We start from the raw sequence: 72,089 nt of genomic DNA, 5'->3' as shown, positions 1-72,089 counted from the left end.
CATCAAGTAGACCAAATCATCCCAAGGGTAACTTCATCATTAGAAATCTTTTACCAAAAAATATTCTTCACAGGCCACCTTCCAACCGTAGCGACGTGCATTTCAAACCAAACCACCCATGCATGCATGCATGCAGACCATTCCTTCACAACATATGCTAACCATATATAAACTCTCTCCTCCCCCATGTTTATCTCGGGCCTCACAATCGAGGAGAAGGCCTCCAAGGCCTAGGGGACCCATCTCTCTTCTTTCTCTCCTTCATGGAGAAAGAAGAGAATGATGGCATTCTAACCAGTACCACCACCACCACCACCACCACCACCAATTCTGTCCCTCCTCCTCATGTACCACCATCCAAGAAGTGCAGCCGCTGGAACCTCTTCCGAGCCACCCTCTTGACAATCCGCCGCCATCGCCAACCAGACAAGAAGGCCCACATCCATGCGAACGCTCCCGATTCTCCGGCCGAAACTCGCAGCATCTGGAGGAGCCTCCTCTGTGGCATGCGCCCCCTCCACCTCCACCCGCTCGAATGCAGCCCATCTTTGTTGCCACGAGCGCAGCTGGTCGAGCATGAATTGTTTCATGACACACCCCTCCCACCACCATCACCAGGCTGCTCGGATGAAGGCATAAGCCGCTATGCCTCCGCAGAGGACCTCCAAGCACTCGACAAGAGCAAGGCCGGCGATGACGAGGAGGATGCCACCGATGAGAGCGGAGCCTCGCATTCGATCGACATGAGAGCTGAGGAGTTCATTGCAAGGTTCTATGAGCAGATGAGGCTCCAATGCTTGGACTCCTGCAGTGATCAAGACGACTAGACCGTCGAAGAAAATTGTTTAAGGAAATAAATATTGTTTCAATTTTCTTGTGTTATTTTTCGCAGATGTAATTTTTTTTCTTAATTTGACGAAAGGTGGCAAGGCTATGATGATAATTCTCATCATTTCATCATCCTTTTTCCCCCTCTTATTAATATCTTAGCTGCACGAGAATATGCTACACCTCCAACCATCAGGTATGGCTGAGAAAAAGGAATTGGATATAGAAAGAACAATCCATGATCCCCAGTTCTTTACAATTAAGATACCTATATTTTAGGATTTGAACTGAATGCTGGATTCATAAATTCTAGAGGTTTTCGGGTAAGAATAATGCTAGAGACTCTTATTTCAACTAAACGATTAGCAACAGAGGATGTGAAACCGGAGATGATATCAAGATGCGCGCACAACCAAATTATCTCTAGAATCAGGGTGCACTAAGATCGATGAAGAAGTTATCGTAGGCGCCTGAAACACATTACCATGTGGGAGGACTCAATTTTGGCATTAGATAGGAAGCAATGACAAAGTATGATCAATAAAATCAAGGGCAAATTGATAGAAGTGAGTTTGTTGTTTATTTAAACATGACTGGAAAAGAAAAACAATCACTATGGCTGTCCAAAAGTCTAAGATGATATGCTGAATATATAAAATTAATTTCAAAAAGCAAAAAAACCTGATATGTGATGTTCTGATGCCAAGATTTTCAAGCCCCAGGTCCACAATCACCACCTATTCTATACCAGCCTCCAAATACAAATCTCTGAAAATGTAATGGCCACAGCTTCAAGTTAAAACAGTTCAATCTCTCAGCTGCAGGGACAACATATATCCAGTTTATTTATTTTTTATTTATTTTCCTTTTTTTGGTTGGGGGGGGGGGGGGGAGGAGGCGGGGAGTCTAGGGTTGGTTGGTAAAAGAATTGTAGAGGAAGGATCATATAGAAATTAATTGGACTATTGATGAATGCATACAAATAATCAGAGTAGATAGATTCATCCAGACATCTTCAAGCAGTTATCACAGGGACTGGGACCAGACATGCAGCCATGCCTGTTGAAAAGCTCTCCAAAATGCTCTAGAAGTGTTTGCCTCCGACATTCAGTCTGAAACATGAACAAAAATTCACAATGTAAAAGATTCGCAATAAAGATATATGCAGACACGCTATTTCATAGATAATCTTTCACATGTAAGCAATATTGAACTCAGTGGCGTAGCATGAGCAAGCGTAAGCAGCAAATGTCTCAACATCAATCTTTTTAATGCCTGAATGTGGACCCACAAAAAACACACAATAGCATAGATTCAATTAGTCTGATCAGCAGCACATATGTAGCACTGACTCTTAACAAACAATATATCATGTGCACATGTATGTACAAGTCTTCATCTGTACAGGTGTCTGCATGAACAATGTTTAAGAGTCAAAAGAACTATTCTTATATAAAACGCTGACAATGGCATTACTTGAATATGTCTGACTAATCAATCTTCCGTGGCATACAAATACGCATCATCACCATCCCAGCCTTTTCCCATTAAAGGGAGGTTGGCTAAGCACAATTCTAGGTTGATAAAACTAAACTGGAAATATTAATGGATATTTCAGAATTCTTTATTAACCTAATGTAAATATCCCACAAACTGGTATGATTCCTTGGCCATCCACTTAGGCAAAAGAAGAGCTTGCCAGAACACTGGAAGTCTAGTTGGCGTCTGTCAGACCAACTTAATTTGCTGCATCTTAAGATCATTTAACAAAGGAGCAACTCATATCTACACTTAGAGATAGTTTGGTTTAAGAGGGAACATTGCAAAGTTTGATATAGGACCCAGATTCCTCTCCAAGGCACAAAAAGGGGATCAAAGGACCAAATTGAGGCAGTCCTACTGATATAGCGTAACGTACAGATTTGAGGAATAAGAATCCTTTGAATGCATATTTAAATTCTGGACTCAAACTCCTAAAAATATGTGGAAAAAGGAAAAGTCTTGCAGAGATTCTTCCTGTTTAGTTGATGATAGTGTAATGAAAAGTTGCACTCTAATTCATACTTGTAAACCCAATCCCTGCAAGAGCTTGATACTGACCTGTCCAGTACAGATAAAATGACCACTGGCACAGAGAAATCTACAACCTTGAGAAAGCATGGTGTTACCTCTCATTGATCCTCTACTTTAGCAATTGCCTAGCTTTTCTTTTATATTGCCAAGCCATCAATGACATTTTCTGATTATTATAAAACACATTTAGAAAAAAAAGGTGACTCCCTCACTACCAATTACCAATATTTCACACGACACTTGGGTTGAGGTATATTCAGGGATCCTATATTAAAATCAGGTATGATGCCAGTCTTTCCCAGCTATGTTACTGTACTACAACCAAGCAGTATTGCAACCCATACAACACAGACCAGGAGATGTTCTCATAAAAAGCAGCTGACAAATATAGCTGGTTTGGCATCAGTCTCCAAGTGGTAGACCAAAACTAGCAAGGATGGCAATGTTTTTACTTCTTGCTATCAGCAGCCTCCTTAGTATCACTATCTAAACCACTGTAAGAAACTTTGCTATTCTTCAAATATCATCTGGAGTGTCACTGAACAATGGGATCTTGCAAACCCAGCTAATAAAGCACGAACTTCAAGTAAGGCATCAGTTATTCTCATATTATTACATGAAGATAATGAGACTCTGGATTCACCCATCAGGAGTGGCATCGTTAAAAATTGATTTCATAATTGTTCTCATTCTTTTTACTCTTCTCCTAGACTCTTACTCATACACTTTAAAATAAAGAAAAATGATGACATTAGGAAAACCAAATAGGAATGAACTACAAACATGTGCAAGATGTTTGCAAAATCGAACAAAAACTGAAAAAGGAATTACAAATTTGTACTTCAGTGAACCTATAGTAGGAAAAAAACACATGATTGTGTCAAATAACAAAAAAATGAGAAGTTAGGATACCTTCAGTTCACAATATTCTTGCATTTTCTTTGCTTGACCCATGGCTTTCTTAAAGCTTTCGCTCTTAAAACCTTGTCCACTCCGTAACATGCATACAACTCGACTGAAATCTTTTCTCTGGTACAGAGCAATGCATGCCGCTGGAAGATTATCTCTTCCTGCCCTCCCTGATTCCTGATAGTAGCTTTCAATTGATTTTGACATCGTATTGTGGATAACAAAACGCTGCCATGATAAAATAGGAATTGCAAAAAATATGAGAACAAAGCAGATTCGACAATTTAGCATTTTTTAAGAAACAACTTTTAGCTGTACTCACAACATCTGCTTTGTCTATCCCCATTCCAAATGCAATGGTTGCACAGACAACATGGACTTCTCCAGTATGCCATTTCTTTTGAACAGCAATTCTCTGACGAGCTGCTAAACCAGCATGGTAGTATACTGTTTTTATCTTACACTTTTCATTCAAATATTTGGCAACATCCACACATTCATTTTTTGAGAGACAGTATACAATTCCACACATATTACTGAAATGATCTTTTAACAATTGCCCTAGCTGCTTCAGTGAATCTTTGCTTTTAGCAACAACCTCATACTTCAAGTTAGGTCTATCAAAGCTTGTCTCAAGCACTAAAGCATTAGGAATTCTTAAAGTATTCAAGATGTCCTGCATATGTCACCATCAGATTCAAGATCACTGCCTGTTAATCAAATTTAAAAGAGAATTAAAAATAAATAAATGTATGCCTACCTTCTGCACAGACTTGGTTGCAGTTGCAGTTAATGCCATAACAGGAACCCGAGGAAATTTCTGCTTGAGGCATCCTAGTCCTCTGTAGTCTGGGCGAAAGTCATGTCCCCATTGACTGGGAAACAAAAGACCAGAAAGCAGAGTCAGAATAGTTAAAAATCTGCCTACACTATATATATTTGGTCCGAACATGAGTAACACTTAAAAAGAGATGGTTTCTTACAATAAATACCTATCACAAAGATCTTACCTAACACAATGTGCTTCATCAATTACAAATCTTGCAAGCAGACCCTGTCAGACAATCATAATTAGGCCTTCTTTTTGACACTATTTCCACCAAGAAATGCAAAATTCATAAGTTATGAATGAAATAAGTGTCAAATTACTTTTTTAGAGTCAAACAACTACCTTCTGGTATAAGCTTCTTAGGATATCCAGAAATGATAAGTTCCCAGCTATCCTTTCAGGAGTGATGTACAAGAGTTTGCATGAGGGCATATTTTTTCTGTACACAGAATGGCAGATGGTTTAAGCAAAGAAGATTTATTTGTCTAAAAATAAACTATATCATTTTATCATCAAAATTTACAGTTCAATAAATTTTGGTGCTGCAGTTCTCAACTTTGTCCTTGTTGCTCTATGGATAGCTGATGAGCTAAACATAGTTTAGAACTCAAAAGTTCAACTCGACTCAAAAGTTAGCTGAGTCGCGTCGATTCAAATGCTCAGCCAAGCACCTAGTGAGTCTTGAACATCAACTCGATAATATACACACATGTATATATAACATATATTATTAACTATAAATATGTGGTATTGGTAGTGATTTTTAAGAACATAAATAGAGATATTTATATACATGGGCATATAGAACCCTAAATATATAATTTATTGTTAGCATACAATCATAATTAATTAATAATTAAAATAAAAAAAGAAATACCAATAACTATTTTACATGCTATCAACCATAGTTACAAAATTCACTGAATTTTTGAAAAATTTGTGAACAATCCGTAGTTGATAGCTTAAATCAATAGTTCTGCAAAGAAGTTGGTTCGCAAATGCATCGTGAATATATCATAAAATTTGTGATATTCACAAATAAAACATGAATCAGTGAATATATTGTTTGCTTGATAAACACCCTCCATTTCGGAAAACAACCCCAGCTCATGCTTCGAGATCCTGAAGCAGGCAGCTGTCACAAGAAAACTAGGCTCGAGCATGGGGAGCCTTTGACTTGAAATTGGAAACGCTGCCTTTTCTGGAAAGGACACATTAAATTCTAACAAAAAGGCAGCATTAAAAGCTAGGCTATGCTCTAACCTTTTTTAGCATTCTCTCACTCTCGTTACTCTTAATTCTTTATTTTCCATCTTTCTGTTCTTCTAGTAATCATTCCCAAGCTTGCCTGGTTCACAAACCATAATCTCATCTCATCACTTTTTCTTCTTTCAAAAATCCCCTTTATCTAAATTGGAATCAATTATGTATATTATATTAATATATATTATGTATAACAATTTTATATAATATATTGTATGATAGTATATATTAAATGTTATTTATGAATCTAATGAAGTATATTGATATTATATTATGCTATACCATACTATATGTTGTATTATATACCATACTATATATTATATTATATAGTATATTATATATTATATTATATGAATATGAATATTTATTTTTAATAAATATGCCATATCTTTTCCGAATTTTACCAAATTTACCAGATTTTTCCAAATTCCGAATTTCTTAACCTCGCTGAACAATTCCCAAACACCGGACTTCTGACTGATATCAACTACTATTGTATGTTTTGTTGAGTGCTAGGAGTGGTGGCCAGCAAAACCCTCTCAATGCACGATAGGAATTGAGAATGACGGGGTTGCGGAGATGGGTCAGAGAATTTTGAACAATGTAGTTTTGGTGTGAGTGATGAATAGAAGCCCCAACCCTTCACATTTAATTTGTGTTGTCGTAATTTCACACTTCATATACTAAAGGGCATACTCCAAGACTTGCTTGGGATGATAATTTGAAAGAAGATGGTATTGAAATGGACTATAGTCAGTGTATAAGACTCAATTGAGTCAAGCAACTCGGTCTGATTATCAAGTTGCCCGGGGAGTTAGCCAAGTCAAGATTGCTTCAAAATCTGAGTTTTATACAAGCCAAGCCTCCCATCGAGTCAGCTCAAAGACTTGCTTAAGTTAACTCGACCGAGTTTTAGTTGACTTGATGAGTTTTTTAAACTATGGATCTAACTGCCTATCAACAAAATTTTGAACTAGAAAAGAGCCAACAATCGTTGATAATTAAAATAAACATCAAGAACCTTCATATTGTTATCACACATCCACCACATATTGATGACTCATCATATTGGAGCATCCTAATTGCCCACTACAATGATACATCAGAAATATGGATCTATTAAGAAAAGCCTATTAATGCAAAATGGCATTTGGCAACTCCGTATTACTCCTATTGCATGAGTTAAATTCATCCACAAACTAAAAAGTTCCATCCTGTAAGAAACATCCTTGGCCATTTCTCGAACCCTGAAGATAAGCTATAGCATAATTTTTTTAGGGAGTATTAACTTACAATTCTAACCGCATCCTTGACAATGAACAAGATCCCGATGTCTACAAGCAGCATAGACATTCCACAGAGGAGTCGATATCAGTTTTGTAATTCAAATCTATCTGATACATGTATTTTCAAGCTAACAACATCTATTTTTGTTAACTACAATTGTGTACATTAAGAAATCAAATGGTTTCTTGGGACCAATATGTAGTAAAAATAATATCAGAACGATCTTAAAATCACAATTTCAAGATCCCTAAACCTTAAAATAACCATAACAACCAAAAAATTGACAAAACAAAACAAGTCAAAAAAATAATGAACCAGTACCCTACAGGTGTGTATCATCGTGACTTGGTACCGGACTAGTATGGTACTCGACATCATGATTGTGAACCTTGTTTTCAAGAATTAAAAATATACAATGTAAAAAATTCAAGTGCGTTCAAAAACAACATGCATTAGGAGCTGAAAACAACAAAGAATAATCAATAATATTCTTAGAAAAAACCATTATTTAGAAAATGATGATTCCCTCGTAAGTAATGGGCATTTCTAAAGACTAATCATGACATTTGTAAATTCTTGAATGGTTGGTTACTAATTATTCGTAAAAATTAGAAGATCAATTTGGTAAAAAAGTCATGAACTCAATAATATAAAATTGTAACCATGTATGCCAACTTGTTAAAATCACTAGACATCTTACACCGCATTCACATTCTTAGCCTCTTAGACATTATCAAACTTTAGAACATGCCATTTCCAATAGACAGCTTTTATCAGGACAATATCATCTATAGTACTATTATGAGAGTCTAACATAACAGGATCCTTACCTCAACACTCGGATGACTGCTGATGCCTGTGAAGCAGTCTGTTGCGAATTCAAAAAAGTTGCAGGTATCCCATACTTAATATTCAGTGTAATGATCTGGTCCTGAATAAGTGACAGCAAAGGGCATACAACAACAGTGACACCTGGATGTAGAGTTGCGGGGAGCTGTAGATTACATGCAAGTGTTAGCAAAGGTTGCTGGAAATTGTAGATCACATTCTTATGGCTTTCAGTGGCCCTAAATATTTAATTAATATCTCAAACCCATTCAACATAAATAGGCAGTAACTGAAAAAAACAAAGAAACAGATGTATTTTCCAATTTAAATGAGTAGAAACTCCTCTTTGAATTCCAACAACTTATATGACTAAGGAATTTTGCACAAGAAAGTCCTTCTGCAACCATACATCACCACAAGACATTCTCTTCATAATAAGTTAACAAGGCTTTACGTGAACTGTGAAAATGCATTAAGAAGCATCATTGAACTGGTCTAAAGCCTGTAATGAAATGACACTGTTAAAATATAGAAAGGGTTTAACCTGGTAACATAAACTTTTACCCCCACCAGTGGGCATAAGAACAAAGCAGTCTCTGTTCTCAATTGCTGCTTTACAAGCTTGATACTGTAGAGATCGAAAAGCTCTGTTGCCAAATATTACAGCATTTGCCAATTCAATATCATCCATAGCATGCAGCTCCTCATAACATAGAGTTTCATGTCCATTTTGAAATGCATCAGAAAAAATCCCTGCACCAGGATATGATGGGGCTGGTCGAGAAAAATCCTTGAAATAAAACCATAATAAAGTTCAGAATAACAAGAGAATTCATAAGCATTACTGTAAGCAGATGAAGAAGAGTAGCTTACTTGTAACCTTGAGGTTCGTTTACCCACACTTTGACAGATTTTATGACTTTTATTTTTATGAAAGCTGTAGGAAGGATCAGGACTTGTATTCTTCTGGCTCAAGACTTCCAAATCAGAGTCATCACTGCTATTCAACTTATCCAACTCTTCTTGGCCCTGGTGTCCAGATGAATCTCCTTTACCCATCACAACATTTCCCAAGTCAACCCCATTCTCTGTTTCCTTATCATTTGAAACACCTTCTCCCAATATGTCATGTAAAGCTCCAAAAGCTTCAGATTCAATAGCTTGCAAATCATCCCAATCTTCTTGCACAGCATCAGCCAATGCAGCCAGAAAATCATCACCACAGTGCTCAACAGTGACAAATTCCTTACCATCCTCTCCTACACCACGAATAAAATTAACTATTATTTAACTATTAAAAGAATAACTCATGATTCTAAGCACATAAAAAATTCTGGATTTTTTACTATACAGTGTCCATCGTTAAGAGTGTCTCAAATGCATAAAAAGACGATGGCCTCAGCCAATTTGTGACCATAAGCGCTAGAAGCCTAGTTTATGGAATACAATACTTTGTTTCAAATAAAATATTTTAGCTCTTGAACTTCATCTTGGGTGTAGCTATTATTTGCTGTAAATCACTCTTTCAACCAGGGGTCCTCTTTTCTTAGGTAGCTAAATGTTAATTACACAACAATCTACACGACCCTATGACATGGCATCCCCACCTATTAAGGTTATGGAGGAAGAAATAAAAAATGAGAGATGGATGATGATGATGAAATTTTATTTCATTTCAGATGAAAACAATCTTTTTTATTAAAATAACCTGTACTTTTATCTGTAGAAAGATCACTTCTCCACATGACCCTCTGACATGGCATCTCCTAATTAAGTTCTTGAGGAAGAAACAAAAATGAGAGATGAATGGTGGTGATGATTTTATTTCATTTCAGTTGACAAACAATCTTTTTTTAGCCAAAAAAACCTTCCTTTATCCATAGAAAGATCACTTCTCCAATAAACAAGAATAGCATGACCAAACAGTGGTTTACGCTAGAAAAGGATGCCTATTAAGTTACAAAATAATCATTAACAATGTTACAAATTCCTATTCAACCCCATACGGAGAGATACCGAGACTCTTAAATAGAATCTTAATACTGGTATTCCCTCAACCTACAACTGATATTAGACCTTCTATTACTAATCCTAATCAATGATTTGAATTAGGACACAAAAGTAGCCCAATACATCCCTCAAAGACCATATTATTGTTGGCTGCCTGCCCTTCTCTAACCAACCAATACTATTCTTTATAGAAATCATATAAAGTGGCCCGATCAAACACCTGAAGGGCTCCTTTGTTGACCCAAACACCTGACTAGACCACTCCTTAAAACAGAATATATGCATAAAGGACTCCACCTTCTGAATAAGAGATTGCAGCTTTATAAGAATGTGGTTTTTATAAAACTTTCCCCTCCTTTGCATACTTTTGGGTGCTCCCATTACATTCAAACAATAAAAAACAAATGAGCATAACAAAAAGGTAAGTCAAATTGCAGAATAGCATAGGAGTTGACGTAAATGCCACAGTTTTACATCTTTTATGCATGTCAGTTGAGAATACTAACCCCACCGAACTGAAAAAAGAGAAAAAAAAAGAAAAGCTAGCATTTTGACCCAGCATCTCATAGCCGCATGGTCATAAGACAAATAGCAATATTCAGAAAAATTCCAAATTTTTGAAGAGGAATTTGTTAGAATATAACCTTTATAATGTCTCAATAATTTTATCATTGCCTTTGTCACTTTTAACATCTAAAACATTAATCACAATCTCAGGTTCCCAAGAAACCACATCAAAAGAAGTTCTAACAGATTATCACCAATAATCTCATTCTGTACCAAACTAACCTAATTTACCAAGCATCAAAAACAAAAAGATGCAAGTAAGAAGCACAAAGCAATTGAGTCCATCTTTCTTGATTCCGCGGTTTTTTTCGGCACTTAATCTTTTCGATCAGAAATACAATTTAAGGGGAATGAGATGATTGGAGGAGGCCACGAGTAATTAAGCCCTAAAAGAGGACGGGAGATCAAAGCAAATGGAAGGAGGGGGAGGTAAAGATTAGGGTTTTGATCCAGCTATACCGTAGAGATCGACGAGCCGATCCAAGCAGTGCTTTGCGACCTCCTCGTCGAATCCAAAATCCAATGCCAAGCTTAGAAGCCGTGCTCTCTCAATCTCCATTTCGCGCTCGCTCTCTCTCCCTCTCTCTCGTGCTGCGTTATAAAGCGGCGCGCTGTGCGCGGGAAAGGAAAAAAAATTGTCCGGTCCAGGTTCAGAGCTTGGACCGACTGAACCGGGTTAACCCTTCCTTGCAGACAGTAATACATACATTAAATGATCAAAAAAACTAGTTGATGTAATGAAAGGATATTGTTTTATTCTAAGTTTGCTGTTTCGGTACCGGATTCTAGATCGGTACTATATTAGTATAGTATCGATATAATATAGAATTTTTTGGACATATCGAGTATCAGTATACCACCCGTACTGAGTACTGTTTCAGACCGGTACAGTAAGCTCCATGCCGTCCGGTTTAGACCTGTACGGCATATCTTAGTTTTATTTATAATCTTGATAAAATCTGGGTGCTAACTTATGAGGAGTTTCTAGTAGATTATAGGTCATATAGGCTTTTGCAAAGCTAAGTATATAACGAACCACAAGTCTTCCACGAATCAAATGAATCAGCTAAAATATTGGTTGGAGACCAAGAAATTTTGAATACATGTGTAACATGAATTTCTTGTGGTGGAATTTTAGCAGAGGTGTTAACTTGTGTTGTCATTTTCTTGGGTGGTCACTTATCTATGTTTTAGATCAGTAAGCCCCGCATGGATTAGAACCCTTTCAGATTCAGCCATTCACCTATTTTTCCATTTGACCGTTCAGCTAGCCTTTGGATTCTAACAGTTGCAAATGATCCACTTCGACATATGGTGGTGAGAACCCTGTCAAAATACCCGCAACCACCGAACAATAAACAAGGCTTATTGTCTATGATCATACATGGCACAGGTTGGTGGTCTTCGAAACTAATCCTGTGATACACTGGGACGTTCCTGCTGCACTGAGCTTTCAAACATGCAGAGAAGAAAGGCCGACTAAAACTCTTCACATGAAACTAAAGATTTGTCTAAGAGGAAGCAGTCACAGCACTTACCTACACAAATATGTTTGACAAAAAAATATAACCATAACCATGCACAAAATTTAGTTCCTATGATTAACATCAACCACATATTCATCTAAATGTTTCAACTGTTTTAACTTCTTGTAGCATCCCTCACCCTACTCATTTGCTGGACCTACAAGAACACCCTGGGCGAAACCTTCTTTACGATTACTGTCGTCCTTAGCCTCACTGTCTGCTCTTCTGATCTTGATCTTATGCTTCAGCTCAAACTCCTCAATCTCTTTTTTCTTCTTCTCCAATGCCTCGTGAAGGCGAGCAATGACCTCTTCAAGGCCCTCCTTGTTGCGCTGCACTGCAGGCAGGACCTCCTTCATCGTCCCCTCAACCAGCACACCACCAACCATCCGATAGCAGCGCCTAGAGGGATCGAGTGGTTGTATTGCACCAATTACAAGGGAATGCTCACTAATTTCCATCTCCAACTCCGTGATCTTCGAGTAGAGCTGGTTGATATCAGAGCGCATAGCTGCATATATATTTGCAATTGCTTGCTCATTCACCGGTTCCCTACTGTCAACACTAGCTTTGCTTGCCATGGTTCCTGAAAATATAAAGAACTCAATAAGATATATGCAAATATATATTAGCAAGAAATATCTGTCAAAATGACATCAATATTTTGTCAATTTTTCTGTCATCAAGCATTCTCAAGTTTCCATTTATAGCAAATAATGTATGGTCTCACTTGCTCTGCACTTCTACTGCTGTGCAGCTCAACATGGACATATATCAATGGAAAATCATTTCCATCACATGTAATTCAAGCATTGCCCAGAGATCCAACATCTATTCTATGATATGCAGCAAATGGGGACTAATGGAACCACCGAATATAAAGGGTTGAAGTTACTGGTTCTTACCAGTCCATACTAGGTATATTGAATCATAACAATAAGGAATTCTTATGCAGTGAGCCCCTCAGTATAGTACTCTATGTAGCCAATGTCACCTTTGCTATGCCGGAGCCAAATGGTGTACCATATGCTGGTATAGTACAGTATGTACAGGTACCATACCGTACTTATTTTGAACAAGCATGGTTTCCGGCAGTAGTACTTCAACCCTTCTCCTACTTCTCCTACTTGAACTTCATATTCTCAAGAATGAATTTGACGAAGCACAGAAGAGGCCCAAAATAGCAGGTCAATTAGTAACAAAATCAATATTTTCGATTAGACGTCATTATTTCTGTGAGAACCACATAAATATCACATATTCAAGCTTCCGGTACAACAAAATAAAAGGATGAGATCTGGAACAGGTGCATTGGTCATGCGTTAAACTCTGCGTAAGTTTCATTGTGAGTCCATTTTTTTTCTTTTAGGGTGTGTACCAAACTAGATCTTCCTAATGCAAAGCAGAGTGCACTGATTGTTGGGCTCATTTTGATATATTTATTGCTTATAACTGTCATGCTTTGATACAGAACCTATCTATATGAATGATACTTGTTAAAACCAAAATATTTTGACAGCGTATTATCTAATAGATAGGCCTCCTTTTGTAATTATATTTCCCAATAGAGATAATTGTTTGGGTTGTTAACATAGTGTATTTTGTGTCTCTTGCATTATGTTTTATAAATTTATCCACGCATCTTCTAAAGGATCCATAGCATATGATGTTTACAAAAGTTGGACCTATTCACATGTATCATATATGGTATAGACCAAAACTGCCATAATGTGAGGCATTTAAGATTGAGATAACATTTCAACCAACTTGCTTTGGTATTCAAGACCATCCAAATCATGAATAGCAATTAAAGATCAGCTGAATTTAGCTCTAATCCTCGATATGATACCTCCTTACAAGAATATTTTTCATCAGAAGTATTTTCAAATTTGAACAATCAGAAATTGAAGAGAAACCAGGAAATGTTGGATTTTCAAAAACCAACAGATCACCATGAAGATCATAAACAATCATTTACACCTCAAAACTTCAATATGAAAAGATCATTTAATATTCAAGCTGATTAAGGTGCAAAAGAAAAATCATGAAGATGATAACGAAAAATCATAGGGCAAGAAAAATTACAAAACAGGAGCGGCCAAATGGTAGCAGCAAAAGAAAAAAAAATAGATCTGATGGACCAGATACAAAGAGAAATACCAACCAATATGCTAGAGACAATTCAGGACTCATTCAATATATATTGAAAATTTTCACTCAAGTATCTTCAAACTTCTTTTGGGATATAACTTCCAGGCTAGTAACATATGGCTTCAGAGCCGAAACTAATGATAGCAATTCATCTCCACCAGTCTTCCAAATAAAACTAATTATTAAAACACAAGGGTAGATTTCTGCAACAAGATCCCTTCCCAATCTATTAATACCATGTTGATGACATCATTGGGCAAGAAAAGATGTACGTGATAAATGGCTCATTTCTTGGCTATGAAAACTCTGCATATAGTATAGTCACCTCCCATCTTGTTCTATTGACGAAATCATGAATCAAAATCCTGTACTTGCATACTGGCGACCAATATCGTTGGACTTTTGGGGACAATCTCTGCTCCATATCACACATGGAGAAGGTAACCAAGATCCAAATTCAGCAACAGAGAAATTAAGGAAAAAAGAGATTTTATTTCATCATTAGGTCCTCTACTCAATTCCAAGGATTAATATGAAACTTATAGTGATTCCAAAGACTCACTAGATTAAGCTTCTACATCCTGAAGGATCCGCTTGAGCAAAGGGCTCCAAAAGACAGTCTTGTTAGCTATTTTAATGCAATTGACAACTTTGACAACAACAATCTAGTGAGCAAGCAAAGCCACCTTGAAGAGATTGAAACAGAACTTTATGCCGAGCTCATTGCACAAATTGCAGTGTAAGTACATTACGTAAATTGATTTGTCCAGTGATGGATGGCAATTGTCAAGTTCATTTAGTCCAAAGTACTGTACAAACAACCACAAATGAATCGAAAGAAAGTTGTTTCAGGTCCAGCATTGGCAAAAAATGGATTCAACCCAATGCAGACTGAAATTATTTGAAACATTGTTAGGTCCAGATATTAGAAAAGTGCAGATGACTTAAATTTAATTAGTAATGCTTTAATTTGTTGATAAAAGTTGCATGTTAATGCTACCTTGAGTAAGATAATGTGGGCTGGTGTAGCTAAGCATTATAAAAGATGGAAGTGTTGCATGTTGTTGATACATGTTTGCTTCTGTTAACAGAATTCAAGTTTGCTGCATTTAACCATTTCATGTATCTAATCAGTTAGTTGTGTTGTTTAGCATAACTTCCATATGGCTATTAACTAATTGCACATGAAATGAGTTGTCCACAGCACCTACAATTTATACCTGTTCCCTAGCACATGAAATAGTTTTCATTAAAATCAATCTAGACATGTTCTTATGAATTGGGTCTGGGTTTATAAAATAAACCCAATTTGACCCAAGAAAGCAAACTAAACCCAACACTCATATAGCGACTAGGTTTTGGAACCAATTTTGTGGCTGCATAATACGAGTCAGTCCACGATCATGAAGCAGACCTGCTTGCAGCCCAACTGTATCTGACCCAATTTGCTAAAATGTTGCTGCTGATTGACCTATATCCGTTAGCAGCTTAAATCCACTGGCCTGCAGCCATCCAACTACAAAAAGAATAATTGCAAAGATAGCTTGAGGGCCTGAAGATCATCTGACAGCATTAACAATCTTGTATTCAATTATTTCAAGCATTACAGCATGGCACAAACCAATTCCCCATAGACCAATAAAGGTGCTTGCGACTCAAAGGAGAATCAACATCAGTAGGATAACCAAATGCCTAATTCTACACGCTGGAAACTAAGCTGCCCACCAAAAGAGTGTGTGTGTGTGTATGTGGCCTAAACTCACTGAGAAGGTAAGAAATTAATTCAAAGTACCATCAAACATTAACGAAGAGAAGAAAAGGATAATTATCTCAACGTCATAATGTGGTCGCTTTAATCACCAACCATCCTAATATTGTTATTCTTTTTAGAGGATAGATTTATATTACTGGACAAAAAATCAAGCACAAGAATCTAACTTAGCTTCCAACACACATCAATGAATCAAACCCTCGATTCTTATAATAGCTTCACAGCATAGACATGAAGAGTTCTAATTTTGAATTAAAACAACCAAGAAATCAGAACCGTAATCCGATAAAAAAACAATAATATTCTCCAAACTATCGAGAATTTGTAGGAATGAAATAGCTTTTCTTTAAAAACCTAGAACGAACCAAGTTGAGTACAAGCCGAAACCGACCTGGAATCCGAGGCAAAAACCGTAGCTTTTGGATGCTGGAGAAACCCCAGAATACAGTTCAAGACTAGGGTTCTGAGGAAGAAGTGGGGAGAAGAAGCTCGGTGGGAAATGATCAAAGAAATAGAAGACAGGGGGAAAGACTCCAACTTTGAACCAGGGAAGAGACAGAGACTGACGTCTGGGGCGGCGCCGTCGGACGCCGGAAAGGTCCGGCAGCGGAGGCCGGCGGCGGACGGGCGCCGACGGAGAAGAGGAGTATGAACTCGGCAGCAGAGTCACAGACCGCTTGATGGCATTTTTCAGACGAGGAATGGAAATAAAAGGGTCGGGTCGGGGTGGGTTAGGTTTGGGTTCGGTTTCGAGTTTGGGGACTTTTAGCCTTCAAGCTGGTCTTTCAGCCAGTCAGGCAGGGTGGCCAGGAGATTCATCCTCTGGTGGCGAAGCGGGAGGTGCTGACGGCGAGACATATGGTCAGAAATATTCTGAAACTTCATAGCATGTGGAGTGCCCTATTGCAGCCACAGGGAATCCCAAGGGAAGGGCCACCGACTTACAGGCGGTGATGGGAGGGGGTGCTGCTCGGCAGAAAGATGGTAGATGGATATGGAGGATGTGTTCATCCTCGGATGATCTTGTTCTTGTGGAAGGTGGCCTAGGGCTACTTACCAACTAGGAGCGTATTGGCAGGGAGGGGTGTCAGGATCACCCCGAGCTGTGGCAAGTATCCGAACATAGAGGAGTCCATTAGCCATGCCTTGATTGGATGCCCACGGGCAATACAAATATGGACGATCTTCTACGACAAATGAGGAAAACCATGTGTAGCCCGAGGACGATTAAGTGGGGTGTCACCGGTGCTTGCTTGGCGTACCATATATGGCTGGATAGAAATGGCCGGGTCTTTGAAGACAAGCGGGCATCCCTGAGGTGTGTAGTGGAGCATGTGCTCCTTTAGGCAGGGAAAATCACCAGAGCTTCCACGGCGACTTCATTTGGGATGGCCAGGAACATCTGGGACCCTCCTCTGCTGTTACAGCACTCAAAATCATCCTTGTCTCTTGGGATCCCCTACTTCTTGCCCATCTCAAAGTAAACTTTGATGGTAGCGCATTCGGTGATTGAGACAGAGCAAGCATTGGTTTTGTGATTAGGATTTATAACTCTAAGTTGATCGCTGCCGGGAGGCGAAGCACCACTGGATTGACGGCCGTAGGAGCGGAGCTTAGGGCAGCATGAGAAGGTATCACCTATGCGAGACGGGTGCTAAGGGCTGAGTGTATCCTCCTTGAGGGGGACTCAACTATGGTGATCGACTGGATACGGGAGGAGGGGCGGAGGGGAGATGGAAACCTTTTGCTCTATGATATCCGTTGGATGGTGGGAGACTGCAGTGCTTTTCAGGCTGTGCATGTGTACCAGAAGGCGAATAGGGCTGCTGATTAGGTCACCGCCTATGCTACCCAGCACTTCGGAGATGTTTTTTGGACACACCAAGGAGCTGCTCCTCTATCGCTCTATCATCTTTTTACTCTTAATTTTGTTAGCTACACTTACGTGAGAGCAACGTGAGCAGTCGTTTGTATCAAAAAAAAAAAAAAAAAGAGGGCGATAAAGTTACACATTTTATTTTAAGCTATCGTTCCCTTTGAATTTATTGTATGGAGAACACGTCACCATGGTAGGTTGTCGATACTAATAGGAGGGGTGGGTGTTGCGAGTTAGAGCAATTATGCTTGGGGACGATTTGGCTACGGTAATTGAATGGATTTAGAGTGGCACCGACAGTGTGGGAGGGTGTCATCCCTTGTTTCGAGATATCTGGGCTATGATTAGCAACAGCGTGGACTTTCAGGCCAAGCATGTGTTTAGAGAGGCTAATGGAGCCGTGGATTGGATAGGTTCGTATGTGGATAGTCACTCCGAGGGTACCTTGCGGATAAGGCTGTAAATGGGTCGGGTTGACTCGTGACCCGATTCGATCCGATCCGACTTGAATTGGAGGACTCGCAGGTCCGGTCCTAAAATTGGATCCATCCTATTTTTCGGTTCGGGTCTGAATTTACTGAATCTCGATCCGATCCGGATCCGACCCGACCCGACTTATTTTTTTGGATCCAATCTGACCCGAATCCACTCGCAGGCCCTCTTGAGGCCGCAGGCCCATAGTCTATGGAGTTTCTTGCCCACAAGCCATTGTTTACGAAGATTAGTACCCATAGCCGGCATTACTTGTCCCAATCCCCAATCTCTCCCATTCAAATAAAAACCCCACCTCCTACCTCTCCTCACTCTGCTCATGTCCCCCGCCTTCCCATTTCTGCCATCCTCATGTACTTTCTCCCCTCTTCGCTCTCTTCTCTCTCCCACCCTTTCTCTTCTCTTCCCTCCCTGCTCTCTCTCCCCTCTTCTCTCTTCTCTCTCCCACCCTTTCTCTTCTCTTGCCTCCCTGCTCTCTCTCCCCTCTTCGCTCTCCTCTCTCTTCCTTCGATCTCTCTCCTACTCGATCTCTTTCCCCTCTCCGTTCACTCTCGCTCCAGAAGTCTCCCTCCCACCTAATTTCTCTTCTTTCCCCTTTCTGCACTCCCTCTCACCTCCCTCCCTCTGATTTCTCTCCTCTATCCCCTCTCCCTTTCAGTTTTTCTCCTCTCTCCTCTCTCCTCTCTCCTCTCTCGCTCCTACCACTTTCTCTATTCTCTATAAAAAAAAGCGCAAATTAATTAATTAACTTTTTTTAATAAATAGTAAGATTATTTTTTTAAGGGAAAATTCAGATCCGATCCAAACACGCCTGACCCGAACTCAGACCCACCCCGGAGCCGAATTTTTTTGGGTCGAATTTGGATCCAAAATCAGGATTCGAATAAGAAATCGGGTTGGGTCGGAGTCACTCACAATTCTACCCGATCCATTTGCACCCCTACCTATGGGTTGGAGAGAGAAAGTTGGTAGAGTATGCCGTGATTTATTATTTTTTTTATCCATCCTGTTAGAACTATATAAATCATTGATTTTACAAGAAAAAAAAAAAAGAGATTGATGGGCCGACAGCACGTGAAAAATATTTGTACCTTATAATTAAAAGACCAATTCATATTTAATCTCTGGATAATATTTTTTAATTTGTGTAACTTGATAATATATTTCATTTTTTTTTTGACCGGTTTGCATTTGAGAGAAATTCCCATAAAGGAATGAGCGAACCTAAACAATCTAAACATATTAAATATTTGGAAGTTTTTATTATTTTGTGGACTGCTAAGAGTGGACCTTGAAGGGCTCACTTGTGCTCGGGCCCCACTTGTGCTCCCCTAAATCTACTAGGCAGTGGGGGATGACCGTTGCATTGATACTATGGAGGACAGATGGTTGATAGGATTGCCTCTAGCCAGATGGCCTACCTTCTTCGACCCAGCTGCACTGGCTGGGGCCTAAAAGCAAAGCGTACGATCTTCTCTCCCCAGGAGAGAGCAGATGGGATGCTGATCGGATTCATAGCCTCTTCGGCGATGCCCTAGCAGAGAGAGTGTTGGCTACATCCCTACCAGCTGTGGGGATGGTAGACAGGAGGATCTGGAGCCTAATAGAGAGGGAAAGAGTCATAGCTAGCGATCTTCAAGCTATAGTGGATTCAGGGACAGCTCGCCACTTGGAGGGGCATTGTATTTGGCGGCTACAGGTCCATCCACGAGTGGCATCTCGAAGAGTGGCAGTAGCTGTAGTGTGGATTTTGTGATCAGGGACTAGGATCTTCGGTTGATTGCGACAGGGGGACGACGCATATTTGATAAGTCGGTCCTAGTGGCGGAGCTGAGCACTGTCACGACCCCCGCCCCGTTCCCGGCGGGCCGCCGCGACAGTCCTAGGGTGCGGGTAGGCATAAGGCCACCAGCCACCGCGTAGAACCCTACTACCTATCAATCATCAATGAATCTTGAAAAATTTGGCATGATGCATGCACAAAATGATCACTTTTCCTATAGTGACCTGTCAGGATTATCTCAATACATACAACACACTACCTGTCAGAGCAGCAATCACATAATCCGTCACATAATGAACCTGGATAATATATATCAATACATTATCTCAGGCATATAACTCATATGTATAAAAATCTGGTTCCCATTCCATCCATGGTCAAACCCATATCCACAACAGGATCTATGACTGTAACTATACACTATATACAACAGAAGGTTTATAATACACCAAAAGGGAATAAACCTCTATCTACATTATACTATACTATACTATGGAGCGGCACAGCAAGCAGACAATCTCTAACCCTGCTCCTCTCTATACAATACCTGCCCTGCAATCAAAAATATCAAACTGGGGAGTGAGTATATGAATACTCAGTGAGTGGAGTAGAGAGTACTATGCACATGAGACAGAATATAATCATGGCTCGAGATGAAATCTCAAGATCAATAACAAGATGAACATGATCTCAACATAGAGAATATGGAGTAAATCATCAATATCACCACAATCAATATCAACTCATCTGAAGCATATATGGAATAATCAAGTAAACATATATGCTACTCATGAATATGCTCAACAGATCATAATGCTGGAACATACAAATCAGGTGTCAATATGCTGAAATCATCACTAGACAGCTATCGGGAGGTGGGTTTTACGCCCCAGGCGAACCAGCAACAACTCCCTACTGCCATATGCATATATCGAATATGACACCACACCAATATGTAAATCATCACTAGACAGCTGTCGGGAGGTGGGTTTTACGCCCCAGGCGAACCAGCAACGACTCCCTACTGTCCCATGCATATGCAGGATAAGACACCATATCGATAATGTAAATGCTAGACAGCTGTCAGGAGGTGGGTTTTACGCCCCAGGCGAACCAGCAACAACTCCCTACTGTCACATGTATATGCAGGATAAGACACCACACTAATCATGTAAATGCTGGCCAGTATCCAGAACAGAAATCCATCTCACATCTACATACTAAACGGCACCTCGCGGGAATTCTACATCCGCGGAAAGCCATACTGCACCTCGCGGGGTCTTACTATGCCCGGCGGCAAGCAGAATATAAGTCGTAGGACCGGCCGATCCTACGCCTAGGGCCGTGTCCCCCCCTAGGAAGGGACTGGGCTCCGCCCACCCAGAAGGCTACTATGTGCACAAAGGCCGATGTTCAACCCCCATCGACTATAGGTGTCCTGCAGATACTGCCAAGCCATGCATAAATGCCATAATGCACCCTCTCAATACTCTACTAAAAAGGAGTATAATCAAGACTACCACTCACTTGATCATGACCCAATCATAAACTAACATCAGGGTTAGAAGTGAGGGTCAAGGAAGTGCAATACAACTCAATATACCACTAAAAAGGCTCTACAAATCTTTGAAATAGAGGAAATGAAATCAATTTACAAAAGAAATCATTTCACAATTCGGAATCAATTTGATTACTCATCAACCTCTCGTAATTCCTCTCAATGTTCCCTCAAATGCATGTACAGAATAATCAAGCATAGAGAATCAAGATTATAGAGGAATCTACTACAATATCAATCAATATGCTCAAGTGGAATCAATTCACACTTGGCGACATTCATGAAAATGAATTAAGGATGCTCATGGTGCAAAGTACATGACTCTCACTCACCTGTCAATCTGGCACAGCCCTGATACGCCTCCAAAAATCTACAGCAGGCAGTGGAGAACTTCTTCCTCTTGTTCCCTATCTTCTTGCCCAACTGTGACATGCATTTACAATACATTTAGTCTTGTATCAAGGGCTATAATCTACGTGCCAATTATAACATAGGGAACTTTAATTGATTCAACTCCCCCGTTCCCTAAATCTTTTCTTTTCTTTCTCTTTTTCTTTTTAATAAATTAACTCACCATTTATGTGTATTAGGGACTCCTTTGCATGAGTACAAGGTCCCTTTTAGCTTGATCTAGGCTTAATACCCTATTATAGCATGAAATCCCCTATTTTCCACCCGGATGAACAGTAATCCGAACTGACAGTGGGTTACTTCATCCCGGTTTTGATCCACTTTCAGAACTTCAAATTTGATGAAATTTTTACCTAACATTCTACACTCATAGAGGATTCCAAAGAGATAACATGCATCATCATCGGAGGCCGTTTGACCCCCTAATTAATTTGCCGAAGTTGGGACTTCGACACAGTTTTTCCGTAGTGCCGGAAAAATTTGTTAAAATCCGATTCTTCCTCTTTTAACCACCTCTACAACCCTTATCCGACCCCTCTAGACTATATCCACCCTTTGTATAGCCTAATGTCATCAAAAGACTAGATAGGGATGGATATTTACCTTTTTCTTTTTGGAAATCGAGGTCCCTGCGTAGAGAAGAAGGAGATCTACACTTTTCCCTTCAGCTGGAAGTGCAACCGGGACTCCCTTCCACCTCGAATCCCTCTTCCTTCTTCTTTTTTCTTCTTCTTCTTCTTCTCTTTTTTTCTTTCTTTCTTTCCTCTCTGTTTCACGCCTGAGACTCCCTCTCTCTCGGTTTCATTCCACCGACAGCACAACCCTCCCAATTAAGTCACATCAAAATACTATTCACCATTTTTTTAATATTATTAATTTCCCATTTTGCCCTTGCCACTTCGATATATCTGCAATTATGCCATTATCTTTTGATTCCTTCCCTTTTCGCCCCTAACACTTCAACGCATCTACTATTATGCCATTAACTTTTGATTCCTTCCAATTTTACCCCTTCTATCAATTTTAAAGGACTATTCTATCCCTTTTTATATAAAAAAAAAATTTTGGGGTTATTACATCCTCCCCTCCTTATATAAAATTCGTCCTCGAATTTAAAAGAGTAAATTACCTGATTACTCAAAGAGGTGAGGGTATTTGCTCTTCATTTTCTGCTCGGTGTGGTATTGGAAATCAAATGAATTGGGAGTGTTTTACCTTCTATCTCTACCACACAGGTAGGATATACATACTTCGCTTCTATACTATCCCCTACATGTGTACTAATAGCTAAGGGGATATGCATTAATATCTTATCCTTAGCTAACTTTTTAGCAAAATAAGGGGACACAAATGAATGGGTAGCTCCAGAATCAAATAACACTCTAGCTTTAATCTTATCAATGAGGAGCATACCTGTCACAGCTGCATTTGATGCCTGTGCCTCCTGTGGATTTACCGTGAACACCCTTCCTTGCCCTCTGCTTACTGGAGCTGACATTTGAGATGGTCCAGCACTCTGCTGTGATGTTTGTGCTTGACCTCTACCTCTGCCTACAGGCTCCCTACTACTAGGCCTGTCCATCTGCACAGAAGGATAGGATGCCAAAGGCACAAACTGCTGGGTGGCACCCTGCGGACATTCTCTGACAAAATGACCCGGCTGTCCACATCTGTAGTACACTCCCTGACCCATTCTGCATCTGCCAGGGTGCTGCTTCCCACATATGCCACATACTGGCCATGATTGGAACCTAGATTCAGTTCTGGCCATAGTGACTGGAGGACGAGGTACTGATGGTAGAAAAGTATCTTGTGATTGACCTCTTTCCCTCCATTTCCTCTTACGTGGGGCAGGTGGAGCTGAGCGTACAGACTGCTCCATCGGGCCCTCCGAGAGATCTACTCCCTCAGATCTATCTCTACTGCTTTGCCCTTTCCCCATACTCATTTTTCTCTGTTCTCTTTCAGCTCTTTCCTCTTTGTTTCTGGTCTCCCACTGTTTTGCTTTATCAATCAGCCTAGATAAGGTGGGGACCTCTACTGCCAACACTGCATTATAAAGCGGAAAAATCAGACCTCGTCTGAACCTTTCTATCCTGGCAGCTTCAGTGGGGATGATGTAAGGAGCATACTTCCCCAATCTAGTGAACTCACGAGCGTACTCAGATACGCTCATTCCGGGCATCTGCTTCAGCCTCTCAAACTGAAGAGCCCGATTCTGCCTCTCAGCCGGAGACAAAAACTCATCCATCACTGCTTGCCTGAACTTTTCCCAGGTTGGAGGATTCCTACTGTACAATCTGTCCTCCATATGCCTCTGGTACCAGTCCCAGGCATCTTCCTTCATTGTAAGCCCTACAAGTTCTATTGCCCTTGCATCAGAACAGGGCAGTCTCCGTATCATCTTTTCAGTCTCCTCCAGGAATCTCTGAGGATCTTCACCTTCTTCCCCCTTAAACTCTGGGGTTCTGAGCCTCAGAAATTCCTGTACAGTAATCCCCTCATCATCTAGAGCTCGCCTGGCCAAACTTCTTGGCACAGGTACAGGAAGTGGGATGGATACTACTGACGGGGCAGGAGATTTCCCCCGAGCAATCTGCTCCCTCAGAGCCTGATTCTCCGCCAGTAACTGTTCCATCAATGCATCTCTACTTCCTACCTCTCCTTGATCATCAACCCTCCGTCTATCAGCAGGAGGAGATTTTTCTCTTTGGGGCTCGACATGTGCAGAACCCACATCCAATGCTATATCTGGCTCCATCCTCTTTCCAGGACGAGCAGGTCCTCTCCTTGGAGGTATTCTTTATATCTCTCTAAAAAAGTCAAAAAGAGAGGATGGTCGTTACACACTGAGTCATGATATATTTTACTGAGTTGTAAATGACTCATAAAATAACATACAGAAAAATCCTATGCTCCATAGTATAATCCTATACTTAATCCTGACTCATCCTATTGCTCTGACAGGACTCTTGTTTAACCTTTGCTCTGATACCAAGCTTTGTCACGACCCCCGCCCCGTTCCCGGCGGGCCGCCGCGACAGTCCTAGGGTGCGGGTAGGCATAAGGCCACCAGCCACCGCGTAGAACCCTACTACCTATCAATCATCAATGAATCTTGAAAAATTTGGCATGATGCATGCACAAAATGATCACTTTTCCTATAGTGACCTGTCAGGATTATCTCAATACATACAACACACTACCTGTCAGAGCAGCAATCACATAATCCGTCACATAATGAACCTGGATAATATATATCAATACATTATCTCAGGCATATAACTCATATGTATAAAAATCTGGTTCCCATTCCATCCATGGTCAAACCCATATCCACAACAGGATCTATGACTGTAACTATACACTATATACAACAGAAGGTTTATAATACACCAAAAGGGAATAAACCTCTATCTACATTATACTATACTATACTATGGAGCGGCACAGCAAGCAGACAATCTCTAACCCTGCTCCTCTCTATACAATACCTGCCCTGCAATCAAAAATATCAAACTGGGGAGTGAGTATATGAATACTCAGTGAGTGGAGTAGAGAGTACTATGCACATGAGACAGAATATAATCATGGCTCGAGATGAAATCTCAAGATCAATAACAAGATGAACATGATCTCAACATAGAGAATATGGAGTAAATCATCAATATCACCACAATCAATATCAACTCATCTGAAGCATATATGGAATAATCAAGTAAACATATATGCTACTCATGAATATGCTCAACAGATCATAATGCTGGAACATACAAATCAGGTGTCAATATGCTGAAATCATCACTAGACAGCTATCGGGAGGTGGGTTTTACGCCCCAGGCGAACCAGCAACAACTCCCTACTGCCATATGCATATATCGAATATGACACCACACCAATATGTAAATCATCACTAGACAGCTGTCGGGAGGTGGGTTTTACGCCCCAGGCGAACCAGCAACGACTCCCTACTGTCCCATGCATATGCAGGATAAGACACCATATCGATAATGTAAATGCTAGACAGCTGTCAGGAGGTGGGTTTTACGCCCCAGGCGAACCAGCAACAACTCCCTACTGTCACATGTATATGCAGGATAAGACACCACACTAATCATGTAAATGCTGGCCAGTATCCAGAACAGAAATCCATCTCACATCTACATACTAAACGGCACCTCGCGGGAATTCTACATCCGCGGAAAGCCATACTGCACCTCGCGGGGTCTTACTATGCCCGGCGGCAAGCAGAATATAAGTCGTAGGACCGGCCGATCCTACGCCTAGGGCCGTGTCCCCCCCTAGGAAGGGACTGGGCTCCGCCCACCCAGAAGGCTACTATGTGCACAAAGGCCGATGTTCAACCCCCATCGACTATAGGTGTCCTGCAGATACTGCCAAGCCATGCATAAATGCCATAATGCACCCTCTCAATACTCTACTAAAAAGGAGTATAATCAAGACTACCACTCACTTGATCATGACCCAATCATAAACTAACATCAGGGTTAGAAGTGAGGGTCAAGGAAGTGCAATACAACTCAATATACCACTAAAAAGGCTCTACAAATCTTTGAAATAGAGGAAATGAAATCAATTTACAAAAGAAATCATTTCACAATTCGGAATCAATTTGATTACTCATCAACCTCTCGTAATTCCTCTCAATGTTCCCTCAAATGCATGTACAGAATAATCAAGCATAGAGAATCAAGATTATAGAGGAATCTACTACAATATCAATCAATATGCTCAAGTGGAATCAATTCACACTTGGCGACATTCATGAAAATGAATTAAGGATGCTCATGGTGCAAAGTACATGACTCCCACTCACCTGTCAATCTGGCACAGCCCTGATACGCCTCCAAAAATCTACAGCAGGCAGTGGGGAACTTCTTCCTCTTGTTCCCTATCTTCTTGCCCAACTGTGACATGCATTTACAATACATTTAGTCTTGTATCAAGGGCTATAATCTACGTGCCAATTATAACATAGGGAACTTTAATTGATTCAACTCCCCCGTTCCCTAAATCTTTTCTTTTCTTTCTCTTTTTCTTTTTAATAAATTAACTCACCATTTATGTGTATTAGGGACTCCTTTGCATGAGTACAAGGTCCCTTTTAGCTTGATCTAGGCTTAATACCCTATTATAGCATGAAATCCCCTATTTTCCACCCGGATGAACAGTAATCCGAACTGACAGTGGGTTACTTCATCCCGGTTTTGATCCACTTTCAGAACTTCAAATTTGATGAAATTTTTACCTAACATTCTACACTCATAGAGGATTCCAAAGAGATAACATGCATCATCATCGGAGGCCGTTTGACCCCCTAATTAATTTGCCGAAGTTGGGACTTCGACACAGTTTTTCCGTAGTGCCGGAAAAATTTGTTAAAATCCGATTCTTCCTCTTTTAACCACCTCTACAACCCTTATCCGACCCCTCTAGACTATATCCACCCTTTGTATAGCCTAATGTCATCAAAAGACTAGATAGGGATGGATATTTACCTTTTTCTTTTTGGAAATCGAGGTCCCTGCGTAGAAAAGAAGGAGATCTACACTTTTCCCTTCAGCTGGAAGTACAACCGGGACTCCCTTCCACCTCGAATCCCTCTTCCTTCTTCTTTTTTCTTCTTCTTCTTCTTCTCTTTTTTCTTTCTTTCTTTCCTCTCTGTTTCACGCCTGAGACTCCCTCTCTCTCGGTTTCATTCCACCGACAGCACAACCCTCCCAATTAAGTCACATCAAAATACTATTCACCATTTTTTTAATATTATTAATTTCCCATTTTGCCCTTGCCACTTCGATATATCTGCAATTATGCCATTATCTTTTGATTCCTTCCCTTTTCACCCCTAACACTTCAACGCATCTACTATTATGCCATTAACTTTTGATTCCTTCCAATTTTACCCCTTCTATCAATTTTAAAGGACTATTCTATCCCTTTTTATATAAAAAAAAAATTTTGGGGTTATTACAAGCACGACGTGGGAGGGCCTCGTTCATGCTAGAGGACACTTGGGGGCTCGGCGGATACTCTTGAAGAGCGATTCGGCTACAGTGGTTGATTGGATCAGGAGTGAGCGTACTAGCAGGTTAGATCTACATCCACTTGTTTGAGATATATGTCACCTTCTAGAGGGTTTCGACTCATTTGAGGTCACACATGTATTACGGGAGACGAACAGTATGACTGATTGGGTCGCCTTCTTTACAGCACATCACATCGAGGCCTTTTTATGGGATGATACTCTTCCCATTCCGTAGGGCCTAGCTTGTATTTTGTATTTTGATGCTCCGGGGCATACTCACATTATATAGTGAGACACCGGTTTACAAAAAAAAAAAAAAAAAAAAAAAATTCACTGTTTGGGCCAAAGAGTTATATTATATAATTTGATAATATATTTTATTTTTTTTTGCTTAGTCTGCATTTGTTAAGAGAGATTCTCATAAAGGAATTACAATCGGATCTAAACGTATCAAAGATTTAGAGTATTTATTATTTTGTGGGTTGCGAAGAATGACCTTGAAGGAGTTATATTACATCATCACCGGTATTTAGTGGTACTATATATGCGTCTTGCAAGAAGTGAAGAAGAAGGCGAATCCTTCCTTCTCTCTTATATCACGACTCCCCTCTTGGCAAAAATGGAAAAAAGAAAAGCATCCCGTAGCTTCCCCTCTTCTATGACATGGAGTTTGGGCTTTATTAAAAAAGAAAGAAAGAAAAACAAACAAAAAAAACCATGTCTTTTTTTTTTTTTTTGGGGGGGGGGGGGGGGGGGGGGGGGTTCTTTTTTTTTTGGGGGGGGGGGGTATATTGGTCTTTATTATTTCTGACTAGTATAAATATAATTTTTTTTTTTGGTACAATGGTTGCTCACGTCAATCTAGCGTAAGTGCAACCAGTAGAGTCGAGAAATAAAATGGCATAAAGGTGAGGGGATGATATCAGACGATGTTCATAGGATCTCTCCTGAATGATAACCAGCAAAAGAGGCGACCCAATCTGCCGTCCTATTCACCTTTCGGTATACAAGAGCAGTCTAAAAGGAGTAGCAGTCTCTCACCAGCCTCTGGATATCCCTAAGCAATGGGTGGTTGTCGCCCTGTCGCTCTACATCCCAAATCCACTTAATCACCATGGCAAAGTCTTCTTCCAGGAAGATGTTATCAGCCCCTGGGATACTCCTCGCATAGGTGATACCCTCCCATGCTGCCCTGAGCTCCGCTTCTATAATAGAAAATAAAATATCTAGAAATTTAGAAGGAATATTTGTTGCAACACAAATATAAACCGTGCTTTTTTGAAGGAATAGGAGAAAATGGAGTCGAGAGAAATCATATGGGGCACACATTTTTTTTTAAGGTACAATGGCGGCTCACACATAATGAGTGGGAGCGCGACCAACAAAATCAGAAAAAAGAAGATCACGTAGTGGCTCCAGCGCGGACCCATGATTGGTCCAGATAAAATCACCAAAGTGATGAACCGCGAAGGAGACAACCTAATCTGTGGTGCCGTTGGCCTCCCTATAAACATGCGTGGCCTGATAGAGCCACGTTCTCCCACCAGTCTGCGAATGTTGTGGAGTAGGGGACTCTCACCATCTGCGCCCCCTGACCCCGGATCCAGTCAATCACCGTAGCCGAATCCCTCTCGACGAATAGGTGATCAGCACCCATGACAAGCCTTGTAGAAGTGATGCCCTCACATGCAGCTTTGAGCTCAGCACCGACGATGAATGTGTCAAAAATCTTCCGACCTTCCGTCGCCACCAGCCTGGCCCCATGGTCTCTGATGACAAATTCCACTCCGCCACAGCGGCCTCCCTGACCAATACTACCATCAAAGTTCACCTTGAGGAAACTAGGGGGTGGGGGCTCTCAGGAGACAAACACTATCCTAAATGCTACAAGAACAGAGTAAGACTCCTAGATTTTCCTAGCCGACCCAACGGACGATGACTCAATGATGCCGATGACCTCTGTCGCATGCCTGATAGCTCTATCCGCCACCACCCTCGGGTGTGCATTGCTGCCCTCGAAGATTCTGGCATTCCTGTCTAGCCAGCAGTGGTAGGCCAGATAGGCAGCATATATCCCTCTCTCCAGCCAGTCTGGCCCAGTCAAGGAGGCCCCACACTTTCTATATTCTTTCTTCGTGCAATTATCATCAACATTTCATTCCTGGAGTCCAACTTCACATGGCTAGCTCTAGGAGTATTTATTATGTATGAAAGCATATCATATAATACGTTTGTTCTACACAAACCCGTGTAAATAAACCATCTAATACATGGTTAGCACTTGTATATATATAGATGTGCATATTTGTGCACAAATATGCATATCTATACATACATACATATATGGGGTCATTATTAATTACTTAATTTAAATGGAGTAACCAACCAATATTTACACTGTTTTCATTTGTCCAAAGTTGGAAACCATTTGATCTAATAGGACGATGATGTTTTTTTTTAATTAAAAAAATGATCGTTTTGTATGTTCTTATATTCAAATAACGTCACTTTACAAGATGGAAGGAGTATTTGATAGATAGCAACCTTCCCATCAGCCCATGAAAGGATTAATATTTTATGCTTTGATGCTATCTTTAATTAATTAATTATTTGGCATGCATTAGATTCAAAATGGATGTCTTTAATAGATAGATGGAGTATTTGATAGATATCTATCATTCGATTAATCCATCAAACACAAAATTGGATTTTCCACTGTGATATTATCTTTTGATAATGTTATTTGGCATTCATTTATTTGGTACAAATGACTTTGTAACCGAAGTGGTTCTCATAGATAGCTATTATCCCATCAATCCCTGCAATACAATCAATCTAAACCCAGAAGGAAAAAAAAAATGTCATGCACATCCATTTCCACATGCACACATAGTTGGCATACATTATGGATATCTACATTCAATAATATAATCACATATAGGTATATTATTGTATATTTGATGCATATATTCATAATGTATACAACATGATCATTTGGAGCCTCAAATGTCTCCTATATCTTCAATGGCGAGAAGGCCAACTAAGCCTTGGTAGCATAATAATGAAACTCCTAACATCTTTGTAAATTGTTGTGCTTTTCCATCATGAATTATTTAAACAAGATTTTTTGAACATGAGTAACTTATGCTAGGTGGGTCTCCCTCAAGTTCTCTCAAAAAAAATAATAAATTGATGAAATAAAATACCAGTTTAAAGAAAAATCACAAAACAAATAAGATAGCCGTCCAAAAATAATGATAAAATAAAAAAATATAATACCCCAGCGAACGAAGCATGAATTAAAATCGGCAAGCAAGTGGAGATTTTAGAATCCTAGCAAACAAATAAATTAATTTTTTTTACATAAATATCCTTCTAAATATTAAATTTTATATAAATATTTTTCTAAAATTAATATTTACATGTATACTCTCGTAAAACACTTATTTTAATATTCTATTCTTCTTTATTTTTATTTTTGATTAAAATTTTTTTACATAAAATATTCTTAATGTGTAGATGTGTGTAAAAAAATCGCGGTGGAAGAAAAAATTAATTTCAAAATTTTATTTTATTTTTAATTAAAATAAATATGATTTTTATTAACGATGTTAAAAGAACCATTATATTAGGAGTCCTCGAAAAAAATAGTATTTTATAAGAGTACAGAAACAAATATAAATTTTTAAAAAATATTTATACAAATTTATTTTTTAAAAAAATATTTATGCAAATTTATTTTTTTAAAAAAATATTTATGCAAAAAATCCATAAATTAAAGAATGCGACAATAACCTCAAAATAATCCACAAAGATCCCCAAATAACCGGAACAAATGCCCCCATATTACACCCGCGCCATCCGTTCGCATCCCTTCCATCGCCTATCGTGACCGGACTCCGACGCACGTAGACGGAATAAACCAATCGCAGGGAGGGCATTTCGGTCACAATGAAGGCAAAAGGCCTCCGCAACCTCTCCGGCTAGATCGCCGCCGCGTCACCAGCCGCGGACGAGGCCCTTGACCCACCGGAGGCCCTTGCGGATCGAGGACTTGACCTTGCTCTCCACCGTGTAGACCTTGTATCCCGCCACCCTCCGCCGCCGCTTCGCCTCCGCGTCGGCGGCCCGCCACGGCGCTGGCCCGGACGACGACGACGACGTCATCGACGACGTGAGGACGCTCCCGCCCCCGACCGCCCGCCGCCGCGCCCCGGGCGGCGGAGGAAGGCGGCAGATGTTCGTCCGGCTGGAGATGGAGGCCTTTCCAGTCACGACTTCCAGCCCCCGGCCGTCGTCGTAGTGGCGGATCCCGGCGGGGCAGCGCCCATCGAAGTCGCGCATTGGAAAGCGGAGAGATTGGGGATTCTCGAAGGTATTCAAACCTCTACGGCAAGGGTTCGGGTTAGGATTAGGGTTTCGTTCTTTTTTTTTCTTTTACGGCGAGGACGAGGGCGAGGACGGGATTCGTGCTGGCGCTTGACAGATTGTCGGCTTTTTTTAGGGAAGAATGATGGATATTTTGGGAATGGTCTTGGATTTTTAGAAATTTGGATTGAGTGCGTCAAACTTCGTATCTGTCTAAAAGAAGACAGATTAGACATTGCTTAAAAATAGGGAAATTGGGAGCATGCATGAGAGTATTTGACTGGATCTATTTTTGTAGTTTTTTTTTTCTTTTTTTGCTAACAAATCCACTGTGTGGTGAAACCCTTTCTTTTGATTGTCTTTTCATGGAATCTTTTTTAAAAAGACTACCAAGTCATGAAATTTGAAAAATAAATTTTTTAAAAAACAGACCCCCTGTATATTTTATAAACATTTCTTACATAAAAAAGCTTCATTTCTTTAGCTGAGAATGAATACAATCAGCTTTTACATCATTATGTTTTTATAAAGCTCATAACAATTAAACAACTGCAAAGCGACTTAGGATAAGATCAAGATATGCATATGTGAATGATGTTATGTTTCTCTTGTGTTGTTTTATGTTTGTTCTTGAAAGGGAAGGAAAACCATTTAAATAAGCAATACACCACAGAAGGATTTTGGTTTTTCCACCACCAAAAGAATTAAAATTTGCGAGTAAAGCATAATGAGGGATGGTATTGTCAGTTTCAGGTCTTAACATTGTCTTCATCTCGGTGATCCTATTTGGCTTGAGGAGCCAATTATACCATTTATTTTGCCTCTTCTACCTCTGAATGGAAAAAATCCTTGGCAGAACCAGCCATATAGCCAAGAAGCACATATAAAAATATTTAGATGACTGTTAACAGAGTTCATTCTACTTCATAAAACTAACCTTGCTCATCAGAACTACATAACTTACATTACATCATTTTAGAAGAACATCTATCCATAGCCCAGTGCTCCTCTAACAAGACATCATGAATCACTGGAGCTAATTTGTAGTGTTATCTGCATCAGATACCTTGCTTAACCTACTTGGTACTGACTTGGCATCTCTGCCTCCAACCTTTCTACCACCAACTCGTCGCCTGTTGGATCCATACAAAGCTCTTTGCGCCACCACTGCAGAGTAAGAATACGCCGCACTCTTGCTGTTTTGCGCTCCTTCAGCAACCCACGTACCTGTTGCTGTCGAATGACTCTGGTTGGCATTCGAGGCCTCGATGGCATCGTTCATGCTTCAATGGCGAGCTTATGTGGCAGGAGGGGGAGGAACAGCTGGAGTCTCTTTAGCCTGATGATGCGGAGCCAGCCACCGGTGTCTGGTTGTTCTTATAGAGGCAGCTAAAGGTGGAGGAATCCGATCATTTGGGCGGCCGTAAGAAGACAAACAGTGATGACCGAAAGCAGGATCTTTTTATCATGACTTCAATGGCGAAGGTTGTGGAGTATTCTTTAGATGTCTTGGAAGATAAGAAAGTGCACCGGCCAGCAGGGATCTATCTTTCAAGGAGATGAAAAAGTGGGAGGAATCTGAGAATGTTTGCCTTCCACTATCTTGCATGCTGTGACTTGGGATCATTCCTTGCCTATTGGTAGGCTCACAAAAGATTCAGTGCTTGATGTGTTGGACCCACAAGAAATGGGTGATGGAAGAAGACATGGAGCTGAGACGCTTTACTGTGGCCTTGGCTTTGATTCTTTGAACATTTGCATTTGAATTGCAAGACTGAAATGAGAACCTTTCCCTGAAAGGGATGAAGGCTTGTACGTATCTGTTTTTTGAGCTTTTTCTGCACCTTTCCCACCTCAAGCAGCGCATCATTCGGTAAAATTGGTAAAGCAAGAAACGAGCTTATGCCACAAAGATGCCATGGATGCATGCCAACCTTAAGAATATAGAGTGTGAAGCTTTGTAAGGATAATCTACACACAAACTTTCATGATATATCTCAATAATAATGAGAGTAAGCGTTAAAAGCGGTCAGTTCATGGTACCAATCCTCAAGCGATGTTTCAGTAGAGAATATTTGGGGCTTGTTAACTGGATGAATGCCATTTAGAAATGAGCTAGCGAAATATGTACATGATTTGTGCAAGCAAAATTTTAATATATATGCCTTTCATATGTAAGAAGACAGCAACACACCAGAGTAGAATCTCCAGTAGCACAAAATGCCAATATGCCCCACCTTTTGGAATGACATAGTTTGAAGCAATGATTTGGTCAAATCCACCTGCAAGAGACCCTTTATTGCAGAGTCTTTGATCTGAGTTATTTTAATCATGAGCGATTCTATTTCAAAGATAAACATACAGATTAGGACAAATCAAATTGAAAAGGGTATCTCAATTTTCTTGGGTGAAGATGGGGATCAAATTCATTTTGCCACGCTGATAGTGATAACTAAAAGCTAACTGGCAATCATGATCTGGCCTTTATTAAGTATCTTATAGTGAGATAAAGATCCAAATTCCATGCACAATTCCTCATAAAAATGAAGAGAAATACCATGTTGTTTTCAAGTGAACGCCAATAGAAACCTTGAATAGCTGCTGGAAACAGCTCAGAAGAAGCCAAAACACAAACAACTAGGGCATTCATGCCCATGCACTGAAACAACATACATGGCCTTCTGAATGGATTGACATCAATCTGCATGAACTATGGTTATTAGTTTGTTGGAAAGTAAACTAAGTTTAATGAAGTGTTCTCTTTTGGTGACTTAATACAACATTAATTGCGCATATGCACTTAATGCAAGAAATCACAAAGAAGATAACAACCAGCAGAACAAGCAAACAGAATACAATGGTCATGTTAGAATCATTGTTGATTCTAATGTGATTGATCGATTGTGCCAAACTTAGTAGGCCTCCATAAAGATTGATTGTGCCAAACTTAGTCGGTCTTACCAAACTTCGTCAGCCTCCTAGTACTATATAAAGGCTACTCCTGTACATGACAAAAATACAATTCTCTTCCTTTATTTTTCTTATAGGTCACAAGACACTCATTGAGACACATTTAGTCCACTATGTTTTCAATTAGAAAAAGATGGCAGCAGAGAAAGCAAAAGGAATGCAATGGCCACATGGAAACGTCCACCTCCCAATTAAAATTTTCATTTCATACTCTTGATTGAAAGCACATAGTCCCTAAGGCGACCACACAAATGAGAAAAGAGGACCTCTCCCAGTGAAATATAGAATATTCATTTGCAGCTTCCTCTGACGTCCAAACCACTTGGGAGATCATTCTGTATAGTTGACCATCTGGTTCAGAAAAAGCCTGCCTTGAGTAATCATTCAATCTCCTCGATCATCTTAGGCATGGTTGCAACCAAAACTGGAGGATGGCAGGAGCGGGGTCTTCTTTGAAGGGCGCCTATTAACTACAGCTTGTTTTCACTACAATGAGACAATTTAGACGAGCATCATAGTCAACTTCTTGGTGAGAAATTACAAAGATGACAATATTATAGTCTTAGCAGCAAAACAAGCAAAAAAGAATGCAATGGTATTTAACTACAAAGAGTAAAGAACCTAATTTCACTATCATGACTGGTATTAGGTAAGCAGCCTAGTCGACTTCTCGGTAAACAAGGCTACAGATTTCAAGCCAAAACCAAAAGATTGCCCAATCTAACACAACATGACACATTATTTGTTACTACCAAGAACATAAATTATTAAGGTAATTTATCATCTGATGCCATGCAACGATAAGATTTGTCCATTGTGACCTGGATGTCATGAATTTGAAATATAGAAATAGCCTCTCCACTCGTAGGGGTAAAGCTGCATATATCTGACCCTCTCTAGACTCAGGAGTGGCAGGAACCTCTTGCACTGGGAGGCTTTTTTTTTATTTTTATCATCTGATGCCATGTCTTGGAGTGATGACACCATGCAGTATATATATCAGAGTTAGGAGAAAAAGCCAGAAATTCCTGTTGTTAGAAACATGTAGCTCAATGTGTATAATGGCTGGTCATAATTGGCAGCAGTCTTTTGTAAGAATGTTCACTTAGTCCGCTTCCAATCAAAAGATAAATAAATTCCAGTTCATCTGTATAATGATTATACAATGTCAGCTAGTTATGTACTTGCACAGAAATATTCTTGTTGGTAGGTATCTACAATAGTTACATTACGTTCCTCTGAGTTTTTAAGTTACACTCAAATGGACTTAATAAGGTCCGTTGGTTCCTTTGTGTTTTATACGTGCTTAATAAAAAAATGATCACATATTAATTACTGGCCTGAAGCAGTGAATATAAGAACATTAATGGACTATATTAATTTAGTTTTCAACTTTTTGGAAATTGCAGTTTGTCAGGAGGCTGTAAATTTCCATGTCGTTCAACATGTTCCATTTTTATCCTTTGTTATCTTCCATTGTTTCTACTGAGGACTTGTGTTTCTTTTGGCACATTTGGGGTTGATTATGTTTGTCAGTTAAAACGGGTTTAAGTGAGATTTTTCAGCTTTGCCCAAGGGTTTTGTTTGGAGAATATACCTGTTTCTTGGCTCCCGGAGTTGCAAAGTGGAGGTGTTATTCATCAAGGAATCTGCAATAGTAGAAATACCAGAATATCAACCAAGCAAAGTACAATACACAAGAGGAAAGGAAGTAGTGAATTTTCAGGCTGCATGATTTTTTTCCAGCTTCCACTATATTGAGGTCTTTTTGTGGATATCTCCATCTTAGAGATCTTAGCATATATATTGCTGGATGGATTCAGGTCAGGGCATGGTTGACCTTGACATTTCACTCGTGAAGTCTTGACGTCAAAACAATATTACGCTCATCTTGAAATCTCCACAACACTACATAATATTCGTGATGGATTAATCTGGCAGAAAGTTGGCATGAACTGGAGCAGGCAAACTTTTGTCTCATGTTTTCTTGCATAAATTTACTTTCACTGATTATGATATGCAGAATTTAACCAACCAATTAAATGTTGCTAACTTTTTACATCAAGCAATGGAGCTTCTTCTCTTCTGTTTCACGTTTTGCTTCTCACTTTTAGGATGCTAATGACATTTATAAACAAAAATCATAATATCTAAGTTTTATTTCTAGTCCCCAGTGTAATACCCAACACAGGAACACCGGTATGATGCTCAGACATGGAGATGGACACTGGTATGACACTCAGATATGGCTCCACGAGGAGAAATTCCTAGGTATTGAAAGGATCAGACACAGACATGCAGCCGCACCAGCACATGAACCCGAGTCCATGTAGTACAGCTCTTTCCTCTCTGTTTAGCAATCCGGATACTTTTCAGTATACACAGTTGCATATTCCTTGACAAACCATACATGAATTAAATGTTAGTAACATCAGAAGAGTTACAGTGATAGTTGTGGATGGATGTTTGCATAATCAAAACATATCTATTTCATGCTACTTAATACTATTTATGTGTGTGTGCAGGCTCAAATATACAATGTCTCAACATTCTTCTTCCATCTTTTTACTTACGATAACCCATGAGTGAAAAAAAAAGGTTTCTGTTCTTTTTTCTCCTGGCTTGCTGCCAAGATCTTTATGAGGATGCTGTTAATGACAAAATGTCTCAACAATTACTAGGGATCTCAGGAAAACATCTCTTCTTGATTTCAAGTTTTATTGTAGGTGTACACTTTTTTTCCAATTTTGTAGAAGCTAGATCATAGGGTCCAGAAGGCTGAAGCTGTTATGCTACATGCTTAATGGTTGAAGAGATGGTTCCGCTTCGCTCAACAGGACTTGCACGACCCTGGATGGGAACATGGTGTTGCTCAAGATGAGAGGAAGAAAAAGGCAAAGTGCAATTACTGTGCGAAAATAGTAAGCGGGGTAATTGACAGATTAAAGCAGCATTTGGCTAGAATTTCTGGCAAAGTTACATACTGTAAAAAGGCTCCTGAAGATGTGTATATGAAAATGAAAGAAAATCTTGAAGGATACAGGGCTAGCAAAAAACGACAATCAGAGGATGAAGAGCAATCTTTTGATTTACATTTAAATGATAATGAGGAAGAGGATGAAGAACCTGTTGGTTATAGACACAAGGGAAGGCAGATCGGGAATGATCAAAGCTTGGTCACATTTATAACCCCACTACGGTCATTAGGGTACGTTGACCCAGGATGAGAACATGTTGTTGCTCAAGATGAGAAGAAAAAGAAGGTAAAATGCAATTATTGCGAGAAAATAGTTAGTGGGGGGTATAAACCGGTTCAAACAGCATTTAGCTAGAATTCCAGGGGAAGTTGCATACTGTAAGACGGCTCCCGAGGAAGTATATCTTAAAATGAAAGAAAATATGAAATGGCATCGCACGGGAAGGAGAAGAAGGCCTGAAGCCAAAGAACTTGCAGCGTTCTATATGCATCCAGACAATGATGAGGAAGAAGGGCTTGCAATTGGTAAAAACAAAGCATATCGTATGATTGGTGATCAAGATGTTTCTTGTAGTAAAACCATAAGAAAAAGATCTAGAGGGAGGTCACTGAAAAATGGTACAAGTAATACTGAGCTACAACAGAAACAGATGAATTTGGATGCTGTAATTGCAAAGACACAGAAAAACCAGGTACCATTATCGTACAAGCAATCAAAACAAAAGGCAGGGTCTGAAAAAAAGAGCCATAAATAAGTAATCTCCGCAATCTGCAAATTTTTCTATTATGCTGCAATACCTTTCAATGTCGCGGATTCTCCATACTTTCACAAGATGCTGGATTTGGTTGGCCAATATGGACATGGATTAAAAAGCCCTACAACCAGATTAATTTCTGGTCGATGTCTGCAGGATGAAGCTGGAAGTATTATCTTGTAGAAATCAAGGCTTCTTGGGCTACAACCGGGTGTACAATTATCGCAGATAGCTGGAAAGATGTGCAGGGAAAGACAATAATCAATTTCTTGGTGCAGGGAAAAAATACTTCATTTCCTCCATTGATGCATCTGACGTAATCAAAGATGTTCCAAGTCATTTTAAGCTCTTGGACAAGGTTGTGGAAGAGGTAGAAGAGGGCAACATTGTACAGGTACTGTAAAAACTCTTTTTCTTTCAATTTCTTAAGTTTTTGGCTGATCACATGCATTATAGAGTGAAATCTCTATTCCAAGTTTGAGCCTTTTTTCCTAAATATTTCATTAAACTTTGATGGTAATTTCCTGGTAGCATGTATATTACAGGTAATCACAGAAAAGATATCAAGGTTAAGTATAATGCCATGACAACCATCGGATGTCATGAACTTTGTTTTGCGACTCAATTAGAATGAGCTCCCTTGAATTCCTACTTTAATTCACCTCAGGGTAATTAGTTCTGAAACATGGAATCCACAATAGTTTATACTAAAACATACGCAATTTATTTTTTGAGTGTCAAATGCAAGTAATTTATTTGACTGTTGCACACTGTGTTTGGGTTCTGCATCAAGATTATCAGAATTTCCATTGACATGTCCTGCCTCAATGCCAGATAAAGGCTGCCTTGGATTCATTTGAATTGAGTTTCTCCAAGTTTGCTACATTTCTTTTTCAGCCTTTCCATTGGCGTACATATTTCAGTTTGCCAAATAGAAGCTATAGATATCTGCATTGCCCGAATATTGTCTAGAATAAATTTCTTGGTTGTTTCTACATATAATACATATAAGAGCACTAGCAACCATATAACATCTGTTGATAAGGAACTCTTGTCCATTGGGATTTCTCAGACAAGCAGCGCGATGCATATATTGTGTATGAAGAAAAGGTCTAACTAGTAAATTTGTGGACGAAAAACAATCATCTGATACACAATATGCACAAAGACAGGGACCGCTTCACTTGCAGTTTTTGAGCAGAGATCTATAACAAGTAGGCCGTTTCTTTTTTTTCTTTTTCGTTTTTTTTAGAACAAGGAATGAGGGGCACACACATGACAAGTTATACCTAGAATGTCGGTCACCTAAGACCAATTCTAAGATCCACATTTGTCAAATGTATACTTGTAGATGCATGTTAACAAATTTTGATGTGTTCTAAATTCTTGTAGCTTTGGTTATTATATAACCTGGTAAGCTCATGTTGATGGGGACATCAGAGCCCTTCGTCCAGATGATCCTGAGCCTCCGGATTGAGTCAGACCCGGATTGGGTCCATTTGAGTCCGAGTCATTTTCTTTTATTGCATTATTTATTTTTGTTTTAGTCAAGTCAATTTGGTCCGTTATTTTGTTATTAGACTGGTTAGTTGGGTTTATGTAATTGGGTCAATATGTAAGGTCTATATAAAGACCACCCCTCTCATGTATGAGGAAACTGATCATTGAATGAAAAAAAACCCTAGCCTCCTTCTTGTTCTTGTTCTTCCTCCTCCCCTTCTTTTCTTCCTGCATCTCTATAACCTCTTCTTCCTTCTCCCTTCCTTGTTCTTCCTCCTTCTCCTCTTTCTCTGTAGTTGTGCTGCATCAACTTGGTATCAGAGCCGTCGGCTTTGCCCCTGCTGCCAAAGCCACGATCCAGGTTATCTGCCAAAGCCCCGAGGTCTAGCTTCTCTCTCCCGGTGCTCACCAGAAAAGCAAAAAAAAAAAACAGAGAGGAAAACCCCTCATCTGTTTTCTAGAGGAGAAAGGCTCGACACCCTTCGCAGGCCCGCCTTTCCACTGCTCCCGTTGTTCCGTTGCCCGCTCGTGGCCGCCCCACCCGGAAGAGGGCACGCTTGCCGCCGATTCACCACCGGAGACCACCGCGACCCCTGGAGACCCGCCGCCCCTGGTCCGACGGAAAGCCCTTTCGGCCGCGACCTACCGCCACCGTCTATGGCCGGATACGGGAGAGGAACGCCGCCACACCACCCCGCTCGCCTCCGCCATGCAGTACCCCTCGCCGTGCTCCACCTCCTCTGTCTCACCGCTGGCCGCTGCTTCTCCTTCCACGAAGCACCCCGCTTCCCCTTCCACTGAGCACCACCGGGATGTGCCCATCCCTCGTTAGCAACGCCGCCAAGGATTCCAACCACGCGGTCCACAGTCGGCCGGAGAAGACCCCTCGCGCCATCGGCCGCCGCCCGTCGCCACGGACCACGGAGCCGCAGCAGAGATCACCGCCCTCCGCCACGACCATCGGAGCCCCGCCCCACAGCCGCCGCCGTAAGAGTCGGAGAGCCCTCCCGAACCGTCGGAAGGTTTAAAGTTGCTTAACGGGTAAGCTTCACACCCGTTAGCCCACAACCCGATAACCCAGGTCAAAAAAAAAACTGCGCACGTGAACTGCACGTGCTGACGGTAACGGGTATCGGAGCAGGTTGCGTCCGAAAATCCAAACCCGATAACCCGAACCCGAAAAGTTTGAAAAAAAAAGAGAGAAAGAAAAAAAAAGGAAAAAAAAAGAAAGGGTACCTGTTCATCTTCCCCGATCGTCTGCCCACCGCTGCTGTCGTCGCCCCGCCGCCGCTGCCGTCGTCGCGGCTCCTCCGCCGCCGTCTTCGCCGAACCGCCGAGGTGCCGCCGCTCCCTCACGGTACCTCCCCGTCGCCGAGCGTCGTCGCCTCCGAGCCCCTCCTCCTCCGTAGTCCACCGCCCAGCCACCGGTGCCCGAGCCGACGCCACCATCCCGCCGGGGCCCGAGCCGACGCCGCCGGCCTCCTCGTACATCCCCTCCCATTTTCTTCACCACATGCCGACTCCACAGGCCGCACGCCGCCCTCCTTCCGCCGCCGGCCTCCTCGTACATCCCCTCCCATTTTCTTCACCACCGGCCGACTCCACAGGCCGCACGCCGCCCTCCTTCCGCCGCCCTCTCCTCACGGCCCGACTACCCCGCCGTGTACCTTTCCCCATCTTTTGCACCGCTGCCGCGCCCCTCCACCACTCACCACCGCCTCCTCACCCACAGCTCGCCGCCCTCCATTTCCCCTCATCCCTTTTCTTCTTTGGCCACTGCAACTCACCTGAGCCCAACACCCCACCAAAAAAAAAAAAAAAGTCTCCCCTGAGCACCCCTCCATCAACCCCAGACAGGCCTCTTTTGGGCCGGGCCACCCCACTGCCTCCTCACAGGCCCAAGCCAGCAGGCTCTCACTACAGAGGCCTGATCCCATCTCACAAACTCAGCAGGTCCACTCTCCTCCATTTTACAAGCCCAGTAGACTTGCTAAGGTGCTGTGATCAGATCCAAGTAGAAGCCAATTGAAGCCAATTGAAAGGGTCCATCAGCTGCAACCGCGCACCGATCGTCGCCCCAGCCCACGAGCACACATTCTGGTCGCCTACTTCACGACAGATAATAAGATTTCTACTTTTCTTGGGCTTGTTCATTTAATTATGTTCTAATTCTCTTGCATGATAGCCACATTTTGAAAACTTACTTTTGCTGTCAAAATTCAGAACATAGAACCCCTACTTTCAAACCCATCCTATTTGCCCTTTTAAAATCTAAATATTAAATTAGCACACCCTAACAACTGGATGTTTCTCAATATTCTTCGATCAGATTAATTTAGGATCAGAACAACTGTACTACTTGATTGCAATCTAATTTCTTAAATTGAATAATCTTAATCCTTAATTCTGAATAACCGAAGTAAAAATCAACAACATTTAAACTTTAAGTTATTCTTGTGAAAACTTGCTGATCTCTGAAATCATAATAGATTGCATTAGTAGGTTGTCCTACATCAAATTTGATCTTGCATCATATTTATTAGGGTTTCATTAGTGACATTGCATTTCACATCATCATCTAGTGTTGTCATTGCATACCAACCCATAGTGATAGGGAGTATTATTTCAATCAACCTAAAACCCTTGTAGCTACCATGAATTCCGACGTTTTGAGATCTCTCATGGAACAGCTCGATGCCATGCGGGCTGGAAACGAGGAATTCAAACAAAAGATCCGTGAGCTCATGCGAAATTCTAAGACCCCTAAACCACCAACCCCCATTACAGCTCAACCTAAAATCGGTTTGGCCGTACCACCTATAGTCCTTCCCCATCCCCTTAGGAACCAACCACCTTCCGGTCACCAGCGTGATCTAGATGAGAGGCTGTTGCGTACCGTAAGAATAGAGGCGCCTACCTTTGCTGGTCAACCCGAGCCAAACGTGTATCTCGATTGGAGAGCCGCTATGGATAATTACCTTAAGTGGAACGAGATGACTGATGATAAAAAAGTACGATTTGCCAAAATGAAGCTTATTGGGCAAGCTCACTGGTACTGGCATAATGTTGAACATATGCGTGAGATCCAAAGGCTTCCTCATATAACTACATGGGAGGATATGAAAGAAAAGCTAAATGAGAAGTATCTGCCATTTTCGTACCGACAACGCCTTATGGATATGTGGCAGAAGCTAACTCAAGGGACATCGACAGTTGCTGATTACATCGCCCGATTTTAGGAGTTTCATATGAAGTGCGGTGTAATAGAAAAGGAGACCCTTACCCTCTCTAGGTTTCGGGCAGGACTCCGCGAGGAGATCCAGAAAGAACTACTCCTCCGAGAGATTATCACTCTTAAGCAAGCATACCAGTTGGCCCAAGATGTTGATAGTTTCTTAAAACTACCTGTAGTGAGGCCCATCGACTCTCGACCACTAGCCCTAGGAGCCTGACCTAACCAAAATTATCTCTCACAACCTAGACTGCTTTTCAATCCTCCTAATCAGCCCGGCCTAACCCAAGCACCGACTAGGACCTCCCCAATGCCTGTCCCGAACCCTTCAACTGATAAGAAAAAAGAAATATTAGGTTCCAAACCTCCTTCTCGAAACCAAACCCAATACTTTTTGTGCCAAAAGTCTGACCACATTGCGTCCCAATGCCCTGCCAAGACTTACCTGATTACTGAACCAAAGACTAGGATCCAAGAGACCGAATATGTCGAAGAAGTCTATGAACCAAATATAGAAGACTATGTAGAAGATTTTGAAGATGAACCCACAGAATTAGACTTTGTCCAAAATGATTTCCAAATGGAGACTATTGATCTAAGTACAACCAAGCTACTTCACATCACTACTGTCGAAGAGGTAGTGAAAGATATTGAGAACCAGTGAGGATGATAGTGTTATTTTGATGATTAACAAGCAATTATCTAGAGTATGGTATAAGTTAAATTGATACTTCATTTATAAGTTCATTACTCTCAGTATATTTGGTTAATTGAAAATAGATACATGACCTTGTTCATTTGAATGAATCTAACCTTGAGAATGCAGCAAAGTGTGGATTGAGTCGACCCAAGGTAAGCATGAGTCGACCCAACCTTGAAGAACCTCAAAAACACAACTGAAGAATGCTCTCTGGATTTACTGAGAGGGTCGACCCAAACAGTGGTTGAGTCGACCCAAGCTTGAGTCGACCCAAACCCTGAGAGGGTCGACCCAAAGGCAAGACAGAAAGACAGACAGAAATTGGCTCTCTGGAATTACTGAGAGGGTCGACCCAAGAAGAAGTTGAGTCGACCCAAGTGGACTTTGAGTCGACCCAAAGAATGGTTGGGTCGACCCATGGGAAGGAAGGCTGAAATTGAAGTTTCTGTGGTTTCTGAGAGGGTCGACCCAAGGAATGTTTGAGTCGACCCAAGGCAAAGTTGGGTCGACCCAAGGACAGGTTGAGCCGACCCAAACACGGGCTGAACAGTAACGGCTAGTTCTGCAACTGTACTTTTTGTCCTTCCCAAGATGAGTAACGGCTAGTTTTTCAAATCTAACCATTGGGACTTGTCCTAAGAAGGTGGGAAGCTATTTAAAGGGGCACTATTCATCAGAGAGAACAACTTTTGAGTTGAATATCAAAGAGTACCCAAGAATACAAAAGTGCCCTAATCTTCTTCATCAAGAGCTTCATTCAAGAATCAAAAAAAGGAATTGAGCAGATTCAAAGAGGCATCAAGAGCTCCATCCCCTTTAAAGAGTGAAGCATCCTTGACAAAGAAGAGCAAAGCGACTTCAAAGCGATAAATACTTTCTAACTCTTCCTTGTAGCTTATATTGTTTCATATGCTCATTTAGGAGTTTGAATCTTTCCTTTTGTTATTAAACACTTTGTAAAGGTTCGTTGGTGAGCCCGCAAAACCAACAAAGGTTTTTGGTGAACCCGAAAAACCAAAGTGTATAGGTTCGTTGGTGAGCCCGTAAAACCAACAAAGGTTTTTGGTGAACCCGGAAAACCAAAGTGTATAGGTTCGTTGGTGAGCCCGTAAAACCAACAAAGGTTTTTGGATTGTGAGCCCGGAAAACAATCCAACTGTAATCCGCGAGATTATAGTGAATTCCCAAGGGGACGCTTGGGGAGTGGACGTAGGTGCTAAGGAGAGCACCGAACCACTATATATTGTTGTGTTTGTGTTGTGCTTGTGTTTTCATTTACTCTTGCATTATCTTCTACTCTTGCGTTAGTTTAACTCACTCAAATAGCTTAAGAAAGCGTCCACCGCACTTAATTAAGAAAACGTTTAAAGCACCAAAATTTAGAAGAAACCAATTCACCCCCCCTCTTGGCTTGTCACCTTGGGCAACAAGTGGTATCAGAGCGAGGTGCTCTAATAGTGCTCATTGATCTAACAATCAAGAGTTAAAGATCATGACAACCCAAGTGGGATGTGCAATGAGTGAGGGGCAATCCACAAATAGACCACCTCTATTTAATGGCACAAACTACACATATTGGAAAGCTAGAATGAGGATATTCATTCAAGCTTCGGACTATGAACTGTGGCAAATCATCACTAGAGGACCTCACATACCCACACTTAACATAGATGGCACTATCATACCCAAACCAGAAATGGATTGGAATGAAAGTGATAGAAGATTAGCACAGTTAAATGCAAAAGCTGTAAATACACTTTACTGCTCTTTAGATGTAAATGAATTTAATAGAATATCCACTTGCACCACCGCCAAAGAAATTTGGGATAGACTTGAGGTCACACATGAAGGGACCAATCAAGTTAAGGAGTCCAAGATAAACATATTAGTACACAAGTATGAACTGTTTAAAATGGAATCTACTGAGTCCATAACTGATATGTTTACTCGTTTTACTGATATTATAAATAGGCTTAAAAGTTTAGGAAAGTCTTATTCTAACTCTGATTTGGTGCATAAAATTCTCAGGTCTCTACCAAGGAATTGGGAGGCCAAGGTAACCGCTATTCAAGAGGCAAAGGACCTCAACACACTGCAGTTAGAGGAGCTCCTAGGATCTCTCATGACCCATGAGTTGACAATGAGGCAAAATTCAGAAGATGAGGTCAAGAGAAGAAAACCCATTGCCCTAAAGACTACCACCCCTAGACAACAAACTGAATCGGAAGATTCAGATGATGATGAAGATATTGATGAAGAAGGGATGGCAGTGCTTGGGAGAAAATTCAGAAGATTCATGAGAGGTAAGAATAAGTTTCATAAAAAGAAACCCTTTCTTAAAGGTAACTCAAGCAAAGAAAAGGTTAAGGATAAGGAAAAAGAAAAGGAGACTCCCATTTGCTATGAGTGTAACAAACCCGGGCATTATAAGATAGATTGTCCAGATTTGAAGAGGATGGCAAGAAAGTTGAAAAAGAAGAATTTTATGGCCGATTGGAGTGAAAGTGAGGAATCAAGTTCGAAGGACGAAGATCATCAAGACACGGCCCAAATATGTCATATGGCCAATGACGATGAGGTAGATTCTGAACTTGACTGTGATTTTACTGTTGATGAATTGCATGATGCATTCTTAGAACTCATGGAAGAACATAAGAAAGTAATTAATAAAAATAAAGCTCTAAAAGAAGAAAATCAATCTCTCATTAAAGATAAGATAAAACTGTCTCATAACTATGAAACATTAAGTAGGAAACTTGAAAATGAAACCAAAAATCTAATTGCTGAAAATGTCAAGCTAAAAGAAGATGCTGAAAAATATAAATCTTTGGTAGATAGATTTACTCTTAGTTCTACTAAATTAAACTTGATTCTTGATAGCCAAAAAGCTGTATATGATAAGGCCGGTTTAGGGTATAGAACAAATAGGAAACAAAAACTCTTAAAGAATATTTTTGTAAAAGCTAAAAGGGAAAATATTACTTGTTATTGTTGTAATAAGATAGGACATAGAGCATATGAATGTAATTTTAGAAAGTCTAGTCAAAACAGATCAAGTAATAATCAAAAGATAAAATTCAAGAAAGTTTGGGTTCCAAAAGGAACATGGAGTACTAACCCTAAAGGACCCAACTTAGCTTGGGTACCTAAAGGTTCTTCTTGATCTTGATTGCAGGTGTGTCTTGCAGCTGATAAAATAGAAAAACGATGGTATCTAGATAGTGGCTGTTCAAGACACATGACCGGTGACGAAGATCAATTTGTCACCTTGGAACCAAAGAAAGGTGGAGTAGTGACCTATGGAGACAATGGTAAAGGATATATCATTGGAAAGGGTAAAATTTTCATTGCTCCATCTATTTTTATAGAAAATGTTTTATTAGTTAAGGGTTTGAAACATAACCTTCTTAGCATAAGTCAATTTTGTGATAAAGGATTTAAAGTTACATTTGAAGCATCTGTATGCATAATCACAAATCCTAAAGATAATAGCATTGTACTTGTAGGACAAAGGCAAAGAAATATTTACTTAGTAGATCTTCATGAGTTAGGCAAGAAAAATGGTTTATGCTTAATTACTAATGAAGAAAAGAAAATTGAAACTAGTTGGCTTTGGCATCGAAGATTAGGACATGCTAGTATGGAATTAATATCAAAACTAGTTAAGAAGGAATTAATAAAGGATGTGCCAAAATTGATTTTTGAAAAGGACAAAATATGTGGACCATGTTCATTGGGAAAACAAACTAAGTCATCTTTCAAATCGAAAAACGTAGTATCAACAACTAGACCATTTGAACTCATACACATGGATTTATTTGGACCTACTAGAACTACAAGTCTAGGAGGAAAGAAATATGGACTAGTTATTGTTGATGATTTTTCAAGGTATACATGGGTTTCATTTTTGGCACATAAGAATGAAGCATTTTCAGAATTTTTGAAACTATACAATAAAATCATAAATGAAAAGAAACTCACCTTAGTAGCCATTCGAAGTGATCATGGTACTGAATTTGAAAATCAACACTTCGAGGAATTTTGCACTAAAAATGGAATATCACATCAATTTTCAACACCTAGAACGCCTCAACAAAATGGGGTTGTTGAAAGGAAAAATAGGACATTGGCAGAAATGGCACGCACAATGTTGTGCGAGTCAAATCTTCCAAAGTACTTTTGGGCTGAAGCTATAAACACCTCTTGCCATATTCTAAATCGAGTTTTAATACGACCTATAACTAAGAAAACTCCTTATGAACTTTGGAAGAATAAGAAACCAACTGCAAAATATTTTAAAGTGTTTGGATGTAGATGTTTTATCTTAAATAATGGCAAGGAGGACTTAAGTAAATTTGATGCCAAGTCAGATGAAGGTATCTTCTTAGGATACTCCACATCTAGCAAGGCATACAGAGTATTCAACAAAAGAACCTTAGTAGTAGAAGAGTCAGTCAATATTATATTTGATGAGTCTGATAGTGAGTCTGCTAGGAAAGAAAATACTATTGATGATGATACAGGAATTATCGACTTTGAAAAGTTGAAAATTGATGACGTGCCAAATCAAGATAAGGGAGATGATTGCGTGCCACCACAACCCCAAGACGTGCCAAAAGAATGGAGGTATGCACATGGACATCCTAAAGATTTAATCATTGGTGATCCATCTCAAGGGGTAAGAACTCGATCATCTCTTAGAAATTTAAATGATTATCTTGCTTTTGTTTCACAATTAGAACCTAAAACTTATGAAGAGGCTGAAAAAGATACTAACTGGATAAATGCCATGCAAGAGGAATTAAATCAATTTAAAAGAAGTAATGTATGGACATTAACTGAAAGACCAAAGCATAATTCAGTAATTGGAACAAAATGGGTATTTAGAAATAAATTAGATGAAAATGGATTAGTTATAAGGAATAAGGCTAGACTTGTAGCTAAGGGATACAATCAAGAAGAAGAAATAGATTTTGATGAGACATTTGCTCCTGTAGCTAGATTAGAGGCTATTAGATTGCTTCTGGCATTTGCATGTTTCATGGATTTTAAATTATATCAAATGGATGTGAAGAGTGCATTCTTAAATGGTATTATTGAGGAGGAAGTATATGTAGAACAACCTCCAGGATTTGAAAATCATGAATTGCCAAATCATGTGTTTAAACTACATAAGGCATTATATGGATTAAAGCAAGCACCTAGGGCTTGGTATGATCGACTAAGTAAATTTCTGCTTGAAAATGATTTTTGTAGAGGAAATGTAGATAAAACTTTATTCATCAAAAGAAAGGACAAAAATCTATTAGTGGTGCAAATATATGTAGATGACATAATCTTTGGTGCCACTAATGATACTCTATGCAAAGAATTCGCTGATTTAATGCATGGAGAATTTGAGATGAGTTTGATGGGAGAACTAAGCTTCTTTCTAGGATTACAAATCAAACAAACCAAAGAAGGCATTTTCATTCATCAAACTAAGTATACAAAGGAAATACTGAAGAAGTTTGGGAATGAAAATCATAAGGGAATTGGCACTCCAATGAATCCTACTAGTAAGCTAGACAAAGATGAAAAAGGGAAAAGTGTTGATATTAAGCTCTATAGAGGACTAATTGGATCCTTGCTCTATCTTACTGCTAGTAGACCCGACATTGTATTTAGTGTAGGGATATGTGCTAGATACCAATCGGATCCTAAGGAGTCACATTTAAGTGCTGTTAAGAGAATCCTTAGATACTTAAGAGGAACTACCACCATTGGATTATGGTACTCGAGAGACTCCTGTCTAGATTTGCTTGCATATTCAGATGCTGACTTTGCTGGATGCAAGTTAGATAGGAAGAGCACAAGTGGCACATGTCAATTCTTAGGAAATAACTTAGTATCATGGTTTAGTAAGAAGCAGAACTCAGTGGCACTGTCCACAGCTGAAGCTGAATACATAGCTGCTGGTAGTTGTTGTGCTCAAGTATTATGGCTCAAGCAACAACTAGAGGACTATGGAGTCAAACTAGATAATATTCCTATTAAGTGTGATAATACTAGTGCTATCAATCTCACTAAAAATCCAGTTCAGCACTCTAAAGCCAAACGCATAGAAATAAGGTACCATTTTATTAGGGATCATGTACAAAATGGAAATGTATGTATTGAGCATATATGCACGGAAAAACAATTGGCCGACATATTTACCAAACCATTGAGTGAAGATAGATTCTGTATGCTCAGGAGGGAATTAGGCATATGTGATCCTTTTTATTAAAGAAATATAAAAGGGAGATAGTAGTCTCATGATACATTCCTCTAATTTCAAAAATCCCATGAAACATGAGTCAAATTTGTTATCTATAGATTTCTTACTCATGTATCATTGTTCCATAAAGAGTTTATAAGGATTGGAAGCAAGAAAAACTTTTTAGAAGCAAAAAGGAAGAGAAAAGAAAATTTCTGCACTTGGGTCGACCCAACCCAGAACATGGGTCGACCCAACGTTGAGTCGACCCAAGAAAAATCTTGAGTCGACCCAACGTCGGGACCCCACTGTTAAAAGGGGGCCCGAGAGCACATCTAGGGCACTGTTTGCCCTTTGTCTTCTTCCGAAAAGACTAGCTCCCACTCTCCAATCTCCACTAAACTCCTCCAAACAGTAGATTTCCTAAGGATCTTGGAGAACTGGGACCCAAACAAGCCGTAGCCAAGAGATCCGGAAGAGTGACCCGGGTCCAACCAGAGGAAAGGCACCCTACCGAGTCTTCTCCCGTGTCTCCAAGACGTGAGGCACGTGCGGAGGTCCCTCCTCCTCCTTCCCCCTCAGTGATCCTTGCAAGATTTGCGGGGAGGCCGGTTACTACCGGGAGAAGGATCCATTCGGAGTTTTTCAATCAAGAAGGGTTTCGAATTTGGGAATGGATCCAAAGACAAGGTTGGGAGTATCTTTGCTCCCTAGATGTGGTCATCTACCCCGGGTTGGTACAAGAGTTCTATGCCTTCCTCAAGACTGGTATGGGAGGGCTTGTGTCGGAAGTTCGAGGGGTTCGGATCCGTGTGTCCGAGGAGAGCTTGAGTGAGTTACTACACCTACCCTGCATAGGAGCCACTCCGGAGAGGCCAGAAGACAAAATGAGAGCTCTGCAATTGATCATGGAAAACGAGAACTTCGATTTTTCTCAGAAGGTAATAGCTAGTTCTCTTTCCGCTGAGATGAGGTTATTGCTCAATATGATAAATAGGATTTTATTTTCGAAGACCGGGAGATTTGATCTCATCTCAGAGCGAGATCTAGCAGTTATGGAGTGTATGATTCGGGAGACTCCTCTAAATCTTCCGGCTATGATATTAAGGCAGATAAGGAAGGTGATGTGCAGCAACAGGGTATCACTACCTTATGGTATGATACTTACATTGATCTTCCGTCAGCATGGTTTACCTCTTGAGGAGGAGGCATCCAAGAGTCTGCATCACACGGACACGTACACTGCACGGACACTCATACGCATGGGATATGCGAAAGTGAACGGACAGTGGATTCACACCGGTGCAGGCATTCAGGGTGAGGCACCAGAGGAGAGGCACCAGAGGATGAGGATGAGGAGCCTATGGATCATCCTACTGCACCCTCAGAGGCTGGACCATCGTCATCCGCTCCTCCGACAGATACGGATGACTTCTGGAGCAGGATGACAGAGCTCATGACAGCTCAGGCGAGGACTATTACTGACGGGCTCACGAGCCGATTGGACGCCCGGTTGGATGTCATGTCTGCTGAGATCAGTGATCTGAGGCAGCAGATAGGAGCACTCCGGAGAGAGAGAGAGAGACACATGGACCATCTGTGCCACAGGCTGCTGAGTCAGAGATATCGGCACAGAGTCATCCCGCTCGTCGTGCTCCACGCCAGACACAGTCTCACCAGGCTCGACCTCCCCTCGCCACGTATGCTAGGAGGATGAGGACTAGATCCCAGCCATTAGATTTCCCCTAGGCTGATCTTAGCGTCTATGTTTAGAGCCTAGGCTAGATATCTAGTTCTCACATGTATCTTGCTTTTCTTCTATGTATCTTGTTTTTATCTTATGTATCTTTAAATCTTGATTAAGGAACATTGTATCTGTCTTTGTTTTTGACATGAATGTATGAAAATGTTCCTATTTTGATCAATGAAGTTTGAAGTTTATTATTTATTGCATCTTTTCCCATATATATATTTTTGATGATAACAAAAAGGGGGAGAAGAAAAGAAAGAGTATTTAAGAAAAGAAAGAGTATTAAGAAAAGAAAGAGTATTCAATTTAAGTAAAGAAAGAGTATTTTATTTAAGAAGTAAAGAAAGAGTATTAATTTTGGGAGAAGTAAAGAAATATAACAAAAAGGGGAGAAATAAAGATAAAAGTTATGTAAAGAAAAGAGAAATAAATGGGCAAACAAATTGAAAATCATATAAGAAAGCTTATACATCTAAGGGGGAGCAATTTGTAACAATGAAATTGACTAAATCAAAAATTTCCATCAAAGTTCAGAATTTGGCACATATAAATTCAGAATTTGGCACGCACTTCTCGCACCCCGATACATAACCTGAAACTCAGAGTTTATCTCCAATTTTTGAAGTTTCATTGCTAATGAATTATAAATGAAAGGGGGAGCAATTCAAAAAGTCAAATTGGCAACATTTGAATGATATAGGGGGAGATTTCACAAGTATATATGAAAAGCTGAAATTCAGCAATTTAATTCCTTTTATAAACTGATTTTAAAGACAAGTATCAATAGACTTATACTCTTTATTTTGTAATCATCAAAAAGGGGGAGATTGAAGATGATAGTGTTATTTTGATGATTAACAAGCAATTATCTATAGTATGGTATAAGTTAAATTGATACTTCATTTATAAGTTCATTACTCTCAGTATATTTGGTTAATTGAAAATAAATACATGACCTTGTTCATTTGAATGAATCTAACCTTGAGAATACAGCAAAGTGTGGATTGAGTCGACCCAAGGTAAGCATGAGTCGACCCAACCTTGAAGAACCTCAAAAACACAACTGAAGAATGCTCTCTGGATTTACTGAGAGGGTCGACCCAAACAGTGGTTGAGTCGACCCAAGCTTGAGTCGACCCAAATCCTGAGAGGGTCGACCCAAAGGCAAGACAGAAAGACAGACAGAAATTGGCTCTCTGGAATTACTGAGAGGGTCGACCCAAGAAGAAGTTGAGTCGACCCAAGTGGACTTTGAGTCGACCCAAAGAATGGTTGGGTCGACCCATGGGAAGGAAGGCTGAAATTGAAGTTTCTGTGGTTTCTGAGAGGGTCGACCCAAGGAATGTTTGAGTCGACCCAAGGCAAAGTTGGGTCGACCCAAGGACAGGTTGAGCCGACCCAAACACGGGCTGAACAGTAACGGCTAGTTCTGCAACTGTACTTTTTGTCCTTCCCAAGGTGAGTAACGGCTAGTTTTTCAAATCTAACCATTGGAACTTGTCCTAAGAAGGTGGGAAGCTATTTAAAGGGGCACTATTCATCAGAGAGAACAACTTTTGAGTTGAATATCAAAGAGTACCCAAGAATACAAAAGTGCCCTAATCTTCTTCATCAAGAGCTTCATTCAAGAATCAAAGAAAGGGATTGAGCAGATTCAAAGAGGCATCAAGAGCTCTATCCCCTTTAAAGAGTGAAGCATCCTTGACAAAGAAGAGCAAAGCGACTTCAAAGCGATAAATACTTTCTAACTCTTCCTTGTAGCTTATATTGTTTCATATGCTCATTTAGGAGTTTGAATCTTTCCTTTTGTTATTAAACACTTTGTAAAGGTTCGTTGGTGAGCCCGCAAAACCAACAAAGGTTTTTGGTGAACCCGGAAAACCAAAGTGTATAGGTTCGTTGGTGAGCCCGTAAAACCAACAAAGGTTTTTGGTGAACCCGGAAAACCAAAGTGTATAGGTTCGTTGGTGAGCCCGTAAAACCAACAAAGGTTTTTGGATTGTGAGCCCGGAAAACAATCCAACTGTAATCCGCGAGATTATAGTGAATTCCCAAGGGGACGCTTGGGGAGTGGACGTAGGTGCTAAGGAGAGCACCGAACCACTATATATTGTTGTGTTTGTGTTGTGCTTGTGTTTTCATTTACTCTTGCATCATCTTCTACTCTTGCGTTAGTTTAACTCACTCAAATAGCTTAAGAAAGCGTCCACCGCACTTAATTAAGAAAACGTTTAAAGCACCAAAATTTAGAAGAAACCAATTCACCCCCCCTCTTGGCTTGTCACCTTGGGCAACAACCAGTCACCTGAGTTGGCACTTGTAGCTAAAGATACCCATGCGGAGTCCAACCTTGAACATTCCCCGATAGTAGTTTCCCTTCTAGAGGAATTTCATTTTGTAGTCCCTGATGATCTTCTGGATGCCCTTCCTCCGATGCGTGATATCCAACACGCAATTGATTTAGTTTTCGGGGCATCTTTGCCCAACCTTCCACAACATAGGCTCAACCCAAATAAATATGCTAGGATCTGGGATTTAATATTACCGACAGCTGAATTTGCATATAATAGTTCGGTTAATAAGTCCATAGGCATGAATCCATTCGAAGTGGTGCATGATTACAAACCTAAGCAACCCCTAGACCTGTTTTTCATGTCTCATCAGTATAAAGTCTTTGAGTCTGCGCAATCAATTGCATCACATCCACATTCATTGCATCAGGAAATCAGCAATTGTAGTCACTTTAATAACTTAAAATATAAATCTCCTGCTGATTTACACAGACGTTATAAAGAGTTAAGTGAAAGAGATTACGCCATGATAAGAATTAGGCTTGAACGACTTTCTTCGGAAACGTTTAAGAAATTGCAAACTTGTAGTGCGGAACCGTTCAAAATCTTAAAGAAAATCAGTTCGAATGCATATGTTGTGGATCTTCCTGATGACTATGGGATTAGTGCGACATTTAATATTGAAGATTTCGTCCCATACAAAAAGACAATATTCATGCCTTCTGACCTCTTTATTGATATACCTGCCCATGTTGGACACCCTGACCTATTACCTGCTGTTGAGCCACCACCTCCCAAATTTCATGCACGCAAAGAACAAATAGAACATATATTGGATGAGCAGGTTATTTCAACCAGGAACGATGGTTACCAACGTTACCTTGTTCGGTGGAAAGGTCGACTAAAGTCTGACATGACGTGGATTTTCAGAGCCCAATTGCAGCGCCTTGACCCCGATCTTCTGGAGCAGTACGACAGCCGGCCAGACCTGTACTCGACGGGATCGAGTTTTTCTCATCCGGAAGGAGTTGATGGGGACATCAGAGCCCTTCGTCCGGATGATCCTGAGCCCCCGGATTGAGTCAGACCCGGATTGGGTCCATTTGAGTCCGAGTCATTTTCTTTTATTGCATTATTTGTTTTTGTTTTAGTCAAGTCAATTTGGTCCGTTATTTTGTTATTAGACTGGTCAGTTGGGTTTATGTAATTGGATCAATATGTAAGGTCTATATAAAGACCACCCGTCTCATGTATGAGGGAACTGATCATTGAATGAAAAAAAATCCTAGCCTCCTTGTTCTTCTTCCTCCTTCCATTCTTTTCTTCCTGCGTCTCTATAACCTCTTCTTCCTTCTCCCTTCCTTGTTCTTCCTCCTCCTCTTTCTCTGTAGTTGTGCTACATCACATGTCCTACTCATCATAATCATCAAGCCTTTTTACAACTATTTTGAGTCGGCTTTATGGATCCTCCTTCATCAAGTATTCTTACTTAGGGCAATCTCTGATTTTTTGCAAGTTTCTCCATATCCTAATAAACTCATGTATTGCCGATAATTGGGAATCCTTACAATGGTTGTACAATGTTCTTAAGCTAGTGAAACTCAGCTAAATCAATATATCATATCACATTATTGATTGGTAGATTCTATCACTTACCATGAACAACTAGCTGCTCAAATTGCATTAGGTGCTTGCGGTGTTTTGAACTACTAATAGTTCCTTATGAATGGGTTCAAGGAACGCATAAAATTCCAGACCTTTATATAAGCATGTTAAAATTAAGGTCCATGCATATACTTGTATATGTGTCAAGACCGAAAAACAGATTACTTGTGTCATCATCAATTTGCAAGCTATAAAACATAGCAAGTAGCAAGCAAAAGCTACAACTCTTGTCTTATAAACCTTACTTTTCAACAAAGACAACCACAATAGTGGAGAAACCAAACCTAAAGATGCTTGTGGCCTGAACCCACTACATTACAGGTGCTACTAGGTAAGATCATTTAGGAATTGATGCCAAGATCATTTTCCCAAAAAATTAAAAAATAATTAATGCCAAGATAATGCCAATAAACAAACAATCAAGTTGGAGAAGAAACTAATTTTGTATTTAACACATTATACATTTTACGAAGATGACAACAATTTGGTTAATGTTGATAGGGATTTAGATATCAACGCCCACACCCTAGCGAGACACCTACCGGTGCAGTGTGTGCGCCATGCCAGCACATGTTCAATTCTGCATCAAAACAAAAGAGAATAAAAAACTTAAAATTCTTTATTAGTTAAAAAATGTTTAAAAATAAATTTAATAGGGTTGTTCCAATCCATACCGATGGTTCTGCATTGTTATGTATCGGGGACTGCGAGCTACAACCAGAAGGGAACCCAAGCTGTAGGAATTGACCCATGTTGCAATCAATTGCGTCATCAGATATTGGAGATGCAACACTATTGTCTGCATGCTGGAATTATAAGATTGCAGAATTAGAACCATGCCCTACATTGGTTTCTCTTTCTAGTTATGTGCTTATCTCTGTATCTCCCTAATCATATGCTCTTACTGAAAATAAGCAGCTAGAGAAAATTCCTAACTTGAAAAAAAAACTTCACACAAGAGAAAAGATTAAAAAAAAGTTAGGGAAACATTGCAGGGTTGCCCAGGAAGTGAGGAAAAGATTATTGAGATTGGGCTTCCATCTTCAAGAAGCAATATCCCAGATACAAAGACTGTTAGAGTAGGGCTGAAAACAGGTCCGATAAAATTTGACAGCACCATTTCCGTATCCAAATCGGATCAAATTTAGATTACAAATTTTGATATCTAATCAGATCTGGATTCGAATTTGGATATATTTATAGATTTTGATTTCAAATAGTTTTCCAATCTAGATCCTAGTATTTGGTAAAAATATAAGATAAATTATATAACCCAAGATTCAAGCCGACGTTCTCTGGTTTGAAAGGCAAGCCTTCAACCACTAGTCTACAACATGATTATTGCTTTATATAAGTAATTTATTTTATCTATCCATAAGTAATGTTCAATGTATGTTCTCTATTTTTTATAAAAAAAATTTTCTCTTTGATAAAAAATAAAAAAATGAATATATTTTATTTTACTATTTATGATATTTTCAATATTAATAACTTCTATATATTTTCTATATCTATATATAACTTCTCTTACAAGCTCTTTAAAAATAGATAATTCATAATCTAGACCCTTAACAAGGTAGGTCTTTGTGCAGGTTTATAAATAATCTTGCCTTAAATCCTTAGTTATCTATGTATTTTTTTTTTTTGCAATCTTTATGATTATATAAATAAATATCAATTTTTATCACTGAATTCTGCTAAAAATTTGATTTATAACCAAATAGTATTTGACTTATATTTATATTAAGATATCAAAATATAGATACAAATAATATCCAGCATACATTGATATCCGTTCAAAATAACTACAAATGCACTTAACTCTAAATTGTATCCGTATCTGTTTAGAACAAATATGGATGTTAATTTTGGAATCCATTTAATATGCGTATTCATATACATATTCATTAAAAAACAAGTTTTGCTGATCACATCTTCTGTCTCATCTATAGCAACTAGAAGCGATTTGGGTTAATTTCTAAAGCCAAAAATATGATAGTTTGAGCAAATGCAGCAAAGAATTTAGCAGTACTCTTTTGCTCGAAAAAAAAATAGTAAAACTATTGATGCGTTAGGTCCTATTGCATCACTTATTGAGAGGCCAAGCTGAAGCTAAAATTATGAAATGGCTAGAAGGGCTATAAGTTGTTTCTTGTTTCTCTTGTCCATGTGAGTTGGACAAGCCCTACTAAATCTACTTGTCCTTGAAAAATGGATTCCTATTTTTGAAATTTATTCCAAAAGAAAAGAGACTTCTTCTTGCAAATAGAATGCCTTGCCCAATCAACTTGAGATTTACTATGCAACTGGGGCAGTAGCTCTATGGCATGTAGGTAACTAAGTTAGGATGAGTGGTGCATCTTTTTATGTCACAGGAAAAATATACATCCTTTTATGTCACAGGAAAAATATACATATTGTTACATAATGGGACCCAGTAAGTATACATCTTCCATGTTCAGAAGAGAAGCAGCATAACATTGCTGTTCGCCCTTATCCTTGAGGAGTCAATCATCTTCCCTAGAACAAAATGATTTGCAGGAAATCATGGATGGGTTCAAGATTGGAAAACATTATCTGTGACATTCTGCCTAGAATGTAATTGGCGGTGCATCTTTTTCCAATTCAAAGTTGGCATCATATGCCAGCCTTTCTATCTTGCTTTTGATGAATTTCTGAGAAGGTAGCAGTCCTTGGTATCTGATTTCTTCTTTTAATCTAAGTTCTTTCCGTGTTTAAGGAATATTGAAGAGCGGTTTGGAACTTACATAAGTTTAGTTAATATAAGACAAGTCTCACCTCTCCTGACTATTGTTCTGGTTTGCAAAATGCTGAGGAAAAAAAAGAAAAGAAAAAAAAAGATCAATGCACACACATGACATGTTGACACCTAGAATATCAGTTGTTCTAAGACCAATCCTAAGATCCACGCTTGTCAAATGTTTACTTGTAGATATCTGCTATTGATAGGTTCTGAATTCTTGTATCCTTGATTATTGCAGACATCTAGATGTCATAATCATGATAATCATCAAGCATTTTTCCAACTATTTAGAGTCGACTTTATGGATCCTCATTCATCAAGTATTCTAATATAGGAGTGTCTCTAAAGTTATTCCAAGTTTCTCTATATCCTGCCAAATCAAGGTGTACTTGTGAATGGGTTCAAACGGATGCTTAAAATTTCTGAGCTTTATATAGGCATGTAAAAATAAAGGTGTATATACTCATGCCTTGTATATGTGTGTCATGACCCAAAAAAACAGTTTGCTTGTGTTATCATCAATTTGCAAGCTATAAGACACGACAGCTAGCAATGAAAGCTATAAGTCCTTTTTATAAACCTTAGTTCTCAGCAAACACAACCACAACAAGGAAAAAGGCCGCCTAAAGATGCTTCTGGCCTGAACCCACTGTATTGCTGTTGACTATTTGCGAAACCACTCCCTTTGCATGGTGTTACCAGTTAAGATCATTTAGGAGTTGATGCCAAGATCATTTCCCAAAAAACAAAAAAGAAGCGATGCCAGGAGAATGCCCACAAATAAACAATCAAGCTGGACAAGAAACTAACTTTAAGGAAGATGGCAACAATCAAACTTGGTTAATGTTGACCAAAGATTTAAATACCGGTTCCCATAGGGAAATAAACACCTGCTAGCATAGTATGTCTGTGTTCCATACCAGCACATGTTTAATTTTGTATCGAAGCAAAAAAGAAATTTAAAAAACTTTAATTTTTTTAGTTAACAAAATTAAAAATAGATTTAATACGGTTGTGCCAATCCATACCAATGGTTCTGCATTGTTATGCACCGGGTGCTGCGAGTAAAAACCAGAAGGAAGCTCGAGCTGTAGAAATTGACCCATGTTGCAATCATCTGCTGCATCAAATATTGAAGATACAATACTGGTAGCATGCTCAGTCTTCACCCAATCCGACACTTGTTTCTCCTGGGTTCCATCATCAATTGTTTCTTTGTTCTCTATTTCCTCTGCAAAGACAGATAAAGAAACGGAGCAGTTGGTGCCGGTATCAATTTGGCAACTAGCCGAAATGCAAGTATAGCTCATTTAAAAGAGAACCAAAATTGCAATTTCGTTTCCAATACGCCTGTACCCATATGTACCACCTGAATGTGGAGGATAGAATTTTGTCTCCAACACTCCTGCAATTTGGACACGTGGATGAATAAATGGCCGCCAATCATCTTGGGAAAGCAGAAGTTGAGGACATTGTTCTATTGTTAAGAATTTTGGGAAGAAAGGGTGATTCAGCCCTTGCACCATTGCGATCTTAGGGCAATTCACAATCTGCAGCTCCTCAAATACATCTCGATTCTGCTGTACCAACTGCAAACACCTTAGGTTTTCACAACTGTCAACTACCAAGGACTTGAGCATGGATGGGAGCAGTTCATCTCGTAAGAGTCGGACTCCGAGACAGTCCTTTATGACCAAGCTTCGAATAGATGCGAGCATGGGCGGGTACCATAGTAATGGTGGTGAGATGTCCGTGCAACCCCATATGGTCAGCTCTTCAATTATCGGTATGGAGTCTCTTTGCTGAAAGGGTTTCCAAGAATTACTGAAACAAAGATGCTCAACGGATGTCAAATCATCAAACCCACGGATTATCTTCTCCCATGTGTTCGATATAGTCAGCTTGTTGCCTGAAGCGATCTGGTACATTAGCAAAAGAGAATTAGAGAACTCTGTTGGTACATGAGTTTCATACAGAAGATTTAAAACAAACAATCTAAGAATGTACGATTGTGTAAGTCTTCAAGTGATCAATTGGAGCACTTCAAATATAGTATGGAGGGTACCTGAATGCAGTTGATTCTTTGTATTTGGCACCAATTACTCAATCCAGGGCAATCAACAATTTTCACTTCATCAGGCATAGATGAGAGCTGATCTTCTAACATGATTTGAAGTTTAGGACAATTTTTGATAATTAAACTTCTGGGAGAAGTAAGGTTTTGCATCCTCGGCAGTGATGTTAACTGCTGGCACTCCTCAATATGCAGATCTTGAAGATTGGATGGCAGTCCTTCCTCTGATAAGAGCCGAAGTTGAGGACAATTTCTTATAGTTAATGCCCTAAGAGAAGTAAGATTTTGCACCCCTGACAGTAATGTCAACTGCTGGCACTTCTTAATAAGCAGATATTGAAGATTGGATGGCAGTCCTTCCTCTGATAAGAGCCGGAGTTGAGGATAATTTTTTATAGTTAATGCCCTAAGAGAACTAAGATTTTGCATCCCCGGCAGTAATGTCAACTGCTGGCACTTCTTAATAAGCAAATATTGAAGATTGGACGGCAGTCCTTCCTCTGATAAGAGCCGAAGTTGAGGACAATTTTTTATAGTTAATGTCCTAAGAGAAGTAAGGTTTTGCATCCCCGACAGTGATGTCAACTGTTGGCACACCTCAATATGCAAATCTTGAAGATTGGATGGCAATCCTTCCTTTGATAAGACCCGAAGTTGAGGACAATTTCTTATAGTTAATCTTTCGAGAAAAATAAAGTTTTGCATCCCTGACAGTGATGTCAACTGCTGGCACTCCTCAACATGCAGATCTTGAAGATTGGATGGCAGTTCTTCCTCTGATAAGAGCCGGAGTTGAGGACAATTTCTTATAATTAATGCCCCATGAGAAGTAAGGTTTTGGAACCCTGGAAGTAATGTCAACCACCGGCACTCCTCAATATGCACATCTTCAAGATTGGATGGTAGTAGATCTGAAAAGAGCTGGAGTTGACGGCAATTTTGTATGATTAATTTTTTAGGACAAGTAAGGTTTTGCATCCCCGACAGTGATGTCAATTGTTGGCACTCCTCAATGTGCAGATGTTGAAGATTGGATGGCAGTCCCTCTGATAAGAGCCGGAGTTGAGGACAATTGTATATCTTCAGATTTTTAAGCGAGTGGAGATGATGCAACCCTGCTATGGATGTGAGTTGCCGACAATCAGAAATGTACACCCTCTCAAGCATGGATGTTGATATGGGTGCGTCCAGATTTCCAAGAGAGTCATGAATGTATAGAGCAAGAAATCTTATTTTTTCACAATCCATTATATCGATTTCTTGAAGTGATGCAAAGGAGAAAGAATTTTCCACCCATTCTGGAAACTTGGAACCACCATACCCATTTATAAGCAACATTTTGAGGTTGGCGTGAGGTTGGAGATACTCGAGCATGACTTCCTCCCTTTTTTCATCCGTTGAGACATCCTTATTTTTCCCTGAAAAAGCTTCTAGATGTAGTAATCTGTAATAGTGCTCCTTATGATACGGATCATTTATGCAGTCGACCGCATTCCAATGTAGACCCAATTTCTGAAGTTTATGCTTGCGTTTAAGACCGGCATCCCTGGCATCCTCTATGTTGACCACGTTTCTGAGCCCTGAGATGATGAGAGTTTCGAGGTTCACCAAGTCCTTAAGCCCTCCTATCCCACCCTGCACTTTATAACATCCAAGAAGGCTATGAAGTTTTGTTAGTTTTTGGATCCCAGCTGGCAGGCAGAAAATTTGCCCGTTCCGAATTTGTAGGTGGTGGAGATTAGTAAGGCTTCCTATGCCATTGAGTAACTCCTCAAGACCCTTGTACCCCTTAAGAACCAACATCTGTAGGTTGCGGAGCTGACAAACTGTTCCAGGCAGCCTTCTAATACGAGTCATGCTTAGTTCAAAGTATCGTAGGCTGGTAAGGTTACCTAGGCTATCTGGTAACTCTGCAAGATTCCGGCAATTAAGTGCCAATATCTGTAGGTGATAAAGGAGGCATATTGATTTAGGGAGCTTCTCAATTTTGTTGGATGTGATACGTAAGTAGCGCAGGTGCTTGAGGTTACCGAGTAAATCTGGAATCTCATCTTCCATTTCCCAACAAAATTGTAGAGCCCGTAAACATCTTAGTAGCGGTAGATTCTTAATTATTTCTGAGATTGTTGTTAGAAATCCAAACCAAGGCATTATTAACAAGGTTCGTAAAGCGCTAAAATTATGCAAGCGCGGTGATTTCCAAAATTTCTTTTCATCTGTCACGTATAAATGGCGAACCTCATCGTGACTGGGTAGCTTCTTACCCATAATTGCCCAGAACTCATTCTCTGCAATAGATTTTGCTAGATCATGTATCATATCATGCATCTTAAAAAAATTAGACTGATAGGAATCAAAGAACGATCTTCTTTGCAAGTCAATGAAATATTCATCGCCAATGTCTTCTATACTTCTACTTCCACATGTTTGGATGTAACCTTGCACCATCCACAATCGGACTAATTCATCTTTCTCAAATAGATAATCCTTGGGAAACATGGAACAATAAACGAAACAAGGTTTAAGACGGGCTGGCATGCGGCTATAGCTTAATCTAAGAGCTGGCAAAATCTCATTCTTCTCGTCGACTTCCCATATATCACTTTGTATGACATCCATCCAGCTATCTTCATCTGCCGTGTATCTCAGAAGACTTCCTATTGACTTCACCACCAATGGTAAACCGGAACACTTCTCGACAATCTGCTTACCCATATCCACCAAGCTTGGTTGTTGTACAGGGTCTCGACCACCAAATGCATAATGCCTGAATAATGCCCAAGACTGCTCTGCAGACAAGCAGAGAGGATGATAAGGATGCACTGTCTGCATGATCTCGGCGACCGAATCATTCCTATAGGTCATGATAATTGTCACCGTTTCTGCACCAACGAAGGGGTTTCTTAAGCTCTCCCAACGGCTTTGCTGTTCATTCCAGACGTCGTCGAGCACCAGCAACACTCTCTTCCCCTTCAGCTTTTCCTTGAGAGTATCTTGAAGTTTGCTTAGTTGTGTAGAATCACATGAACTTCCAGGAAGAGACTCAATGATGGCCTTTGTTAGCCTTGGAACATCAAAATCATCGGATACACAAACCCATCCAGTTAGATTGAAATATTGTTCTACTTTGGGGTCGTTGTAGACCAGTTGGGCGATCGTGGTTTTTCCTAGTCCCCCTTTGCCGACAATCGGAATGACGGAGACACCATTTCCCACACCCTCGGAAAACAGCAAATCAATTACCTCCTGCTTGTCGTGTTCCCTTCCATAAATACTCGACTCATCCACCATGTGGTTGGTTGGTGCTGGGTACGGAGCTTCGAGGACCCGTCGCTCTCCATCTTGCTCTCTTAAACGGAGGCGTTCCCGATCCTGCGAGATCTCATCGAACCTCTCCCTGATATCCCTGATTCTATCCCCCATGCCGTCCGGAATTGAAACCTGTTGGAGTTTTAAATTTATAAAAATATTTAATTTTTTTAAAAAAATAAACCAGCCTTACCCCTGAATTTTAGATGATTTAAATACTTTAAAATACTTATTTTATCCCCCATGCCGTCCGGAATTGAAACCACTATGGTGGAAAGAGAACCACTTACCTCTTCCTCATCGTCCCCTTCCACTCGCTTCCTCTTGCGGCCGGAAGCTCGGCCTTCCACTTGGGCTCGCAGTACCTCGTAGTGGTACTCGTCCAGCACGTCGTCTGCTTGATAAGCCACTTCTTTAAGCTCCTTCAGCCAGAGCTTGACGGCGGATTCGTCTCGTATCTCCCTCTCCTCCGCGTCATGGAGCACTGCCTGGATCCTCTTCAATGTTCTCTCCAGCTTCTCCAGATCTTTGAGGACACTGCGGCGTGGATCCGATGATGAAGACGGCCAGACTGCCCAACTGTGAACACGGTCCAGTACTTGGCTGGTTTTCGATAGGATGGAAGAGAGAAAAGGGCTCGCCATTGCACAACCTCGGTTTTCTCCTTGCTCTGCTCGGATCAGACACGGCAAACTCGGAAGAGGGCTTTGGTTTTCCTTCTCGTCTCCTTCTCGGAAAGAGCGCACCGAAGTCAAGTCAAGCGGGGAGGATAGCAGAGACCACGTGCACTTTCGACTATTCCGTCCTTTTGACCGCTCGTATTAGCTGTCTTGTTCCGATCATCGTGCCAAAAAAGTATTACAAGTATACAATACTATTTTATAAATGTCAAGTTGCTCATGGTGCCAATGCCTGTAAACTATTTTGTAGATGGCAAGTTGATAGTCGTGCGGCTCGTGCCAACCTATATTTTATTTTTGCAGAAGCTCATGCCAACGTCTGTAAGCCCAAAATAGTGTATAGAGGCAGGAAGGAAGATGAAGAGACGGAGATTGAGGATGGCAGCTTCTTTTTTTCATTTCTATATGAAAATTCATAATATTAATAGAGATACATGTTATTTACATGTTAATATTTTGCTACATGGATATCTTATTATTTTATCTTCATCCTAAATTTTTTAGTTCATAAATATAAATGTTATGTTTATATTTATAGTAGAATTAAAAAAAAAAAATCTACGTATTGAACTTTTTTTATTATAGCAACAAGTTAAATCTTCATTATGCTTGGAGTATATCATAAGGAAAAGTTTAACATCCACCTCCTGATACCGCCCCGTCCTTACATATGTGAACCCCAATGCACAAAAATTCCATAGAACGGACATTTGTAATGAGATCAGTTCATATATTCCCTTTTTCTTTTCCTGAATATATTTTTTATTTTTCAAAAAATAGGTTGGAAAAAAAAATCCCAGCCAAAATCAGATTAATGGTAGAAGCTGAACAAAATCTTCTATGCTAACATCCAAAGGACAAACCCTTAATAATGAGTTATTATAGCATTTATTAAGCAATCATCCAAGAAATAATAAGATGACAACTCACAGAACTAGGGTGTATGCGTGCATCATCAATTAAGTAATTAACAGTTGAAATGATCATGTGCTTTGGTGGGACCTTTGTTTATAGGCATAATATTTGTTCTAGCAAGTTGGATTTGCCAAACTGTCCAAGACCTCCAAACACTCCCCTTCTTGATTTTTATCAGGCAGCTTATTTCTACTTTGCAGCAAAGTTTTATGTGATGCAATCCAACATGCCTAATGTCGTGTTAATTCGTTACCTCAACAAATAAGAATTGTCGAAATTTCCAAATTGGAAAGGGTATCTCAATTTTCTTGGGTGAAGATGGGGATCAAATTCATTTTGCCATGCTGAAAGTGATAACTAAAAGCTAACTGGCAATCATGATCCGGCCTTTATTAAGTATCTTATTCTGAGATAAATCCAAATTCCATGCACAATTCTTTATAAAAATGAAGAGAAATACCATGTTGTTTTCAAGTGAACGCCAATAGAAACCTTGAATAGCTGCAGGAAACAGCTCAGAAGAAGCCAAAACACAAACAACTAGGGCATTCATGCCCATGCACTGAAACAACATAAATGGCCTTCTGAATGGATTGACATCAATCAGCATGAAATATGGTCATTAGTTTTTTGGAAAGTAAACCAAGTTTAATGAAGTGTTCTCTTTTGGTGATTTAATACAACATTAATTTTACATATGCACTTAATGCAAGATATCACAAAAAAGATAACAGCGTACTCTCAGACAGCAGCTGAACAAGCAAACAGAATGCAATGGTCACAAGACACTCATTGAGACACATTTAGTCCAATATGTCTTCAATTAGAAAAAGATGGCAGCAGAGAAGGCAAAAGGAATGCAATGGCCACATGGAAACCTCCACCTCCCAATTAAAATTTTCACTTCATACTCTTGATTGAAAGCACATATTCCCCAAAGGGACCACGCAAATGAGAAAAGAGGACCTCTCCAAGTGAAATATAGAATATTCATTTGCAGATTCCTCTGACGTCCAAACCACTTGGGAGATCATTCTATGTAGTCGACCATCTGGTCCGGATAAAGCCTGCCTGAGTAATCATTCAATCTCCTCCATCATTTTAGGCATGGTTGCAACCAAAACGGGAGGACGGGAGGAGCAAGGTCTTCTTTGAAGGGCGCCTATTAATTACAGCTTGTTTTCACTACAATGAGACAATTTAGACGAGCATCATAGTCAACTTCTTGGTGAGAAATTACAAAGATGACAATATTATAGTCTTAGCAGCCAAACAAGCAAAAAAGAATGCAACGGTCACAAGAAACTCATTGGGGCACATTTGGTCTAATATGTATTCAATTAGAAAAAGTAAAGAACCTAATTTCACCATCATGACTGAAATTAGATAAGCAGCCTAGTCAACTTCTCGGTATACAAGGCTACAGATATTCAAGCCAAAACCAAAAGATTGCCCAATCTAACGCAACAGGACACATGATTCGTTACTACCAAGAACATAGGATTATTTAGGTAATTTATCATCTGATGCCATGCAACAATAATATTTGTCCATTGTGACCTGGATATCATGAGTTCGAAACATGAAAATAGCCTCTCCACTCGCAGAGGTAAAGCTGCATACATCTGACTCTCTCTAGACCTGGGAGTGGCGAGAATCTCTTGCATCGGGATGCCTTTTTTTGTTTTTTATCATCTTATGCCATACCTTGGAGTGATGACACTCACTATGCAGTATATCAGAGTTAGGAGAAAAACCCAGAAACTCCTGTTTTTAGAAACATGTAGCAAAATGTGTATAATGGCTGGTCATAATTGGCAGCAGTCTTTTGTAAGAATGTTTCACTTAGTCCGCTTCCAATCAAAAGATAAATAAATTCCAGTTTGTCTGTATAATGATTATACAATGTCAGCTAGTTATGTACTTGCACAGAAATATTCTTGTTGGTAGGTATCTACAATAGTTACATTACGTTCCTCTGAGCTTTTAAGTTACGCTCGAATGGAATTAATAAGGCCCGTTGGTTCCTTTGTGTTTTATACATGCTTAATAGAAAATTGATCACATATTAATTACTGGCCTGAAGCAGTGAATATAAGAACATTAATGGACTATATTAATTTAGTTTTCGACTTTTTGGAAATTGCAGTTGTCAGGAGGCTGTAAATTTCCATGTCGTTCAACATGTTCCATTTTTATCCTTTGTTATCTTCCATTGTTTCTACTGAGGACTTGTGTTTCTTTTGGCACATTTGGGGTTGATTATGTTTGTCAGTTAAAACGGGTTTAAGTGAGAGTTTTCAGCTTTGCTCAAGGGTTTTGTTTGGAGAATATACCTGTTTCTTGGCTCCCGGAGTTGCAAAGTGGAGGTGTTATTCATCAAGGAATCTGCAATAGTAGAAATACCAGAATATCAACCAAGCAAAGTACAATACACAAGAGGCAAGGAAGTAGTGAATTTTCAGGCTGCATGATTTTTTTCCAGCTTCCACTATATTGAGGTCTTTTTGTGGATATCTCCATCTTAGAGATCTTAGTATATATATTGCTGGATTGATTCAGGTCAGGGCATGGTTGATCTTGACATTTCACTCGTGAAGTCTTGACGTCAAAACAATATTACGCTCATCTTAAAATCTCCACAATACTACATAATATTCGTGATGGATTAATCTGGCAGAAAATTGGCATGAACTGGAGCAGGTAAACTTTTGTTTCATGTTTACTTGCATAAATTTACTTTCACTAATTATGATATGCAGAATTTAACCAAACAATTAAATGTGGCTAACTTTTTAGATCAAGCAATGGCGCTTCTTCTCTTACTTCTGTTTCATGTTTTGCTTCTCACTTTTAGGATGCCAATGACATTTATAAACCAAAAATCATAATATCGAAGTTTTATTTCTAGTCCCCAATGTAATACCCAACACATGAACACTGGTATGACGCTCAGACATGGAGATGGACGCTGGTATGACACTCAGATATGGCTCCACGAGGAGAAATTCATAGGTTATTGAAAGGATCAGACACAGAGATGCAGCTGCACCCAGCGCAAGAACCTGAGTTCATGTAGTACAGCTCTTTCCTCTCTGTTTAGCAATCCAGATGCTTTTCAATATCCACAGTTGCATATTCCTTGACAAACCACACATGAATTAAATGTTAGCAGCATCAGAAGAGTTACAGTGAAAGTTGTGGATGAATGTTTCGCATAATCAAAACATATCTATTTCATGCTACTTAATACTATATATGTGTGTGTGCAGGCTCAAATACACAATGTCTCAACATTCTTCTTCCTTCCTTTTAGTCTTACGATAACTCATGAGTAGGAAAAAATGTTTCCTGTTCTTTTTTCTCCTGGCTTGCAGCCAAGATCTTTATGAGGATGCTGTTAATGACAAAATGTCTCAACAATTACTAGTGATCTCAGGAAAACATCTCTTCTTGATTCAAGTTTTATCATAGGTGTGCTCTTTTTTCCAATTTTGTAGAAGCTAGATCATAGGGTGCAAAAGGCTGAAGCTGTTGTCCTATATGCTTAATGGTTGAAGAGATGGTTCCGCTTCGCTCAACAGGGCTTACCGACCCTGGATGGGAACATGGTGTTGCTCAAGATGAGAGGAAGAAAAAGGTAAAGTGCAATTACTGTGGGAAAATAGTAAGCGGGGGAATATACAGATTGAAGCAGCATTTGGTTAGAATTTCTTATGTTTTTGGCTGATCACATGCATTATAGAGTGAAATCTCTATTCCAAGTTTGAGCCTTTTTTCCTGAATATTTCGTTAAACCTTGATGGTAATTTCCTGGTAGCATGTATATTACAGTTAATCACAGAAACGGTATCAAGGTTAAGTATAATGCCATGACATCCATCGGATGTCATGAACTTTGTTTTGCGACTCAATTAGAATGAGCTCCCTTGAATTCCTACTTTAATTCATCTCAAGGTAATAAGTTCTGAAACACGGAATCAACAATAGTTTATACTAAAACATATCTAATTTATTTTTTGAGTGTCAAATGCAAGTAATTTATTTGGCTCAGCACACTATGTTTGGGTTCTGCATCAAGATTATCATAATTTCCATCGACATATCCTGCCTCAATTCTGGATAAAAAGGCTGCCTTGGATTCATTTGAATTGAGTTTCTCCATCTTTGCTATATTTCATTTTCGGCCTCTCCATTGTTGTACATATTTCAGTTTGCCAAATCGAAGCTATAGATATCTGCATTGCCTGAATATTGTCTGGAATAAATTTCTTGGTTGTTTCTGCATAAAAGAGCACTAGCAACCATATAACATCTGTTCATAAGGAAATCTCGTCCATTGGGATTTCTCAGACAAGAAGGTCGCTGCATATATTGTGTGTGAAGAAGAGGTCTAACAAGTAAATTTGTGGACGAAAAACAATCATCGGATACACAATATGCACAAAGTCAGCAATCGCTTCACCTGCAGTTTTTGAGTAGAGATCTATATTAAGTAGGATGCTTCTTTTTTCGCTTTTTCGTTATTGTTTTTAGAACAAGGAATGAGGGGGGCACACATGACAAGTTATACCTAGAATGTCGGTCATCCTAAGACCAATCCTAAGATCCACATTTGTTAAATGTATACTTGTAGATGCATGTTAACAAATCTTGATGTGTTCTAAATTCCTGTAGCTTTGGTTATTGTATAGCTTGGCAAGCCCATGTCACAGTCATCATAATCATCAAGCCTTTTTACAACTATTTTGAGTCGGCTTTATGGATCCTCCTTCATCAAGTATTCTTATTTAGGGCAATCTCTGATTTTTTCCAAGTTTCTCCATATCCTAATAAACTCACGTGTTGCCCATAATTGGGAATCCTTACCATGGTTGTACAATGTTCTTAAGCTAGTGAAAATCAGCTAAATCAATATATCATATCACATTATTTATTGGTAGATTCTATTACTTACCATGAACAACTAGCTGCTCAAATTGGATTAGGTGCTTGCAGTGTTTTAAACTACTAATAGTTCCTAATAGTTCAAAGAATGCATAAAATTCCAGACCTTTATATAAGCATGTTAAAATTAAGGTCCATGCATACACTTGTATATGTGTCATGACCGAAAAAACAGATTGCTTGTGTTATCATCAATTTGCAAGCCTTAAAACATAGCAAGTAAATCAAAAGCAACAACTCTTTTCTTATAAACCTTACTTTTCAACAAAGACAACCACAATAGTGGAGAAACCAAACTTGAAGATGCTTGTGGCCTGAACCCACTACCTTACATGTGCTACCGGATAGGATCATTTAGGAATTGATGCCAAGATCATTTTCCCACAAAATTAAAAAATAATTAATGCCAATAAACAAACAATTAAGTTGGAGAAGAAACTAATGTATTTAACACATTATACATTTTAGGAAGATGACAACAATTTGGTTAATGTTGATAAGGATTTAGATATTAGTGCCCATACCCTTGTGAGACACCTACCAGTGCAGTGTGCGCGCCATGTCAGCACATGTTCAATTCTGCATCAAAACAAAAGAGAATAAAAAACTTAAAATTCTTTATTAGTTAAAAAATCTTCAAAACTAAATTTAATAGGGTTGTCCCAATCCATATCAATGGTTCTGCATTGTTATGCACCGGGGACTGTGAGTTGCAACGAGAAGGGAACCCAAGCTATAGTAATTGA

General features: G+C 39.8%; 3 protein-coding genes across 11 annotated transcripts; all 3 read right to left on the bottom strand.

Annotated features, from left to right (window-relative positions):
- Window positions 1-1,791: 1,791 nt before the first annotated feature.
- Window positions 1,792-11,265, bottom strand: RECQI1 (RECQ helicase l1). The gene is made up of 10 exons (XM_088716984.2): window positions 11,054-11,265; window positions 8,891-9,276; window positions 8,562-8,807; window positions 8,020-8,183; window positions 4,982-5,078; window positions 4,821-4,864; window positions 4,571-4,685; window positions 4,133-4,486; window positions 3,814-4,038; window positions 1,792-1,940 (listed from the first exon to the last, which is right to left on the bottom strand). Exons 1-10 carry the CDS (start codon window positions 11,151-11,153, stop codon window positions 1,830-1,832), a joined length of 1,842 nt encoding a protein of 613 aa, XP_088573110.1. The 5' UTR covers window positions 11,154-11,265; the 3' UTR covers window positions 1,792-1,829.
- Window positions 11,266-12,143: 878 nt separating this feature from the next.
- Window positions 12,144-16,946, bottom strand: LOC103697004 (prefoldin subunit 2). Of its 2 annotated transcripts, XM_088716983.1 has the most exons (3): window positions 16,434-16,946; window positions 15,686-15,787; window positions 12,144-12,706 (listed from the first exon to the last, which is right to left on the bottom strand). In XM_088716983.1, the coding sequence occupies exon 3, from the start codon at window positions 12,699-12,701 to the stop codon at window positions 12,261-12,263; it is 441 nt and encodes a 146-aa protein (XP_088573109.1). In that variant the 5' UTR covers window positions 12,702-12,706; window positions 15,686-15,787; window positions 16,434-16,946; the 3' UTR covers window positions 12,144-12,260. The 2 variants fall into 2 exon arrangements, with proteins under 2 accessions (XP_088573109.1, XP_008776987.3); XM_008778765.5 differs by lacking the exon at window positions 15,686-15,787 and having other exon boundaries at window positions 16,434-16,935.
- Window positions 16,947-35,584: 18,638 nt separating this feature from the next.
- On the bottom strand, window positions 35,585-65,848 carry LOC113461903 (putative disease resistance RPP13-like protein 1). Of its 8 annotated transcripts, XR_016399573.1 has the most exons (8): window positions 65,065-65,848; window positions 61,484-64,933; window positions 60,788-61,337; window positions 60,447-60,649; window positions 57,329-57,460; window positions 57,197-57,234; window positions 37,144-37,195; window positions 35,585-36,032 (listed from the first exon to the last, which is right to left on the bottom strand). XR_016399573.1 is itself a non-coding variant. In XM_089929186.1 (6 exons), the coding sequence occupies exons 1-5, from the start codon at window positions 65,443-65,445 to the stop codon at window positions 37,187-37,189; spliced, it is 4,593 nt and encodes a 1,530-aa protein (XP_089785312.1). In that variant the 5' UTR covers window positions 65,446-65,848; the 3' UTR covers window positions 35,585-36,032; window positions 37,144-37,186. The 8 variants fall into 8 exon arrangements, 6 of the variants coding, with proteins under 6 accessions (XP_089785312.1, XP_089785314.1, XP_089785313.1 ...); XM_089929186.1 differs by lacking the exons at window positions 57,197-57,234; window positions 57,329-57,460; XM_089929188.1 differs by lacking the exons at window positions 57,197-57,234; window positions 57,329-57,460 and having other exon boundaries at window positions 65,092-65,842.
- Between the last annotated feature and the right edge of the window lie 6,241 nt (window positions 65,849-72,089).

This window comes from Phoenix dactylifera, chromosome 2, assembly GCF_051530095.1.
Source record: "Phoenix dactylifera cultivar Ajwa chromosome 2, Ajwa_hap1_PhDact_Kaust_v1.1, whole genome shotgun sequence".
NCBI classification, from domain to species: domain Eukaryota; kingdom Viridiplantae; phylum Streptophyta; class Magnoliopsida; order Arecales; family Arecaceae; genus Phoenix; species Phoenix dactylifera.
This window is presented reverse-complemented; position numbering and strand designations above follow the sequence as displayed.

Excerpts from the sequence above, each read along its gene's own strand:
- LOC103697004 (XM_088716983.1), bottom strand. The coding sequence starts at position 12,701 with ATGGCAAGCAAAGCTAGTGTTGACAGTAGGGAACCGGTGAATGAGCAA.
- RECQI1 (XM_088716984.2), bottom strand. The coding sequence starts at position 11,153 with ATGGAGATTGAGAGAGCACGGCTTCTAAGCTTGGCATTGGATTTTGGA. Across the intron at positions 4,865-4,981 it reads TAAGAAGCTTATACCAGAAG|GGTCTGCTTGCAAGATTTGT; the intron begins GTAGTTGTTTGA and ends ATTGTCTGACAG. Across the intron at positions 4,686-4,820 it reads GATGAAGCACATTGTGTTAG|TCAATGGGGACATGACTTTC; the intron begins GTAAGATCTTTG and ends TTTGTTTCCCAG.
- LOC113461903 (XM_089929184.1), bottom strand. The coding sequence starts at position 65,445 with ATGGCGAGCCCTTTTCTCTCTTCCATCCTATCGAAAACCAGCCAAGTA. Across the intron at positions 64,934-65,064 it reads GTTCTCTTTCCACCATAGTG|GTTTCAATTCCGGACGGCAT; the intron begins GTTTCAATTCCG and ends AAACTCCAACAG. Across the intron at positions 57,461-60,446 it reads ATAACAATGCAGAACCATTG|CATGCAGACAATAGTGTTGC; the intron begins GTATGGATTGGC and ends TTATAATTCCAG.